Consider the following 72,089-nt stretch of genomic DNA (forward strand, 5'->3'; position numbering starts at 1 on the left):
TACTTGACACTGGACTTCTGGCATTTTGGCATTTCCTTCTCCCCAGTCTTCCTCCAGACTCTGGCACCTTGATTTCCGAATGACATGCAGAATTTGCTTTCATCCGAAAAAAGTACTTTGGACCACTGAGCAACAGTCCAGTGCTGCTTCTCTGTAGCCCAGGTCAGGCGCTTCTGCCGCCGTTTCTGGTTCAAAAGTGGCTTGACCTGGGGAATGCGGCACCTGTAGCCCATTTCCTGCACACGCCTGTGCACGGTGGCTCTGGATGTTTCTACTCCAGACTCAGTCCACTGCTTCCGCAGGTCCCCCAAGGTCTGGAATCGGCCCTTCTCCACAATCTTCCTCAGGGTCCGGTCACCTCTTCTCGTTGTGCAGCGTTTTCTGCCACACTTTTTCCTTCCCACAGACTTCCCACTGAGGTGCCTTGATACAGCCCTCTGGGAACAGCCTATTCGTTCAGAAATTTCTTTCTGTGTCTTACCCTCTTGCTTGAGGGTGTCAATAGTGGCCTTCTGGACAGCAGTCAGGTCGGCAGTCTTACCCATGATTGGGGTTTTGAGTGATGAACCAGGCTGGGAGTTTTAAAGGCCCCAGGAATCTTTTGCAGGTGTTTAGAGTTAACTCGTTGATTCAGATGATTAGGTTCATAGCTCGTTTAGAGACCCTTTTAATGATGTGCTAATTTTGTGAGATAGGAATTTTGGGTTTTCATGAGCTGTATGCCAAAATAATCCATATTAAGACAATAAAAGACCTGAAATATTTCAGTTAGTGTGCAATGAATCTAAAATATATGAATGTTAAATTTTCATCATGACATTATGGAAAATAATGAACTTTATCACAATATGCTAATATTTTGAGAAGGACCTGTAGATGCCCTAGCCACCTCAACTGGCTCCTCTCAATGTGGAGGAGCAGCGGCTCTACTCGTTCTTTTGGTCATGATCCAAAGTTCATGGCCATAAGTGAGGGTAAGAACATAAATGGACTGGTAAATCGAGAGCTTCGCTTTTTGCCTCAGCTTTCTCTTCACCACAATGGACCGGCACAGCGTCCCCATTACTGCGGCAGCTGCACCAATCCATCTGTCCATCTCCCACTCCATTCTGCCATCACTCGTGAACAAGACCCTAAGATCCTTCACTTGAGGCAGGAACTCCCTTCCAACCTGAAGAGGACAAGCCACCCTTTTCCAGTTGAGAACCATGGACTCGGACTTGGAGGAGCTGATCTTCATCACTTCTTCACTCGGCTGCGAACCTCCAGTGCATGCTATAGGTTTTGGCTAGAGGGGGCCAGCAGGACCACGTCATCTGCAAAAAGAAGAGACGAAATCCTCTGGTCCCCAAACCAGACCCCCTCCGGCCCTTGGCTGCGCCTAGAAATCCTGTCCATAAAAGTTATGAACAGGACCGGTGACAAAGGGCAGCCCTGCCGGAGTCCAAAATGCAGCAGGAACAGGTCCGACTTAGTGCCGGCAATGCAGATCAAACTCCTGCTCCGCTTGTACAGAGACCGGATGACCCCTAATAAAGGGCCCCCGACTCCGTACTCCTAGAGCACCCCTCACAGGGCACGACGAGGGACACAGTCAAATGCCTTGTGCAGGTCCACAAAACACATGTCGACCAGTTGGGCATACTCCCATGAACCCTAGAGTACCCTGCAAAGGGTGTAGAGCTGGTCCAGTGTTTTGCGGCTGGCATGAAAACCACACTGCTCCGCCTGAAGCCGGGGTTCGACTGTCGGCTGGACTGCCCTCTCCAAAACCCTGGCATAAGCCTTACCAGGGAGGCTGGGGAGTGTGTTTTCCCTATAGTTGGAACACACCCTCCGGTCACCGTTTTCATGAAGGGGGACCACTACCCCAGTCTGCCAGTCCAGAGGCACTGTCCCCAACTGCCACGCAATGTTGAAGACGTGTGTCAACCATGACAGCCCCAACATCCAGAGACTTGAGTTATTCAGGGCGGGTCTCATCCACCTCTGAAGCCCTGCCACCGCGGCGTTTTTTACCACCACAGTGACTTCAGCCTGGGTGATGAAAGAATCCAGCCCTGAGTTCCCAGCATCTGCTTCACTAGGGAATGCGTGACGGCAGGATTGAGGAGATCCTCGAAGTACTCCATCCACTGCCCAATAATGTCCCGAGTCAAGGTCAGCAGCTCCCACCCCCACGGTAAACAATGTTGGCAAAGCACTGCTTCCTCATCCTGAGGTGCCGGACGCTTTGCCAGAATCACTTCGAGGCCAACCGGTAGTCCTTCTCCATGGTCTCACCGAACTCCTCCCAGGCCCGAGTTTTTGCCTCTGCCACAGCCCTGGCTGTTGCACGCGTGGCCTCATGCTACCTGTCAGCCGCTTCAGGAGTCCCATAAGCCAACCACAGCCGATAGGACTCCTTCTTCAGCTTGACAGCATCCGGTGTCCACCACTGGGTTCAGGTATATGGCACCGCAGACATTACGGCCACAGCTACAGGCAGCAGCATCAACAATAGATACGGAGAACATGGGTCCTACTCGGACTCTATGTCTCCAACCTCCCCCAGAATCTGGTCAAAGCTCTCCCGGAGGTGGGAGTCTGGCTCTGCCAGACATTCCCAGCAGACCCTCACTATGCGCTTGGGCCTGCCAAGTCTGTCCAACTTTCTCCTCTTCCAAAGGATCCAACTCACCATCAGGTGGTAATCAGTGGACAGCAGCCCCTCTCTTCACCAGTGTCCAAAACATGCGCCCAAAGGTCTGAAGAGATGACAACAAAGTTGATCATCAACCTCCTTAAAGAAATATGGTTTCTCTTTAATGGTAGCATAAATATTACACAGTACAATCCTGATGCCATTTGTCCCTTTTTGTCATTATGTTGTTTTATTAGGACCCAGTTCTTGTTAATGCGAATCATCACCCCATTTCTCTTGCTTGACAATTAACTATGATATACAGGGGTTGGACAATGAAACTGAAACACCTGTCATTTTAGTTTGGGAGGTTTCATGGCTAAATTGTACCAGCCTGGTAGCCAGTCTTCATTGATTGCACATTGCACCAGTAAGACCAGAGTGTGAAGGTTCAATTAGCAGGGTAAGAGCACAGTTTTGCTCAAAATATTGAAATGCACACAACATTATGGGTGACATACCAGAGTTCAAAAGAGGACAAATTGTTGGTGCACGTCTCGCTTCCGCATCTGTGACCAAGACAGCAAGTCTTTGTGATGTATCAAGAGCCACGGTATCCAGGGTAATGTCAGCATACCACCAAGAAGGATGAACCACATCCAACAGGATTAACTGTGGACGCAAGAGGAAGCTGTCTGAAAGGGATGTTTGGGTGCTAACCCGGATTGGATCCAAAAAACATAAAACCACGGCTGCCCGATCACAGCAGAATTAAACGTGCACCTCAACTCTCCTGTTTCCACCAGAACTGTCCATCGGGAGCTCCACAGGGTCAATATACACGGCCGGGTTGCTATAGCCAAACCTTTGGTCACTCATGCCAATGCCAAACATCGGTTTCAATGGTGCAAGGAGCGCAAATCTTGGGCTTTGGACAATGTGAAACATGTATTGTTCTCTGATGAGTCCGCCTTTACTGTTTTCCCCACATCCGGGAGAGTTATGGTATGGAGAAGCCCCAAAGAAGCGTACCACCCAGACTGTTGCACGCCTAGAGTGAAGCATGGGGTTGGATCAGTGACGGTTTGGGCTGCCATATCATAGCATTCCCTTGGCCCAATACGTGTGCTAGATGGGCGCGTCACTGCCAAGGACTACCGAACCATTCTTGAGGATCATGTGCATCCAATGGTTCAAACATTGTATCCTGAAGGCGGTGCCGTGTATCAGGATGACAATGCACCAATACACACAGCAAGACTGGTGAAAGATTGGTTTGATGAACCTGAAAGTGAAGTTGAACATCTCCCATGGCCTGCACAGTCACCAGATCTAAATATTATTGAGCCACTTTGGGGTGTTTTGGAGGAACGAGTCAGGAAACGTTTTCCTCCACCAGTATCATAGTGACCTGGCCACTATCCTGCAAGACGAATGACTTAAAATCCCTCTGACCACTGTGCAGGACTTGTATATGTCATTCCCAAGACGAATTGGCGCTGTATTGGCCGCAAAAGGAGGCCCTACACCATACTAATAAATTATCGTGGTCTAAAACCAGGTGTTTCAGTTTTATTGTCCAACCCCTGTACATTCCCAACCACACCTTTTTTTAATTTCTGGGCTTCTTCATCCACAGCCATGTGGGAGTCCTGAATGAACACTATATCTGCATTATTAGATTCTAAATAAGCCATTACCCTTCTCCTTTTAATTGGGTTTCCACACCCTTTTTATGTTCCTTGATTTTATGTTAATGCCACAGTTAGCCATCAGATAAATTCTTATAGGTGTGGTATGGCCTTCGGTTCCTCCATCTAATTTTGAACTAACCTTCAAGTGATTATTAAAAGCCTAGAACACCATTAGGTGCACTGTTTTTGTAACAAAACCAAACATGGAAAACCCAAACTCAATTCCCCAATGAGCAATCAAAAACCCCTTGCTCTTAATTGAACCCTGCCGTCACCATTTTCCTCAGTATTTTGGTCGTTCTCGTGCCTCTGTTTTGACGTAGTGCTCACAGGTCGTGGGCTATTCCTAGCTGCTAGCTTACTCCTGGTCTTGGTGTCTTTGAAAATGTTTGCCCTATTGCTGCCTGACATGTTTCCCTGAGGTCGGATCGTGAGTTTGTTTTCTACTCAGACCAAAGTTTTACCATCCTAAAACAGTGTGTGTATCTCTCAATTTACAGAATTTGACGACGGTCTTGGGGAGCTCATCTACTGTGTTGCCATCTCCCTTGCAGTCCCATAAGAAACATTCGCAAATTTAGGTGTGGCTGAAAAAATTTCCACAATAAAAAAAGACAAAAGAATTCAATTTGTAGAATTCATGTCTTAAAGTTATCTTTTTATTGTGTGATACAAAATTACGGTGCCAAACATTAACAAGAAAATCAAAGAAAAACAAGCTAAAACAAGAGAAAAAAAAACATTTACAGATGACAACAATATATATTATTCCAATGCTTAAGAGAAAAGGAAATAAGAAAATGGTGTAATCTGGAATTGTGTTGGTGTAATCTTTATTTTTGCTGTGCTATTTCCTACAATCTTACAGACCGAGAACCAGGTTATTAAAAACCAACACACTCAGGTGATGAAAATACTTGACAAGACTTCATAAAACTCATGTTAGACCGGCGGTTTATGTAAGATCATCTGGCTCAGTAATTTTCTACAGCAAACTCTACCACAGAGGAGCTGCTACTGTCTGAAAGTTCTGTCTAGAAAATATGATTCATGTTGAACAGCTGAAAATTGTTGTGTGTTTTTGTTTGTCAAACTTTACTAAACCTCATGTAAATAAATCTGACAACGTGTGCTATTTTGAGTGATTTCTTTCGCACACATTATGTGAAACAGAATAACTAATTTCATTTTATTTACTGCCTCCATTCAGTTCTAGTGGAAATGTTACAGACAATTCTAATTTGCACATATGGTGTTCCTTACAGTTCGTTTTAGAACCAACTGTAAGCAACACCATGAACTGGCTCTGTGTTTTGAGTTAGTCTGACCCCTCCCTATGGAAACACACATGATGGATTACTGAATTACTCAGGAACTATATATGTGCGAATGCCCAGTCTAAAGTCAAATATAGCCTAACTCTGGACAACATCAGCTTTTTTTCCTCTTTTTAATTTCCCTCTCTGCCTCATTAGTTGTCATCCTCCTTAGTGATAATGGGCACACAGAGAAGTTGTCAATGTTTATGATGCATTTTAGTATATTTCTTTCTTTAGGTCTTAAAAACAAAAACAGTTAGGCAGGGATCAGTAATGATCCAACTTGGACGTAGTTTAGAAAGCTTGCAGACAGGAGATGGGTATGTAACATATTTGATTAGCAAGGAGTTACCATGTTTAGAACAAGCACCAGAGGGCAGAAGAGGTGGTATCAGGACAAGAGTAATAGTGGTTATCAGGCAGTTGTCTAAGTAACCGACAGTCAGTCAAGACAGTGAGTAAAGGTCACCACGGACTCTTATTGTCAATATTACCATCAATTTGCCAACAACTGGCATTTGTCAAGATCTTGACATACCTCTTCACATCTGTGAACATGAGATGCTTAGACCTGATGAACAAGCATGTCTCTCTGTTCATACAAATTATAACCCAGTTGAACCAGTGCATTTCTTTCAGAGATGTACAGTCTCTTATGCACTGGTTTACATACTGTCTACTCAGAGTAATAGAAGAAACAAATAAAATCAATTATTCCCAAGATTATCAATGGAGATTATGGATCGTTGTTGTCCCTGAGAGATTAATTATTCACACTGGGAAAACAGCAGATCTCTCCTCACTGTATTTCCAACAAACCACATCTGTCTACTTTGGTTTTGGTGCAGACCCTGTGACTGAGATTATTACTATCTTTGTTTGCATCATACAAATCTGGCCTGCATGCAGTCCTCTAGAAGACTCTAGTACGGATGACGAAATTTACTTTGCAGGCTTTGCGGTTGAGCAGACAGTAGAGCAGACTGAGAGGTTTGGTCCTTCTGTGCAATCGTCTAACTGGTGGTGTGTGCTAATAGGTGGCAACTAGTAGGTAACTTAGAGAGTGACGGAGCCTGGAGGACTTTACTGATTTACTGTTTTGGAAGTTTTGCTGAATTGAAACTTTTACTTTAAGAAAATTATTACAATCTAGACAGTTAACTGTCTTATCACATCAAAGTGAATTGAATTAAATCATTCTTTGGTGAATTGTTTTGTGTTACATTGTTTTTTTTTTATCTATGCAGCTAAAATAAATCAGATCATTGGTAGTGTATTGTGATATAACTGCAGACCAGTAATGCACAAGTGTTTCCTTCAGAGATTTTTACATACTTACACTTTCCATGATTAGTAAGTAAAAGGTGCTATTTTTATGAGGCTATGCAGCAGTTCCTCAGTAATAAACATAGCAGGTTCATTATTCAGTGAAAAAGTAGCACTACACTGCTTGGTGATCTAAACCCATATCTCTGCCAGGATGCACCTGTGACTGCAAAATGTCCTTACATGGAAGAAACCCTACTGCCTCAGAGCAAAAATTACTGATATTGTAAAAGGATTTATTTCTAATGCAGTAGGCTGGTACAGGTTGGCTACTGGCCCACAGTGTTTGATCAGCAAGCAAGGAGACTAAGTGTCACTTTCAACTGGGTCTTGGAGAGCTTAGATCGCGTTTCAGAAGCCAGGAAATCTGCCTCAATCACTCACTCAGGTCTTGGCTTTATGCAATATATGACCTCAGCTGTTTATGCATCATTGCAACATTTTGTCACCAAGCGTTTCCTCTTTAATTTCATCCGGTAATTTTTATTTTCACCTGGTATCCAGGGACTAGGCTGCACACACTTTCAGCACAGATTTTGATTTTATTGTTAACTAAACAGTTGATTACAGTGGAAACCAGAATATATAAAAAAATACATCTTAAACACATGTTGGACAGTTTCCCTTTGTTAAGACCACCAAAAAACAGATGAAATTATTCTGTTTTTGCATCAAATAAAAGTTAAATTAGATTTAATGAATCACCTTATTTGGTTTATGTATTTCAGTGTTTAATTCTTCAATCCTCAGATAACACAATGAACATAGCTTAAAAGTGACTAAAGTAAATCTAAACATTATCAAATGTAGCCAAAAACCTTGATGCAGAGAACTGTCTGAAAGTTATATTGATCATATACCCTCATATGCACAGTTAATTTACTCAGGATTTTGGTTTGCTTTTATTAATCCGGTTTTGGGTTTTTAAGGTTCCTGTGGTTTTGTTCGGTACATTCTTGGAATTTCTATTTGTTAATCTCTCTGCTGAGTCTGGTTCTGTTTAATTACTGTTTCCTTTTGTTTCCTTTTGTGTTTGTCTATCAGTCATTCCTGACAATGTTTTTTCTCAGTCCTCTCCATTCTGCTTCCACCACAGCTGATGCTTGTTGTTAATCAACCACCTGTCCTTTGTCCAGTACTCTCTGTTCCAGCATACTAACCTCACTTGGTCAATCCTTTGTCAGATTATCCCCAGCTATGGCTCCTGCCACAATTCAACACATTTTTCTATTTCCTAGTTTCCTGTATTCTACGTCCTGTAAGTTGGGGACATTTTGTTGTGAAAAAGTCCTATAATTTCATTGTTTTTCTGCCTGTAGCCTAACTAATTTCTACGTTTGGGTCCACACCACACGTTTACAAATGCTACATTAGCTATTAGCTATGTTAGTCGTGTTATTTGCTATGTTAGCTTTAATGGGTGGTTCTAGACATGGGCCAACGGGGGCCAGTGCCCTTAACTGATTGGTCCCTTTGATCAATTTCATTTTCTACCTGTACAGTTTTACTTTAACAATTAATTGAGTTAAAAATTAAGTTGTTGCGCTTTTAGCTTCAGCCATAATGAGATAGGGTCCCAGTTTTCATCTGTTAGATCAGGGGTCTTTAACCTGTGGCTCTGTGGCTCACTTAACATTTAAACAACGTTTTTGTTTCCTTTTTTTTTTTTCTGCGCCTTCATGAGAAAACACTGTCTCCACCCAAGCCCCACTGTTAAATGTGGTCTAGAAACATCACTTTTAGCTTGTGGCATCTTCTTTTGTTTAATGACTTGTTCCTGTTGTTGTGTTGCCCAGCAACTCTAAACAATATAGTTTATCACTTGGAATTCCAATGATGATTATGATAATTGGGTTGTTAGTACATATTAATTATGTTTGCATTCACAAAAGTCATTGTTAGCTTCTCTGGATTAGTGTTGCTAAAACCAGTAATTTTGTGCTTCTCAAAGGTTTATTTTCATTAAACTTTAACATTTACCAAAATGTTTTAATCCCCTATGTCACACTTCATTTTTCAAATCATTGAATACATTTTAATATCAGAGTGACCTGCAGAAATTCAAATACAAATTTTCTAATATTTTATTTATCAAGGGAAAAGGCTTTTCGAACCAACCTGTCCCATGTCAAAAATTAATTGCCCTCTGATCCTAATAGTTCTTGTGATAACTGTAAATTAGTTTTTCAAGCATGCTTCAGGTCATACCAAAACATTTTAATCAGATTTAAGTCCACACTTTGACTAGGCCCCTTCAAAATGTTCTGTTGAAGAAATTTCTTGATTCTACAGGTCTGGCAGAAATTATATCTGGGTGTGCATTTCGAGAAAAATATGGTTAAGCATGGTTAATTCATCAGTTAACAAGGAGGGCAATTACTTTTACACATGCTCTCAGGTTGATGGATAACTTTTTACCTTAATAAATGAAATCACAATTTGAAAGCTGCATTTTGGAATTACTTAGGTCATTTTTGTCTGAAATTTAAATTTATTTGATGATCTGAATCATTTTAATAGTGAGAAACAGAACAAAACTGTAAGGGGGAAAATACTTTTCCAGACTTTTGTTCACACTTTTAGGTTTCTTTGGTGATCCTGAAAATGTAAGAAATTTAAGAATCTTCAACTTAAGCTCCTTCAACTTTAATCCAGTAACTGTATCAATAATAAGAGTTTATTGAGGCATTGACAAGATGGTGAGAGTAGATCTTGTCAAAACTGCCTTGCTGTGTGCTTGATGTAGACTAGACATGCTCTGAAGCCAAACACTGCAGAAACAGCCACAAATTCCGGCATCACTCCTTAAGTGACCCGAGCAATACTAGCAATACTGGTTTTTATTCATGCCAAACATTTTGTAAGATTGCTAACGGAAAACTGCTGTTTTATTTCGTCTACTAGCCTGAATGCGCTCATGTTATATGTTCAGTGCATGGACCTCCTTCCTCCCCAACCCTGCTAATGTTGGAGTATGTTTTATATAAACCAAGAAGACATTGACCAGAGAGACAAAAATAAACACTTCTACAGTATATAAAAAATATTAACACAAATACATTTCTAAGATTATCACATTCTACATACTTAGAAAATATGTTGCAAACCGCTAGATGTTCCTATTTCTTTTTTGTTGGCGAAACTTAATTTTGGTCCAACGCATTTGTACAAAAACGTGAAATACTGGACGGTATGATGCAGTACAAAGTACCAGTTATAGCACCTGGTTGTGAGGTGACAGTAAAGACTGGTTCAGCTTTGCTAACTAGTCCTGTCTAACAAGCTTCACAGAGGTCGAGCTTTTATCTGGCCTTTATTTTGATGTTTCATTTTGTGACCAAAAACAAAAAAAGGGCCCAAAGTTGTGGTCCAACCATGACACATTTTGTTATTCTTAGTTTTCTTGGCATGTTTGTTTTCATTCTTTCATTCTTGTATTGCATTAGCTATTGTATTTCTAAATCTCATCCACATACATCAATCCACCCAACCTGTTACTGGCATTGATTAAATAATGTCTTATATATGTGTAAAACGGATTTTAAGGTCCCAATTAATGATGCAACGTATTAAAACTTGTACCCGTCCATACCTTAGAATTCTCTTTTCTATGTATTTTAATTCCTTGAGAGTGTTCCTTAACATTTATGTCTGTGCATGCTTGTGAACTGTATGTAGGTATAGCCTTCACAGCCTAGATGTTTTCCTTATAGCAGTACACTCCGTACAGCTTGTGCTTCTTGTCAGGGAAGCCATTGAACCTCACAGCAGCCTCTGTGGGACTGCAGCGTCGTCTTGGATGGTTGATGGGATAACGGACGCTGGCATCCGCCAACCAGCCAGCATCACAGCGGTCGTACTTATTCAGCTTCCAGGCAGCAAACATTTGGCCAACTTTAGCGATCTGAGCGCCATCTTTTTGACAAGCCCTCACAGCCTCATCGTAGGTAAGCTTAGATGGATGGATCAGGTAGTAGAAATCACCTGGGAAGAAAACACAGATGACTAAGCATATTTAACCAGGATTTTCTAATGTTTTTCTTAGGATGTAGCAGAAACATGCTAAAAATTAATTCAGGCATTTGATTATGGTGTGCTAAAGCAGAGACACAATATACAGGAGACCAGCCCTTCAGTACCAGACGGCTGCAGGAGATCCTAGGGGATATTTTGTGCCATTCATTGTTTTGTTTAATTTTCAAGTTGTTTTGGCTTTGTCAAATAAATATTGCTCAAATTTGCCAGAAGATATTTATTTTTAAACAATTTAGAATTGTCATTTCAATTCATTAAATGAATTTACACAAAAAACAACACATTTACTTTTTGAAAACTATTGGAAATACTATGTTTGATCCCCCATATCTAATGCATATCTTCATGCATTACTTATCAGATTTCATTTTGGATTAAATTTAGTTTATTTGCTTTTTCCTGATTAAACAAATTCCCCCAAACATGATTAATTTTAGATAGGTAAATATATTTCAAGTTGAAATGTGTCCTGAAAAATCAAACCACTGAAAGAAAAAATATATATAATGTATATAATGTTTTTACAGCTGACAGTTTTTGTCAGGATCTCAGATGTAAGTTTTTTTTGACGATGTAAAATCAATGTTGCTGCCAATCCTCAACCCATCACAGCACCTAATAATAATTAGGTTACCCCCGCACCCCAAACATCTTTAATATTTGATACAGAGTATATCAGGGTGAAGTAGCAGTTTTAAAGTGGAAAAAAAATAACAATGAATAAACGCTCATATTGGGATTTTATACAGGAGAAGGGGTTCAGCAACTAACTTCAGCTCTGTTCTCTTAAGGTGGTCCCAGAAAACGTGATAAATGCTTTCCTGTTCCTGGAAGGTAAATGTTTTACTCTATTATTACATCTCCAGTTAAGACTGCTAAGATACATCCTGATCAGACATGTGAACAACTTTTGAGAGGATAAATCCTATAAAAAGCTGCAGGTCAGCAACAGGAAGACTTCAATGATGTTTGCCAAGACCAACATCACACTATGTTTGATGCCTCAGCAATCATGATAAAGAGTAAATGCACCTACTTTAATCCTATAGTTACTTTGGATGGATAGACAGCTACACAACTGAGTAAATAAAACCAATTTTAACTATTACAGTGAGTCATTATATAACAAATAATTAGGCAGTACAGCTTAAGTAACTGTGGTTGTTGGATCAATGTCCTGTTGATCAAATGTATTGAATCTGCAGCACCTTTACGAAAGCAGAGGTTCTGCTATTTTGCTGTTTTTTTGCATTAAATGTGTGTTGAGAGAAGGCCAGGGAAAAAAGAGCTGTTGCTATCAGTCTGGGAAGGATTATAAGACCATTTCTAAATAGTTTAGAATCCACCATTCTGCAAAGGGAAAATGTTTTACAAATAAAAAAAAACCATTGAAAGGTAACTGCCAGTCTTCATTTTACCTCCCATCACTTAACATCAGTTAACATAGTAAAAATTAATGTTCCTGACAGAAAGAAAATCAGTTAATAATATAAATAAGTTGGTAAGAGAAAGCCCGTCTCTTTCAGCACAGTGTAGGTTAGCAGTTTTCAAATCCTGACTTTTAAAACAGTTTTCTACTGGATTGATAAGACAAAATGTACACGTAATCTGAGCTGTAAAGCATGGTGGGGCAGCCCTGATGATTTGGGCTGTAAATGGAGTGATGTGTGGCAGTCCTTCAGTTTCCATGCAAAATTCTCAATGCTTTTTGGGACTGTAGAAATTTTCCAAACTGTGTCAGAGATGCCTCAGGTCATTAAGTAGGTCATTTTTTTCATCTACCTGCTGCTAAACATTGTTCAACAAGATGCTGAAGCATAAGGAGTATGCGGTTTAGTGTTAGAGTTTATGAGGAGAAACCTGTTAAACTAAATGGGAACAAGCCCACTTGTAAACAGATGGCCCTCACCTTTGTGGAAGGATGTGAAGCAGAACACATCATAGTGACTCTTGTCTTTGTCTCTCAGGCCATAGTTGCGAATGCCTGGCACTGTGTTCTTCCCTCCGCAGGGTTCTCTGGGGGTGGTAATGGGGTACTGGACTGAACCATCACTCAGCCAACCCGCGTTGCACCAGTCCATCCCTCCTCGCCATGCGTCATGCAGCTGGTCAAAAGAGGCAACGACAGCATCCTGGTCTCGACATGCCTGCTCAGCATAATAAAAATTAAGGTTGTAGCGGCCCAGGCGGGGAAAGTAGGGGAAAACAACACCTGCAGGGAGAGGCCAACAACAGGAAAGCCTTGATGCAATGATTCAGTTGTGCACAGCAAATAAAATTAGGATTCATCCTATAAAGATTGTTTCCAGTTTTTATTAATCCTGATGAATGACAGGAGATCTCACTGAGTAAGCACAGCTGCTTCCCTTTGAGCCTTTGTGTTTATATGTGCCAGTGGTTTTCACCTCATGCACTAATAGCAGGAGTCTCCAGCTACTCTCAGACTTAACAAAACTGCTTGGACACTGATGTACACTATGCTCACATTTACTGACATTCCTCCAAGCAGTCTTTGACCCTGGAGCTAAATTTAGACTAACCAAATTTACAATACAGCACTGACATTGCACACTCATTCCAATCCTTCCTATTTTAAAAAGCCAGACCACCCAAACATTTTACCTTCAAGATCCAGGGACACCACCACTGTATCATCCTCCAGACCATCAATCACTTCACATTTGTATCTCCCATAATCGTCTAATGTGATATCGGTCATCACCAGGGAAGCATCCATCAGAGAGGAGCCTTGTAGGTGGACACGTCCGTGGAAACTCCCGTAACTTCTCTTATGATAACCCATAGCAACAAACACATCCACCTAAAGCATGATCAGAGGAGATAGGTTATTGTTTTAATTCAAATACTATTCAAATACAAACAAACATCATTGCAAAGACAAGCACTTTATTTCTCACTGTCTCACATTAATTTGGCCTAAACATTTCTTGCTTTTGGTCAATTAGGATTAACAACATAATTTCAAATGCCTAGATATCAGAATAATGAGAGAGACATTTCTAAATTGTTTTCCTTAAATTGAAAAGTGTATATACACTATTGTGCTTTAAAACTATTTAGGAAAGCCCAGATGATGATCTCATTCCTCTGTAAGCTTCTGATAGGTTCATTCACAACCCTTGAGTTAATTGGAGGCACGTCTGTACAGATGTATTTTAAGGCAACACCTCCAACACACAGCATCCCTATGTGACATTTATGGAAAAATCAAGAGAAATCCTTAAGATATCAGGTTGAGAATTGTTGGCCTCTGCATGTCTGGTTGATCATAATAGGAATAACCAGCTACCATATTTTGCAGGAATAAGTCTGCTTCTGTGTCCCAGAGATGAATGTGTTGTGGATGAAAGACCACTAAGTGAGAATGAAGCCATGAAAAACAACCATTGTTGGTGGAGAAATGTGCTGTGGTGTAATAAAATTTGCTGCAGGAAGGAATGGTGCACGATGGCATCACAAGAAGGAAATTATGTGGAAATACTGAAGCAACTGCCCAGGACATCAGCCAGAAAAGTTAAAGCATAGGCCCAAATTGGTCCTCCAAGATTTCCATATCCGTCAACCATAATAATCTAAATTACTAAAAGCTTAAAATGTTTCACTCTATTTGTAATAAATCTATATCTTTTTCACTCTCTGAAATTAGAGACACAAAATATTTATTTCTTTTCATGTTATTAAATTTTTTAGATGTTTATGTATAATAGTTTGCTTTTTGTTCAAATAACTTTGTCTCTTACGGGATATTTTAAAATTTGCTCACCCATGGCTGGAAGAATGTTTTACACTAAGACAGTGTTTCTCAAGAGGAAACTTAATTTCCACAGTTTAATTTCAAGAATTTTACAATTTAGATAGAGGGGAGTATTTTAAAATGGTTTCCTTCCTTTAATATGTTTCAGGGAACAATATCCTTAGTAATATTGTGGAGATTTCAATGGCCACAGCAGCTTCAGGTTCATTTGAAAATCCTGGCAAAAACAGTCATTTCTAAGCCAACTTTATGTTTAAATGGACAGCGATGTTACACCATAATATGTTGACAAGATTAAACCCAGCTTACGTCCTAGAGAAGATGGTTGCTTGCAGTCAAACAAAAGGTGGGTCAGGAAGATTACATCTGATCTTAAGATGGGTTATGTTGAAGATTATTTCTTAATATTCCATTCTTAATAATTATTGGAAAAATCTTGATTGGCATTAAAGCAATCCAACCATTCTTCTAATTGTTGAGCAGCTTTTTACATGTTTGCACTGGTATTTTGATGATTTATCTTTAGTGATGGGCTCCATTTATTTAAGGTTTTAAAGCCTCCTTGCCATCGCCCTAATCTGTATCCCCCTCCACAGATTCTTCATCAAGGCAGGACTCCAAAACATTCATATTTCCAGTCAGAAGAAACTAATGAAATAATAATATTCCTTAAAACATAAACTTTCCAGGGGTATGAGTAATTTTTCTCTTAACTGTACACTCTGTTTCAAACAAGGTTCAGAAAAACCAACTGGTAATATTTAAAGATGAAACAGGGTGTACAAACTGATTGTACATATTGTATTTATGCAGTTTGATAAGGTGTACTCACAAGTATTTAGTACATGATGGACAATATAATAAACAGCCACAGTCTCTTGCACAATGACCAATGGAGATAAGCAACAACCCCCCTATCGTGGACAGAATATGGATGGATTGATGCTACTCAAGTCCTGTTACTGGTTTAGTGGTAAATGAGCCACTGAGATGATGTCAAACATTACATTTATGCTATATTAGAAATTAAAAATGGTCGCAAGACTCTTATCACTGCTGCATAACAAAAACACATAAATACCTTAAATGTGAAACACAATTTGTTTCACATTTGAATTGAAAAATGTAATTATTTTGATGACATTATAACTGAGAAAATATAAAACTTTTTATTGTAATTCAGATTAATTGTTACCTCTCTCAGATAGTCTGAAGTCAGTTTAGTCCACTTGATCCTCATCTTGTTATTGGGTGGCAGTTGCTGGTCCCTTTGGATCTTGCATGGTAGAGTCACATTTCCGCCTCGCCTTGTCACTACCTTGCCTTGTTCAGCCATCACATTCAGTTTTGGCCCATTTTCTGCAATACATAAGACATACTGTAATTGGAACCAGTGAACTTGACATGTGGATGGTTTGCTGGGGAAGGCATGCAGCTAAATATTAATTAATTTAATTAATTAACTAAATTTAACACAAACGATGCCAACATTTAAAAAGAGTAATGTCTGAAGACCCATATTCATCACCTTAGCTTCGCTTAATTTTGGTAACATTTGAATGTTATTGTGACCTGGCAGTGCTGCATAAGGAGACCAAAGATCCACTAGAATGCCAGCACAAATCAGCAAAACATAACTGAAGACAAGAACAAATCTGATATAATTTTTTTTTTCAGAAGTTAATGGGACATATTGTAGGTCTAAAAAAATGCACAAATGCCTATTTGTTAATTATTTTAAAAAATAGAGATAAAGAAAAGCTGCAATTATCTGGTTGCACAAATATGTACACTCTAAAAATAATACTTGGCTCAAGCACATTTTGATTCAATATCAACATTCAATCTTTTTTATTTCAATTGTCAATTACAGAGGAATCTAAATCAAATTTAGCTGGCCCAGATCTAATTGCACAAAGGTATCAGTCAGAAGACTGATCTTCTCATAATCTGATAGATTAGGAGAATGTTTGCAAGAGTGGGGAAATATTGTCGAGATGTGGGATGCTGACAGAATCCATTTAACAAAGTTTTGAAGCAGAAATTAAATCAAAAGGTGTATCAACAAGAATGTGCAAACTTATGCAGCAGGTTAATTACATCTTTTATATGTTTTGTTTTATTATTTTAACAATTGTGGGCTTTAGCAGTGGTAGAGACAGCAAACTATGCAACAGTAAACTCCTGCTGTAGAGATGGTTTATTGAGGTATGCTAGTTATCATAACTGACCTTCACCACTGCTTCTTTGGCTTTCTGTTCTAATACTGTTTAAACATGGAATACTTTATTGTTTTACATTTTCCTAACCAGTAGAAGGTCTTTGTTAAATCAGCTCATGGCACCCCCTAAATTCAGCACATCTATAAACTTTCCAACAAATGTCAAAGGTTTAAAATGATGCTACAATATTTCAAGCAAATGGATGGCTGTGAATTGCTGTTTAGGTTTTAGTTTGGGTTTGCCTCTTTAAACTCTACCTTCCTCCAATGAGATTAAAGTGCTTAATTCCACATGCTGCCTAAGCATTACTGAGATTAGCTAAACAGCAAAAGGCACATTGATCCTATGTTTTGTGCTGAGGAACTGTAAAAGTGAGAGTCTGCCCTTCTTCATAACACTCATGTCCCTGAGAGTCTGTACCTTTCCTGGTAGGGTAGCTGGAAGCACACCACATTTAATTAAATATTCTTCACCTCGTTTTAGAATAAATAATTTTCTCTCTAAAAACAACATGGCACCATAACTTGAGTGTGCAAAGTTGCTCTTAAATTAACTAAAAGACTGTAACAATATTCTGTCCATGCTCGGTGAAACAAGCACAAACTTTGTATACCAGCTGGCTTGGATGGTGGGGGAGGGCTGATGACTTGGCCTTATTTTGCTGCCACAAGAACCTAGCCACCCTGCAATCACTAAGTCAAAATGAACTAGTTTCAGATATGAAGCATTCTGTCCAATAGCTAAAGCTCAGTTCATACTGGGCCATGCAAGCATTAAACAAATATAGTATAAGGAATAGTTGGTCAAAATTCCTCCAAAACAGAAAGAGAGAGACAAATTAAGTCATACAGAAAGCAACTCTGGTTGCTTTCTGTATGACTGTATGACTGGATATTGGTTATACCCACGATAACCAATATCCTATAGGATATTGGTTATCGTGGGTATAATTGGTTTTTTCATACATACAATTTTAAATTGCTTTTTTCAATTATTTATTACATAATAACCTTGTGGAACCTGCTTTGGATTCTGTACATTTGAGTTTTAATTCATTAATTTAAGAATCTAGTAAAGGCTAGATTATTTTCATATGTAAAAACTAAGAATTTGAAAGAGGGGGTACTTTCTATACATATAATGAATGTCCACCTTGATATGACAGCTCTGGGGACAGCTATTCAAATCTTGACATTTACAGAGATTTCATCTGCAAGTACAAAAACTCTAAAACAAAATCTCTATCTAACTGCAGCCTTATCTATGAGGCACAGCGCAGAACATGCTGATAAGATGAGTACTCTGCAGAGTGTTAGGAACGAAACACAGGAAACACTAAAAAAAACATAGTATCTCATCTGATAGAGCAGAGCTCAGTATGACACTGTCAGTGAACACAGAGGAAACAAACTTACCTATGACATAGATGGTTCTGGAGTGCTCCAACTTGGGGTACAGAATGTCTAAATTAGTTTCTGCAACACTCAGGGAGACCAAAGCATAGATCAGCAAGGGAATCATCTTCACTCAACACAGTTGGGGTCCGATCACTGCAGAAACACACGGATACAAGATGCCGTTCCATTATTGCCTGCACAATATGTTAATGCTTAGCAAAGTTGTCCTGTAGGATTGTGCCATTATTGCTGTGCAAAGAAAAAGCTTATATGGATGCAGTCCTGGTAAGTAGCGTGCCTATCTGCATGGCTCTCCCCTGCAGATAGGCAGAGCACACTGCCTGCTTGTTATTGAGAAGCAAATACACAAAGTCTCAGAGTCTCACTGCAAAGTTGACTCAGCAGATTAAAAAATCAGAAACGCATAAACTTCACGTCAGACAAGAACCCCCAGAACAGAGTACTACAAAAGCATAGGACACTGAATAAATCATAGTGTACCTACTGAGTGGGGAATATCAGCAGTGTGAGGAAGCAGCATGTCCTAATCACAATGGCAGTTCCAGATTGCAGACAGACCGTCACAGTGCAGAGTGACTGCCTCACAGTCAGCTTCTCTCAGTCTCAGCTGTGACTTTGTGAGTGCATTCATGAGGATAGCCCAAAACTGCATGTGTTTTAGTATCCATTTCAGCTGAATAAATGTAGCCCCCAAAAACTTAAACTAGTGGATAGAACTTTATACCTACCTACACACCTGACATTTACAAATGACTCTGAAATTCTTGCATGACCCCTAACATCAGTTCAGTCTTTCTAAACATACACTGTGGCACATTGTTGTATTGTTCCGCGGAACAGAAATTGCAAATTTAAATCTCAAATGTGTGTTTGTATTAAACCACCTTTATTCTGCTGTGCCTTGATACAATCCAGCAGAATCAACAGAGTCCATCTGTGTGAAAGTCAAACTCAGTGTAAATGCAGCTGTTTTGTCAGGGTCTTAAAACATTTGTTAGGGAACATTAGTAAGCCAGCAGTGTAATGAAGACCAAGGAACACAGCAGACATTATATTCCAATTTGAGATGCACTTGTATATTATTATGTATTATGTATTATTGTGTATTATTATTTTATCTGTGTATTATTATTTTATCTGTGTGAAAGTCAAACTCAGTGTAAATGCAGTGTAATGAAGACCAAGGAACACAGCAGACATTATATTCTAATTTGAGATGCACTTGTATATTATTATGTATTATGTATTATTGTGTATTATTATTTTATCTGTGTATTATTATTTTATCTGTGTGAAAGTCAAACTCAGTGTAAATGCAGCGTAATGAAGACCAAGGAACACAGCAGACATTATATTCTAATTTGAGATGCACTTGTATATAATTATGTATTATGTATTATTGTGTATTATTATTTTATCTCTGTATTATTATTTTATCTGTGTGAAAGTCAAACTCAGTGTAAATGCAGCTGTTTTGTCAGGGTCTTAAAACATTTGTTAGGGAACATTAGTAAGCCAGCAGTGTAATGAAGACCAACGAACACAGCAGACAGGTAAGGAATAAGGTTGTAGAAACGTTGAGGGGAGCACAGCATATCCTGATGTCAGGAAAAATAAAAGATTGACACCATATGTTTTATGTTTATGCAGAAATGGCCACAACAGTTTCCCTCCAGGAATCTGGTTTTTGCTGAGTTTTTGGGGGTACAGCAGAGCCACAGCTCAGTTGTAACAGATGATTGCAGTAACAGGTTTTGCAGTATTTCGGTGAAAAAAAAATAATCTTATGCACTAACTATCAAAACTAATAGATTAACCTAATGTGTTTTGCAGCCTTATATCACAGTGATGAGCTGAGGGTGCTGCAATTGCATTGTGTTACCAAAAATGGCAAATATGTTGTCTATATGTTTTTTAAAAGTTTATTGTAGAATAAATTTGATAAATTACCCCGAAATAGTTCATGTTGGATCTATGAACTATAAAATGTGTGTGTGTGTGTGTGTGTGTGTAAACTGTTAGACTTGTGCAGAAGTGCAGCTGTGTGTAGTAGTAATCAATTAGATTGATCTTTTGCTCCACTCACCTCTTATTTTCCTTATCTTCATTCATTCAATTGCAAACTGCTGATGCACTAACCGCTCCTGCAAGGTGGACGTCCTGCAGTCAGCAGAAAAACTGCAGCACGCACACACACACATATATATATATATATACACACACACACACACACACACACACACACACACACACACACACACACTACACCCATTACAAATACATCCCCTTTGGCCACTCCCAGCCACAAGAAAGTAATTTTTGTGACCGAGTTATAATTTGTGGGAAAAGATTAGACGTCCTTCTGAAAAGGGTAAAAACTTTGAGTCACACTGTTCAGTGGAGGACGCAAGGAATGCAGGTGATGTGTTATGTGTCAGTATAGGATGAGACAGGGAGCGAAGACAGTGAGATACAGCAAGGACTTAGTTAAAGCAGGAAGGGAGGGAGGTTGAGAAGGCAGTAAGGACTCTGCAGCAAGAAAAATGATGCAGTTTCAAGCTTGGTGCATTTAGGCAAGGCAAGGCAAGTTTATATATATATTGCTCAGTTCAGCAACAAGACAATTCAATGTGCTTTACATTATGAAAAAAGTACATTGCAGTAACATGATAAAGGAAAGAACAGTAAAGAAAAGTTGGACTACAGACTGAAATTAATAAATGCACTTGATGGTTTTAGGTCCATATATTCCTCACATAAAATACAATATTTCTTCCTGGGAAGGAAGCAACTCCTTAGAACTGTTCTGACCCACTATGCTACTCAATAATGGGGGAATATTCCTTTTAAAACTGGTCCACATTGGGACCAATAGTCAGAGACTTCCTGGTGCTCTGTACCTTCCTACTAACGTCTTCTAGGAGAGCCCAGCTCAACCACGGTCTGTCGCGGTCTTTAACAGTGAACTGCTCACTGTGGACAGCGAGGTCCTTTACGCTGTCTGTTCCAAGGTGGAAGATCCTGATTAATCTTTATTCCTAGTAGAAACATTAACAAATATGTTTTAGTTAATAGTTTAAATAGAAGAATCAAAAGCAACTCTAAACAAATGGGTTTTTAATCTTGACTTAAAATCACTCAGGGTCTCAGCAGTTTTCTGGAAGTTTGTTCCATATTAGTGGACCATAAGAACTGAATCCTACTTCTCTATGTTTGGTTCTGGTTCTGGGGATGCAGAGTATATTGACACAGAGTGCCTGAGTGGTCTGGACAGAAGACATTTAAAGTCTGTTCTCTGAGATACAGGGAGCCAGTGTAAGGACTTTAGAACCGGGTGATGTGCTTTCTGCAAGGAAGAACAGGATAAGAACTGCTAGAGCCCTACGAAGTGACCTCAGGAGGGCCATTGGTTGAATGATTCTGACCAAACCATTAGAAAAATATTTCATAAGGGTGGTCTGAGGAGCTGACGTCCTCTGACAGGTCCTCTGCTCATTGCCTGGCACCGTGGAACTCGACTGGTTTTTACAAGAAAATACAGGAATTGGCATGTTCAGCACTGATGAACTGTTCTTCTCACAGATGAGAGCAGGTTCACTCTTAGTACATCTCACTGACATGAAAGGGTCTGGAGAAGCTGCGGTGAACATTATGATGCCTGCAACATTGTTCAGCATGATTGGTTTGTTGGTGGGTCAATGCTGGTCTGGGAAGGTGCATCCATGGAGGGGCGCACAGACATGTACAGGATAAATGATGGCACCCTGGCTGCCATTAGGTATCAGGATGAAATCCTTAGACCTATTGTTGGACCCTTTGCTGGTGCCTAACAATTTGAAGCTCAGGGAGGATGGTAATGATAAGGTTATGATGTAAAAGAAAAAGAAAATGTACATTCAAACCAATGTCGTCATCGCAACATTAAACTATTATTATAATTTCAATTACTGCCATTCTGCTTTCTAGGAAAAATAGGGTTAGAAATTCTAACCATTAGCATCCCCACAGTAGATTCTCCTTTGGCCTTGATATGGAAAAAAACTTGGAAGAAACGTTTTCGGGGGGTATCAGTTCTATCTGATCTTTGTGACCTCATTTTCTTTACTTTCCATTAAAGTTAAAGCCCTTCCAGGGTTGATTTGTTGTCAACATATTTGATATGATAAAGCTACAGGTCAGGATAACTTGACCGTCAAGAAACATCTTTGGCGTGAGACACAAAAATTCAGACAGAGAACTAAGGAAACATTTTAACATGTTGTGTCAAGGCACTTTATAAAAAAAGAATAAAAGTGAATGCAATCATACAGACAGATTCCAAGTCAATTGCAAACATTCAAATTTGATCCTAGTTATCAACTAATATAAACTTTGTATTCATACATACCTTAATGTTTTCCACATTGTGTGACATTAATCACAGACTTCAACGTATTAATGAATTTGGACTATTTGTGAAAGATCAATACACAATAGTGCATATTTGTGAAGTGGAACAAAAATTCTACAATTTAAAAATTTTTGCAAATAAAACTTAAAAAGGTTTGGTGTGGTGTGCATTTGATTTCAAATCCCCTAAATCAATTCATGTAGAACCATCTTTTGCTGAATCTTTTGCATTTTTAAGTCTTGCTACAGATCCTCAGTCGGATTTATATCTGGACTTTGACTGGGCCATTCTGACACATGAACATGCTTTGATGTAAACCATCCTGTTGTTGCTCTGGCTGTATGTTTAGGGCTGTTGCCTTACTAGAAGGTGAAACTCAGCCCGATTGTACTGTTTTTGGCATGTTTTCTTTCAAGACTGTCCTGTATTGAGCTTCATCCATCTTCTCACCAACTCTAACAAGCCTCCTTGAAAAAAAGTATCCACACAACATAATGCTGCCACAATGTTCTTTCTCTGTTGGGTTGGTGCGTTCAGGGTAATGTGCATTGTGAGTATTCCTTCACATTTTGCATTTGGGCCAAAAGGTTAAGTTTCTGTTTCATCTGACCAGACCACCTTCTTCCATCTGTTTGCTATGTCTTCTACATGGCTTGTGGCAAACAACAAACGTAACTCTTCATTAATTTCTTCTTGCAGCTTATTGGCAAAACTCAGATTTGTGCAGTGCATGACTAATTCAATCCTGTAAGACTCACAAATGGAAAACACAAAGACAGGCTATTAGAAGTTTATTTTTATATACATTTCTTTGGCGCTCAGACCAGGAAAGACCTGAAGGCTGAGAATGATGAGGGCTTGAATGAGTATTTTTAGGATTAAATTAGAGATGTCCTCCCCCCGGGATCCGACTGGTGGTGGAGTGGAGACCTGAAGGATCGAGTTGCTGTGAGTCCAGAAGGAGGAGATGGGGAGGAGGTGGGTCAAAGCTCAGCGGAAGAGCGAGAGAATCTTACTGATGAGGATCTTTAAAGCGAAGACTTGGAAATGATTGGCTGAAGAGAAGGTGCGGACTTGACGCTGATTGGATGGACGGAGATGCATGGAGGAGCCATTGGACCGGCTGAGGTAGGAGGGAGTCTTCCAGATTGAATTTTCGGCAAAACTTCATTAGACTAATAGTTGCTCTGCCAATAGATTCACCCACCTGAACTGTGGATCTCTGAAGTGACATTGGTCTCTTGGATGCTTCTCTAAATGCTTTTCTGGCCCAGCCTGTCAGTTCAGGTGGACAGCCATGTGTTGCTAGGTTTGCAGTTATGCCATACTCTTTCTCTTTTTAGTTGATAGATTGATCTGCTGGAGATACCAGCCTCCCCACAACCTGCCATGGATTAGCAGGTATAGACAATAAATGGATGGAAGAAAGGATTAATCAGTTCTTTGTGAGATGTTCAACGCTTGGGACAATGTTTTAGAACCAACCACCCCTTTAAACCTTCTTGACAGCTTTCTCCCTGACCCGTCTGCTGTGTTGCTTGGTCTTCAAGATGCATTATTTGTTTTGGTCTTCATGATTTGTTTAATAAGGTCCTCTAACAAACTTCTGAGGCCTTCACAGAACAGAATGATTTGTATTGAGAAAAAATTACACACATGTAGACTCAATTTACTACTTAGGTGACTTCGGAAGGCAGTTGGTAGCACTAGATTTAATTTTAGGAATCAAAGTTAAGAAGGTGGATAAAAATCCACAGGACAATTTCATATTTTTATTTGTGTAAATTTTTAAAAGCATGTTTCCCTTTCCCTGTACTTCACAATTATGCACCACTTTGTTTTGGTCCTTCAAATAAAATCGTTATAATATGTGTTAGGTATTTTCATTGTAACATGACAACATGGAAAATGTGCTGCCATGTATGGCCTGGAGACCTGTCCAGGGTGTACCCCGGCTCTTGCCAACTGACCGCCCAATGCTCCCACACCCCAGGCAAAGCTGCAAGGACCACCTGGTGTGGATCTTTAACCATCAGACCTAAATAGTCAATTATTTTTACTCTCTCAGTGAGTGCATGAATTGTGTCAATACAAATCAACTATAAAGACAAAGAAACCTAATGTTATCAGTGACAAAGGACAGGCAATCTGAAATTTCAAGAAAAAGTAAAAAAAATTGCTGCAAAGAAAAAATGATATTACATACAAATAATATATACAATGGTTCCACCAAGAGACTGTAGGGGCAATTGTCATCCCTATAAACATGCTGCCCTCAGCAGTTCCCCACCTTCCCCCACCACCTGGCTGGAGAGATCGTTACTGGATTTTGATTTGTTAAACTTTGAAGTCTCTTTCTGACTTTCCAGGCATGAACTCTCAGGTCAACTGTACCAAGAACGTAGAGTAGGTCCCGTGATGATACTAACTGTGTTTGGAAACGTCTTTTAGTATCTTGCTGTTTGGTTTTACAGTTTGCAGACTTAGGCAATGTTGCAGTTGTTTTACTGTTATCCAAACAGAAAAGGGTTAATTTCAAATTAGACCTTCTTAAATGTCCGCAAAAAGAAGAGACGAAATCCACTGGTCCCCAAACCAGACCCCCTCCGGCCCTTGGCTGCGTCTAGAAATCCTGTCCATAAAAGTTATGAACAGGACCGGCGACAAAGGGCAGCCCTGCCGGAGTCCAACATGCACTGGGAACAGGTCCGACTTAGTGCCGGCAATGCGGACCAAACTTCTGCTCCGCTCGTACAGGGACCGGATCGCCCCTAATATAGGGCCCCCGATTCCATACTCCTGGAGCACCCCCCACAGGGCATCATGAGGGACACAGTCGAATGCCTTCTCCAGGTCCACAAAACACATGTGAACCGGTTGGGCAAACTCCCATGAACCCTCGAGCACCCTGTAGAGGGTATAGAGCTGGTCCAGTGTTCCACGGCTGGGACGAAAACCACACTGTTCCTCCTGAAGCCGAGGTTCGACTATCGGTCGGACTCTCCTCTCCAATACCCTGGCGTAGGCCTTACCAGGGAGGCTAAGGAGTGTGATCCCCCTGTAGTTGGAACACACCCTCCGGTCCCCCTTCTTATAAAGGGGGACCACCACCCCAGTCTGCCAGTCCAGAGGCACTGTCCCCGACCGCCACGCAATGTTGAAGAGGCGTGTCAACCATGACAGCCCTACAACATCCAGACACTTGAGGTACTCAGGGCGGATCTCATCCACCCCCGAAGCCTTGCCACCGCGGAGCTTTTTAACCACCTCGGTGACTTCAGCCTGGGTGATGAAAGAGTCCAACCCTGAGTCCCCAGCCTCTGTTTCCACCACGGAATGCGTGATGGCAGGATTGAGGAGATCCTCGAAGTACTCCTTCCACCGCCCGATAATGTCCTCAGTCGAGGTCAGCAGTCTCCCGCCCCCACTATAAACAGTGTTGGCAAAGCACTGCTTCCCCCTCCTGAGGCGCCGGATGGTTTGCCAGAATCGCTTCGAGGCCAACCGGTAGTCCTTCTCCATGGCCTCACCGAACTCTTCCCAGGCCCGGGTTTTTGCCTCTGCCACAGCCCGGGCCGCAACACGCTTGGCCTCACGGATGACGTGGTCCTGCTGGCCCCCTCTAGCCAAGACCTACAGCATGCGCTGTGGCGGTTCGCAGCCGAGTGTGAAGCGGCTGGGATGAGGATCAGCTCCTCCAAGTCCGAGGCCATGGTACTCGACCGGAAAATGGTGGCTTGTCCTCTTCAGGTTGGAGGGGAGTTCCTGCCTCAAGTGGAGGAGTTTAAGTATCTCGGGGTCTTGTTCACGAGTGAGGGAAGAATGGAGCGGGAGATCGACAGACGGATCGGTGCAGCTGCCACAGTAATGGGGGCGCTGTGCCGGTCCATTGTGGTGAAGAGAGAGCTGAGCCGAAAAGCAAAGCTCTCAATTTACTGGTCGGTCTACGTTCCTACCCTCACCTATGGCCATGAACTTTGGGTCATGACCGAAAGAACGAGATCACGGATACAAGCGGCTGAAATGAGCTTCCTCCGTAGGGTGGCCGGGCACTCCCTTAGAGATAGGGTGAGGAGCTCGGCCATCCGGGAGGAGCTCGGAGTAGAGCCGCTGCTCCTCCACATTGAGAGGAGCCAGTTGAGGTGGCTCGGGCATCTATACCGGATGCCTCCTGGACGCCTTCCTCGGGAGGTGTTCCAGGCACGTCCCACCGGGAGGAGGCCCAGGGGACGGCCCAGGACACGCTGGAGGGACAATGTCTCTCAGCTGGCCTGGGAACGCCTTGGGCTCCCCCTGGAGGAGCTGGAGGAGGTGTCTGGAGAGAGGGACGTCTGGGCGTCTCTGCTGAGTCTGCTGCCCCCGCGACCCGGTCCTGGATAAGCGGAAGACGACGAACGAACGAACCTTCTTAAATGTATTACCAGGCTCATAAGCTGATGCAACCTGCTTTCTGGGGGCCTCAGATAGCTCTTTGGATCCCCTCAACACTCAGGAGCACATCAAACGAGATGTCAGAGGTTGACTCAGGACAAACTGTCTTGAACAATATAAAAGAGGTGTGGTCAGCGGCGAAGAAGAATACAGGCTTCAAGCAGAGTTTGATCCAACTGATGGAAATCTGGACAGAGCCAATGAACTGAACACATACTTCAGTAGGTTCAGTTCAGAAACAAGCTCTGCTTCATTGTCTTCAATCAAATCAGGAGATGCTGGTACTCCCTTCATCTCCTACTCCTGTCAGTCTGCTTGTAGAACTCAGGTGAGGAGGCCGTTGGAGAGAATAAACCACATCAACACTGCAGACCAAGGAGAGTGTTCCAGTCCTGTGGAAAACATCCTGCCAAGTTTATGTACCTAAGAAAGGTCACCCATCAGTCATGAATGACAACAAGCCTTTTGCCCTGACTGTCATAGTTTTACGGATTGTTTTGACCCACATGCAGTAAGCAATCAGGAGACTGATAAAGTTTAACAAATACTTTATTTTACAGTGAGCGAGAGGAAAGGAGCGGAGCTGGAACCGGAGGACAAACTGCAATTTAAGCAGACACAGTAAGAATGTATGAATAAAAATGGTGAATATAACTAAAAAACAAATCTGCCTTATTAGGAAGTGGAGGTTGATCCGCCAGGAGGGGTGAGACAACAACGGAGCTGCACACTGAGATGAACAGAGCAGGCAAGTACTTGACTCACTTTGAGGTAACTCTGAAGTTCTGTTGGAGATGTTATTGTGTGGGAGGGTGGACAGGGTTCGCTTGAGGTGGTCCGTAGTAGTTCCAGGAAGAGCACCATCGAAGTAGCCGCCAGCCAGTAGTTCCGCAAAGCAGAGGGTAGGCAAACCAAGTTCAATGGAACAAACAGGCTTAACCTGGGAAACATGAAAAATGGGGTGTACACGCAGGCTAGGAGGTAGACAAAGATGAAGGGCATAAGGACTGATGATAGATTCAATGGCATAGGGGCCAATAAAGCAGGGAGACAGCTTTTTAGAAACCGCTTTTAAAGGTATGTCCCTAGAGGACAACCAGACCCTTTGGCCAGGCTGGTACACCGGGGCCGGCCTCTGTTTACGGTCGGCATACTTCTTGTTCTTATCTGCTAAGTGAAGGAGAGCCTGGGAGGCAGGCCTCCATTTACGGTCAGCATACGTCTTGTTCTGATCTGCTGAGTGAAGGAGAGCCTGGGAGACCGTGTACCAGAACCGTTTGCAACAGCGGAGATGGAGGCGAACAGAGGCAACTGCAATGTCCTTTTCATCAGCAGGAAACAAAGGTGGCTGATATCCGACAGATACCTCAAAAGGTGAAAGTCCAGTAGCAGAAGAAAGAAACATAAGAATTAATGACATACTCCAGTCTAGTGGATCAGTGGCTGACAAGCGCCTGAGAATTGATTCCATTTGTTGGTTCATACGCTCAGTCTGTCCGTTGGATTGTGGGTGATAACCCGAGGTCAAAGTGGGCTTGGCCCCCAGGGCTGAACAAAACTGTTTCCACACTCAGGAGGTGAACTGAGGCCGTCTATCTGACAGGATCTCCTGAGGTATGCCATGTAGGCAAAAAACATGCTGCACTAACAGCTGAGCTGTTTGGAAGGCTGACGGGAGTTTCTTTAATGGAATGAGGTGACAAGCCTTAGAAAAACAATCTACAATAATGAGAATAGTTGACATACCTTTGGAGATGGGCAAACCAGTAACAAAGTCCAAGGCGATGTGTGACCAGGGGCGTTTAGGGATACTGAGCGGTTGGAGGAGACCAGCAGGTGGTTGATTACCTGGTTTCTGTCTAGCAAAGATGGAACATGCTTGAACATACTCTTTGATGTCACTGTGGAGAGGTGGCCACCAAAATCTCCTGGAAATGAGTGAGACAGTCCGGCTGACCCCAGGGTGACCAGAGAATCTGGCAGTGTGAAACCAATGGATCAGCCAGAATCTGACAGAGGAGGGAACATAAACCTTATTAGGGGACCTGTGCTTGGGTCGGGGTCATGACGCTTGGCCTGGTTTACTAAGTTACTAAGTTTCCCAAGACAAGGCTCCAACAGTCTAGTGAGAAGGTATGATAGGCACAGCCTCCTTATCAGAGCTATCAGGGGAAAACTAACAGGACAAGGCATCTGGCTTCAGGTTCTTAGAACCAGGTCTATAGGAAATTGAAAGATCAAACCGAGAGGAGAAAAAAAAAAAAGAGACCAACGTGATTGGCATGGGTTCAGTCTTTTTGTCGACTGTAAAGAAGCCAAATTTTTATGATCTGTCCAAACTAATACAGGGTGTTTAGCACCCTCAAGACAGTGCCGCCATTCCTCCAAGGCCAACTTAATGGCTAGTAGCTCCCTGTCCCCTACATCATAGTTTCTCTCTGCATCGCTGAGCCGTCTGGAGAAGAAGGCGCAGGGATGAAGCTTACCATCCGTGGTGGACTGTTGTGAGAGTACTGCTCCTATGCCTGTTTCAGAGGCGTCCACCTCCAGAATAAAGTGTCGAGAGGAATCAGGGTGAATCAGAATGGGGGTCTGTGAGAATCTTTCCTTTAGTGCTGAAAAAGCTCTATCTGCCTCGTGTGACCAAGAGAACACAGTCTTAGTGGAGTTGAGAGCAGTGAGCGGGGCAGCCAACAGAGTAAAGTTCTTAATAAATCTGTGATAAAAATTCGCAAACCCTAGGAAACGCTGGAGCTTTTTGCGGGAGTCCGGGACAGGCCAATTGAGGACTGCCTTAATCTTCTCAGGGCCTGTCCACCCTCCAGTATGAACCCCAGAAAGTTTACTGAGTCCTTATGAAAGTCACATTTCTCAGCCTTCACAAACAAACGATTTTCCAGCAGTCTTTGAAAAACTAAACGAACATGACGACAGTGTTCCTCAATGTCCTTAGAGTAAATCAAGATGTCGTCAAGATAGACAAAAACAAAAACAGTCAAAAAAATCTCTGAGCACATCATTAATAAGTGACTGGAACATTGCAGGTGCATTACAGAGACCAAAAGGCATTACCAAGTACTCAAAGTGTCCGAGGGGCGTTTTAAATGCAGTCTTCCATTTGTCCCCCCTGGCGAATCATAGGATTTGAGTAGGGAAATGTTTATTTCTCATTTCTAAAGCTGGACTGAACCAAAGCCTTTATCCACAAATAGACAAAGCATGGACCAGTGGTGAACCTTCAGAGGAGCCTACAAAAATTACTCCAGGAGCGCATCAACAACTCAACCTGGAGGTCACAAAAGAAACCAGAATAACATCTAAAGCACTTCAGGCCTGACATGTTTCAGTTAAGGTCAATGTTCTTTAACCATAAGACAGAGACTGGGCAAAAAATGGCATTCATGGCAGAGTTGTAAGGACCAAAACCACTGCTGACCAAAAAGAACACAAAGGCCCATTGCACATTTGCTAACAAACATGTTGATGATCCCCAAGACGTTTAGAAAATATTCAATGGACTCAAGAGTGCTTGAAAAGCTGTGAGGGACTGTTACCAGACTGTTTAATGGAAGGACTTATTGGGACTATAAAGCCAGTGGAAGGAACATCTGGCTTTTATTATATGCGTGTTGTAATTCTAATTTATGTCAGAAACAACATAATGTTAACCTTTATGCCCTGTTTTGATGGAGTGCTGGTTAGAAGTTTACATCCACGCATCAGGGTGGACTTATAACAAGCAAAGACTTTGGAGAATGTTTAAAACAAGAATTGGGTGCAAAAGCTTGAATTTACTGTGGGTTTTGTCGAATCCAAAAAGGGTAAAAGTTATACAGGTCCAAATATACACTTCCACTAATATATGTATAAATATCCCTTAACAAGTTGCAGAGAAGCAACATGCTTTTGTAGACAGAAGCAATGTCCTGACAAGATTCAAGCTTGATATTTGACTAATACTGTATTCTTATTAGAACTGGTAGAACCTTTAAGAATACTCTATTAATATATATATTTTTTAATACATGCGTTATGTTAATTTTTATTTACGCACTTATACTAATCATAATCAGAGAGTTTGAAATTTAAATATCATGAAACCTTAAAATTTACTTTATTTTGAAAAACCTACACCGCCGGCTCCTTCCTGCCCACAAAGCTACTACAGGAGGCGAAATAATTCCACATCCTCCGTTTCTGCTCCATTCCATTCTGACCGACGGAGCAGCTCCGTTGACATTCTCCGTGACTACTCCGAACGTCACCATCGACGGACCCACTCTCCGTCAAATTATGGAACTCCAATTTTCTGTTTCATTCCGGTCCATCTTGCTCCGGCCAGGTCAACCAATGTACCTCTCGCACATGCTTTCTTTGGGCTCCAAGGAACTTGGAGCGGACATACAGGTCCTTCTCAAAATATTAGCATATTGTGATAAAGTTCATTATTTTCCATAATGTCATGATGAAAATTTAACATTCATATATTTTAGATTCATTGCACACTAACTGAAATATTTCAGGTCTTTTATTGTCTTAATATGGATGATTTTGGCATACAGCTCACGAAAACCCAAAATTCCTATCTCGCAAAATTAGCATATCATTAAAAGGGTCTCTAAACGAGCTATGAACCTAATCATCTGAATCAACGAGTTAACTCTAAACACCTGTAAAAGATTCCTGAGGCCTTTAAAACTCCCAGCCTGGTTCATCACTCAAAACCCCAATCATGGGTAAGACTGCCGACCTGACTGCTGTCCAGAAGACCACTATTGACACCGTCAAGCAAGAGGGTAAGACACAGAAAGACATTTCTGAACGAACAGGCTGTTCCCAGAGTGCTGTATCAAGGCACCTCAGTGGGAAGTCTGTGGGAAGGAAAAAGTGTGGCAGAAAACGCTGCACAACGAGAGGAGGTGACCGGACCCTGAGGAAGATTGTGGAGAAGGGCTGATTCCAGACCTTGGGGGACCTGCGGAAGCAGTGGACTGAGTGTGGAGTAGAAACATCCAGAGCCACCGTGCACAGGTGTGTGCAGGAAATGGGCTACAGGTGCCGCATTCCCCAGGTCAAGCCACTTTTGAACCAGAAACAGCGGCAGAAGCGCCTGACCTGGGCTACAGAGAAGCAGCACTGGACTGTTGCTCAGTGGTCCAAAGTACTTTTTTCGGATGAAAGCAAATTCTGCATGTCATTCGGAAATCAAGGTTCCAGAGTCTGGAGGAAGACTGGGGAGAAGGAAATGCCAAAATGCCAGAAGTCCAGTGTCAAGTACCCACAGTCAGTGATGGTCTGGGGTGCCGTGTCAGCTGCTAGTGTTGGTCCACTGTGTTTTATCAAGGGCAGGGTCAATGCAGCTAGCTATCAGGAGATTTTGGAGCACTTCATGCTTCCATCTGCTGAAAAGCTTTATGGAGATGAAGATTTCATTTTTCAGCACGACCTGGCACCTGCTCACAGTGCCAAAACCACTGGTAAATGGTTTACTGACCATGGTATCACTGTGCTCAATTGGCCTGCCAACTCTCCTGACCTGAACCCCATAGAGAATCTGTGGGATATTGTGAAGAGAACGTTGAGAGACTCAAGACCCAACACTCTGGATGAGCTAAAGGCTGCTGTCGAAGCATCCTGGGCCTCCATAAGACCTCAGCAGTGCCACAGGCAGATTGCCTCCATGCCACGCCGCATTGAAGCAGTCATTTCTGCAAAAGGATTCCCGACCAAGTATTGAGTGCATAACTGTACATGATTATTTGAAGGTTGACATTTTTGTATTAAAAACACTTTTCTTTTATTGGTCGGATGAAATATGCTAATTTTGTGAGATAGGAATTTTGGGTTTTCATGAGCTGTATGCCAAAATCATCTGTATTGAGACAATAAAAGACCTGACATATTTCAGTTAGTGTGCAATGAATCTAAAATATATGAATGTTAAATTTTCATCATGACATTATAGAAAATAATGAACTTTATCACAATATGCTAATATTTTGAGAAGGACCTGTATGTTGCATTTGAATGACAGTAATGCAGTTAATTAATATAACTTTTACCTTAATGTGTAATGTTTCAGATACGTTTTGAGCAGCACGACATAATAAAGGCAGCCCACCGCCACAAATTAAAAAAACCCTAGAGAAAACCCTGAACTATATAAATAGGACTGGTAGTCATCCCACAATTCAACAGATAAGGGGGTTTAGAGCCAAAACAAGTTAGTCTACATTTGATGTGACTGTTCATGTGTATGTCTTGTCATCATCCAAAAGTTACTTGAGTTTAAAAAATGGCAAATAATGCTTTTTGAAATGTGATTCATCGCAGTTAGCTACAAAGTCTCTAATTAATAAATTCTTTTAATGCATTCTACCATACCAAGGTTTTTAGCATACAAAGTTGCAAAATTAGACATAATTGTGCAGAACTCTGAACCCTGAATGCCAGTTCTTTCAATGCAGTCTCACGTGTAAAATGTGCATCTTGGTGGTTTGAGGCGAATTTGTGACATTATTTGAGGCGAATTTGTGACATTAGTCTGCTAGGGGTTAAACACCACTCTCACTGTCTAATCAGTGATAGATCAGACAGGTGCATTTTCAGGCTTTTAAATGTGCTCTAATAGGCTTAGCTTGTAATTTTTGGAGATGTCCCTCCCATGGTTGTTTCAGAAGGATTTTAATTGTGTTTTTTAAATTATGTGTTCTATGTGTTCATATGAGCTTTTGTAGCCTTTTCAACAACCAGAGAAACTATAACTAAAGTAACTATGCACCACACCTCTAATTCTGTCCTTTCTTAATCTGAGCACAACAATGATCCACCTCATAGCTTTTTTTTTTTCCAGATGCACATTCCTTATATTTCAGAGGATCATGCAGGCCCCAGAGAGGTCTACATCATACTTCAGGAGTTGACAGTCTTAATCCTCCCCCTCCTCCTATCTGCTAGCTCTCTCCTCACCCCCTACAGCCCGTCAGAGATAATATACAGCCCTTCCATCTCTATCAACTCCCAGTTACGACGCAGAGGAGAGCCATACAGTTCAAAGGTAATCTCATTCTCCATACCATCATGCCAAAGTGGTTTAAAGAAGTGGACAGTTGCTTATGTAGACCACAATTTCTTCTTTGTCCCTACTCTCACTGAGTCATCGGTGAAAGCCAAAGGTCAGAGTGCAGCACCGGTCACAGAGATGTTATATCTGTAATATGACCTAGTTTAATACTATATTGCTAGATCTTATTTCATTTCTTTAATTGCTGCTTTGCTTCTTAAACTAATTCAACACACATTTAAACATCTGTATGAGGACTTTCAACTCTGGTGGTTGAAAAGTAGTTGGTCAGAGCTTCTCTTTAAAATGTATTACCTTTGCACGTCATTTTTCACCTACCAACTTGTTATCATGTCTATTTTGTTGTATTTTCACTGCTGTGATGGTTTCACACACAGTCCCACTTGGAAAGACTACAAACAAGGGCAAACCTTTCTTTTCCAGCATGTGTGTGGGCAAACTATATTAACTGGAAGAAGTACATGTTCATCCTTTTGAGAGGCTAATGTCAAACAATCAGGTTGGAGCTGGAAAACAGTGTAAAGAACATTACAGTGTTAGTGTTAATTGTTGCAATGATGACAGACAGACAGACAGACAGACAGACAGACAGACAGACAGACAGACAGACAGACAGACAGACAGACAGACAGACAGATAGATAGATAGATAGATCAAAATATTATTTTATTATTCTAGAATTAAGGGAAAATTATTCATCAACAAAATTATTATGATTGAATAAATAGTGCTCAGTCCCAGTCCCGTTAGAATAAACAGCATGTTAAGCTCAAAAATCACTATTAAATAATGCACCTCATGAAATGTTAATTTCAACATGTTTGTGCACAACATTGTCAACACTTATATGAACTTAGCAAATAATATAGAAGCCCCAGTTTTTTGGTATCAGGCTGCTGTAAATACATAACAAAAGCAGTTCACTTAGGCTGTGTGCTGACAGCAGTGCCTAATGTTCATCAGCCCACAGTGAATTCATTTGTGGCCTCTCTAAGACTGTATGTGTGAGATATAACCACGGTTTTAAATAAACTCTACTTTCAAATTTGCTCTCTGTTTATATGCATGCCTATCAAAGACTAGCTCAAAACCATAAACACCAATGGCAAGCACATTAATCAGCACAACAGAAACAGCAATTCATAAGGTATGTAAAAAGCCACATTCTTCTCTACAAATAAATACAAGAAAGCCACAAACTGATTTGAGCTGTTGTCCGGTGGTCCCCGATAGTTCACACAAACTAAGGTTTACTGTTTCTCTCTTTATAAAGAATAGGACCCTCTTTTTACATTAAGGGTTGAGATGGGTGACTGCAACCCCCTGTCTGTTTAAGTGTGCTCATATATGTATATGTGTGCGTGTGTGTTGTGAGGGGTAGGAGTAATGGGTGGAGGGGTCAGGGTGGAGCCGTCAAGTCTACGCCAGCAAACAGAGAGGGGTTGTTAGGCACAGAGCCTTTCATGAGCTTAATGCTTGCAGCTCTAAATCACTTTGTGCTCAACATGCTCGACCACAAATATGACAAGTTTCACAAATACTGTATGATTGTCTGCATGGGCAATGGATGACCAGATGAAAGCTTGACTTATACAGCAATGCACAGGCAATGCTATACCAGAACTGTGCTCTGATAAATTTTCATTCTAATTGGAAAATAATTGTTTTACTCAAATGAACTCTAAATATGTCAGTGACACAACAGAGCTTTACAGAGGTGGGCTGTCAGTAGAAGATGGGGCTGACATGTTTTCTTTGCTTTTGTTTCAGATGTTCAGCTGGATATAAACATAAGTTGGAAGTTTTTCAGCTTAGTAGTATATAAAGTGTGGAACCTGACAATACCACCTTTCATTTTGTAAACCTTCTCGAAACAAAAAAGAATGATAAGCAACAGAATCTTCAAGGCGTGTTATGTGTTAAGAAACGAAGAAACAAAAATTGATTTACGGACAGCAAAATAATTGCACTTCATCTTGTGAAACTGTTGCAAAAGCAATGACTGCTATTTTTAACAGGCAAAACCGTCCAAATGTTAGTGTTCTCTGATGCTGTTAGGTTGTGCTGGTGTAGTCGTACACAACTGTCAATAGAGGATTCTCCACCAAACTGGTTTCAGAGCTAAACTAGTGTGAGTACTTGCACAAAACTGTTGAGTTTAAAGTAACTCTGCATGGTCGTTTATGTGAGACAGACCACAAAACTACTCCTTCCGTCGGGAATTTATTGAAGGTTTAGGCTTCGGTTGTAATATATGGGGGGACAAAAGGGACAAAATTACATAAATAATGTATCATGAAAAAGATTACTGTATCATGAAAAAAATTGGTCAAGTTGGCAGTTTGAATTATTTTATGATACTGCTGAATGAGAGCCATGAAATAAATAAAAATAGAGTTAAATAATTATATTCAATTTTAAAAGGATTAAGTTTAAAAACTGACATTTAATTATTTCATTTAATCATCTAAATGGTATATTCAATTATTTAATGTGAGATTTAAATACTAATTTGTGCATTTCATTAATTATCTGTATTTGTTTTTATGATGTATTAAATAAAAAAATGGTACATTTAATTATTTCATGGGACATTTAATGGCACATTTAAGTAACATTCACATTTATTTATTTCATGATATATTTATTTATTTAATTTTGTCCCTTTTGGCTCTCCATAAACAAGGTTCCACTCTCTGTTTAACCCACTGCTTTTGCTAAGGCGCTCATGATATCCCATACATTTCATACAGTGCATACATGTTTTATGCAGTGGATGATGTCAAACAAAGTTAGAGTGACTGGTTATAAAAAGGTGAGGGTAGGAAACCATGGGTTAGACTTTAGAGCCCTCTTTGTGGAGATGAAACATTGTATCATCTCTGGTCAAGCTGGTCAATCCAAATTGTTCTTGGGATAAATGTTGATGTCAACAACTGATCAAATGAGGCTCACAGTCTGCATCAATGTAAGCGCCTATCAATCTGGGTCAAAATTCTGCCACACGCTATATAGCTGGCTGCTCGGAACAAATATTTACCTCACTGCAAATATTTATACCCCCCTCCCTCATCGTAACAGAACCAGTTCTTTGTTTTTCCATCACTCCAGGATATATCTATTGTTTCTCATCATAATGATTTAACACTAGTTTAGAACTTATCTGTTTAGCCATGTTTCTCTCCAGGGTGAAGCCACCAATAGAGCTACAGCACTTTTTTTTAACATTAAAGATCCTCGGGGACCAGTCCTTTGTCCTTTTTGTGCGTCTTCTCCATCCCCAGTCAGTATTGGCAGAAGGGTAGTCATACTTTTTACCAGTTGACTTTAAAGACTGAATTGGACTTCATTGTATTATAACTAGGATCAAATTGGAATGTAAATGAAGTTGAGTTTGTCTGTATGATTTGTTTTAATTGAATATTTCTCCAAATGAATCCAATCTGTTTGTCTTGTACAGTTCTTTGAGATGACATTTGTAGCAAACTTGTGCTATATTTATTAACTGAACTGAATTGAAAAGAAAAATTAAGTTTAAAACTACCAGCTGTCTTCCCCTTTGGTCTCCTTAATTTCAGATTTAAAACACTAGAAACACATAGTTTTCACATTATTAAAAAGGCAGTTATCAGTGAAATAACATGAGCTCACTATTTCTTATCCTTGTTTTGATATCACAGATTTTAGGTAGGTCAACACACAGCATAGTGCTGCACTTTGTTTTCTGAATAAACCATAAGCACAGTTTCCAACTTGATTCTATAACACTATCAGTCTTTTAATATTGTCAGGTAGTGTTAATAAATCCAGCTTCACACCTTGTGGGTAGCTTTTGCTTTCCAGCACTGCTGGTACTGATCAGAGGTCAGCTGGTAAAGTTGGTTGTTTAAAATAGTGTTAATAATCAGTATTAATTAATAATAATATTAGAGGGCTGCACGGTGGTGAAGTTTGTAGCACTGTTGCCTTGCAACAAGAAGCTCCTGGGTTCAATTTCCGGCCGGGGATCTTTCTGCATGGAGTTTAGATGTTCTCCCCGTGCATGCATGGGTTCTCACCAGGTACTCCGGCTTCTTCTCAAAGTCCCAAAACATGACTGTTAGGTTAACTGGTCTCTCTAAATTGCCCTTAGGTGTGAATGAGTGTGTGCATGGTTGTTTGGCCAGTAGGTCTCTGTGTTGCCCTGCGATGGATTGACGACCTGTCTAGGGTGCACTCTGCCTCTCACCCATAGACAGCTGGAGATAGGCACCAGCTCCACTGTGACCCACTATGGAAGAAGCGATACAGAAGAAGAATGAATGAATGAAATAATAACAGATGAGTGTTGACATAGCCATTTCTTATGGTCCTTTTATCTTTCTCAATTGGATCATATAATGTGGAAAATTAAAAGAAAAACAGTTGATGAAGTAATCTTTAAAAGGAAACAAAAGAGTTGACAAAAACTGATAAAGCTCTTCCACTCTTTGCTAAATGTTAGCTTCATGAATATAGCTACTTTGTGGACAAAAATCCTGACGGAAAGACAGAAGTAGAACTGTCTAAGTCACTTTCTTGACACAGGCTATTATACAACAGGCATGAAACTGCATGACTTCCTCAACTGAGGATTTAGACAATTTTACAAGACGTGGCTAGCACCACGAGGAGATGATTTAGGCAAAAAAATCATCTTTGACAAAAAAATGCCTTAGGCCATTATTTTAGGAAACTATATCTACAATACATCTCAATACATATCTAAAAATCTTTGCCATATATTACTGATAATAAGCAACTTGACAGGACTTGATATTTCACATATTGTGCTTAATTTCTTCATGTTAACACCCATCAAAAACATGTTTTAGCCAATATAAGGCAAGATAAGAACCAGTATGGCAGCAGAGTTACAGCACACACTTGCACACTACATTCTATAAGTACAATAAAGTTATTAAAATCATCGTCATGTATACGTTGATTGCTTCAGTTTAAAAGAGCTTGGTAATGAGCTCAGAACTTATGAACTGTACTTTAACTGTTACCTTGATTGGAGTGATAGGTGGGGCTGCTTAAGTTTTCACACTGTGACTAAATGTTTTTTTTTTTTTTGTTGTCTTTGTTTTTTTTTTTTTACCAGAGATATTTCCATACAGCCAAATTAGTATTTTTCTTAAATATGGAGAAAACATTGAATTCTTTCAGCCAGCTAGCCAGCAGTGGGCAAAAAAGGTATCTTCACATAACCAGAACCATAAATATAGCTGTACTCGAAATGCTCAAGACTCCACAAACCAGATCAAAGGACATAGAATAGTAGAACTAGGCTTAAGGCTTAATAATCAAGTCAAATAAATAAAAAATCAGATGTGCAGGGAATAAATCCGAGACTTTGGTAAAAATAAGTAAATAAACAAATAAATAAAACATAGTACCCCTAATTCTTGGCAGCAGCACAGCACTGGATGTGCTCCATAGTGCCAAGGAAAGCTCCAGCACTTTGGTACTTTCCATGACATCTCTTTAAAAGGACTTTAAATGATAGAAACTGAATGTCAGAAAATGCCGTCTGTTTTGAAACCGTAACATTTTAAAACTCAATTTTTCTACTTCTGGTACCCAGCCCATGCCTACTCTATACCCACTGTTTCTCTGATGATGTGTTTTGGAATTAATCCCACAAACGGCTGAACAATGCATTCCCTACTTGGAATCCCTATGTCATCAGTCGTTTCCTTTGTATATTTGCATTACGTGATCTGAACACATCTTTGTCAATTTCCTAGTTTAGTATAAGCCTCTAAATATCAATTCCAATTGTTTGTATCTTGAAAACTATTATTTGGAAACACAATTAATCGTTGAAAATAATGGAAGGAAAATAATTAGTTCCAACCGTATACAGGTCCTTCTCAAAATATTAGCATATTGTGATAAAGTTCATTATTTTCCATAATGTCATGATGAAAATTTAACATTCAAATATTTTAGATTCATTGCACACTAACTGAAATATTTCAGGTCTATTATTGTCTTAATATGGATGATTTTGGCATACAGCTCATGAAAACCCAAAATTCCTATCTCACAAAGTTAGCATATTTCATCCGACCAATAAAAGAAAAGGGTTTTTAATACAAAAAACGTCAACCTTCAAATAATCATGTACAGTTATGCACTCAATACTTGGTCGGGATTCCTTTTGCACAAATGACTGCTTCAATGCGGCGTGGCATGGAGGCAATCAGCCTGTGGCACTGCTGAGGTCTTATGGAGGCCCAGGATGCTTCGATAGCGGCCTTTAGCTCATCCAGAGTGTTGGGTCTTTATCACAATATGCTAATATTTTGAGAAGGACCTGTATATAGTCAGTCAGTCAGTCATTTTCTACCGCTTATTCCATAGTGGGTCGCAGGGGAGCTGTTGCCCTGCGATGGACTGGCGATCTGTCCTGGGTGTACCCTGCCTCTCGCCCATAGACTGCTGGAAATAGGCACCAGCCCACCCCCATCCCCCCCAGACGCTTTTCTCCTAGCTCCCTGGTTGCTTGCATTCTTTTACTCCTAACGTTTTATCTCTTAGTCAAAATTACGGGAATATTGGACTAAAACTACATCTTACCAGCAACTCCCAAGGATTATTATTATTTTATTTTATTTTTTTCTAAAAGATTTTGATGTTTTTATAATCAAACTCAAAAGAAGGACAAGTTGACGCCAGCTAATTAGCACAAAATGCCTCCCTTCACCACAGAGGACTTCGACAAACTTTTACAGAAATTGGCTGTTTTGGAAATGAAAATCCATTGACTAGAAGTGAATGTGGAGGTGAATATGGGGTACAACGATGATTCAACTCTGCCTGTGATCCCAAACAGTGACAGCCAGCTCGACAACTCAGCCGGCAATCAGAACACTGAGAATAAACCTACCAGCAGACCCTCCTGGGATGTTTTAGGCGCATGCCCAAAAAAATCAAGGTGGACGACTCACTGGAAGATCTCAGCAATTAAATAAATTAGAATGGACAGAATTACAGAGGAATGCCCCCGTTTCCCCTGGGAAAAGGAGACTTCAACAGCGAGCTGCTGTCACAACAACTGATAGGAGTGAGACAGCTGGAAATAATGGAATTCCCCTCCAAAACAGATTTGCCCCACTACAGAATGAAAACCAGGAAAATTATCCATCTTCTGAGAGCAATAAAAGGTTTGAGAACAACCTTAATTCTAAACAGTCTTCTCCTAAATTGCCAGAGAAAGAGCGCCCCACCGGACCAAGAACCCTAATAATGGGCAACACAGCTGTGGATGGGATTAAAAACTTCTGCAACAAGAAAAACACAGAAGTTATGATTGGTACCAGTAACGTGGCGTCCAATATCTCAGAGAATATTCTGGCAATCACAGAAAAGCGCCCGTCTCTAGAAAACCTTATTATACACTGTGGAGCCATGGATGACGTGGCTAAGAAAAAATCTGAAGGATTGAAGGAGGATTTCACTCGTCTTCTGAATATTGTTGGAGGTCTCAATATCAAGGTGTTTCTCAGCAGACTCTTTGCACAGATTTTCTGTGGAGATGAGATTTTTTTGAGACTTCTGATGATTAATAAGTGGTTGAAAAAAACATGTGAGAACATGGAGTATCAACAACAATGATAACGCTGCCTCCAACAGCTCCAACAGAAACAATCAGACAGTTGGCTGAGAAAGAGAGGTCATCACAAAAGGTCTTCCCGCTGAAATTCACAGGAGAGATGGACCCCCCCGTTATACCCCCCTCCCCCAAAACCCAGACCGACACCCCTGGTAAACCCCCCTCACCACAGACCCCGACCCAGACTGCACAGAACTCTCCCATCTCCTCACTGAGCCCACTTTTTGCTTTACTGGATTCTGGAAAAAAAATACCTCAAGATGGCGCCGACGATGGCAGCCTCGGAGCTTCACTCTCTCTTTGTTTTTGTATTTTGTGTTTTTATGTTTTTTGAGCCACAGTTCTGTGGTGTCGGGCCACAATCCTGTGGTCTCATTCAGTAGAGAGGAACTTCTCAACATCATAGAGTCCTCTCTTGGGATTTTTTCACCATCTTTCATCAATCCGAGGTTCACTGAGCTCCTGGCGAGTGGGGCTGCGGCTCTATACGGGATTCTGCGCCAAAAACGTCGAAGGGGAAAGCGTACTGGCGTGCTGGTAAAGCTCCGCAAAAGAGGACTTCGCACACCACTGCCTTCAATTCACCTGGCAAATGTCCGCTCTCCAAACAACAAGATGGACGAGTTGCTTCTCCTCACCGGTAAAAACACGGACCTCCGCGGATCAGCGGTTCTCTGCTTCACCAAGACATGGCTGAGTGAAAACATCCCGGACCGCGCACTGCTGTTGCCGGACTTCCAGCTGCTCAGAGCGGATCGCAGCGCGGCCCTATCGGGGAAGAAGCGAGGAGGCGGAATCTGCTTTTATTAAACGAAGGTTGGTGCAGAGACATAAAAGTGCTGGGAAAAACACGTAGCCCGGATCTGGAGTCATTTTCCATAATCTGTAAACCGTTTTATTCACCGAGAGAGTTTTCCTCGTTTATAATAATCGGCTCATATTTTCCACCGCATGGCTGCACTTCTGCCGCAGAAAAACATCTTGCTGAGCTGATTATAGACCTGGAGAAAAAATACACGGACTCTTTCATCATAATACTGGGAGATTTTAACAGAACAAACCTCTCCCATGAACTCCCCAAATACAGACAGCATATTAAGTCCCACCAGAGACCAAAACACACTGGACCATTGTTACACAGCTTTAAAGGACTCATATCATGCTGTTACCAGGGCTGCTCTGGGTTTTTCGGATCATTACCTAATCCACCTCATCCCAACCTACAGACAGAGACTAAGAGCTTTCAAACCCAAGGTTCACACTGTTAAGAAGTGGACTGAGGAATCAAAGCAGACGCTACACGCCTGCTTTGAATGCACAGACTGGACTGTTTTTGAAACCTCAGCCACTGACTTAAACCAACTAACTGATGTGGTGACATCATACATCAGTTTCTGTGAGGACATGCGTGTGCAGACCAAGACCTTTTGCACCTTTGGGAACAATAAGCCATGGTTTACTCCACACCTCAGGAATCTGCGCAGGGAAAAGCTCACAGCAGTGGAGATTGGGCGCGGTACAGGCAGGCCAGGAACAAACTAACAAAAGAGATCAAAGCAGCTAAGAGAAGATACAGTGAGAAGCTTAAGAACAGCCTTTCTACTGGTGACACTTCAGCTGTATGGACTGGTCTGAGAAACCTGACTGCCTACAAGAGCCCCTCCACCCATCCTGAACAGAGTCGTCTCCTGGCCAACCCTCTGAATGGCTTCTACTGCAGACATGACAAGAAGCCATTCACACATCAAACCATCTCCTCCACATCCCATTCAGGAACAAATTCCTCCCATAAAGCAACCAACCCCCTACCTTCAGATCCTCTGCCTGCACTAAAGATCTCCGAGGAAGATGTAAACAGGCTCTTTCAGCGCATGAAAACAAAGAAAGGACCTGATAACGTCTCCCCATCATGCCTGAAAGCCTGTGCAAATCAACTCGCTCCGATCTTCACAAGGATCTTCAACAAGTCACTGGAGAAATGTGAGGTCCCCTCCTGCCTCAAACGATCCACCATCATCCCGGTGCCCAAGAAACCCACCATCGTAGGATTAAATGACTACAGGCCTGTAGCCCTGACATCTGTGATCATGAAATCCTTTGAGCGGCTGGTGTTGAAGCACCTGAAAGACATCACAGGCCCCCTGCTGGACCCCCAGCAGTTTGTTTACCGAGCAAACAGGTCGGCAGATGATGCTGTTAACTTAGGTCTACACTTCATCCTGCAACACCTCGACCACCCAGGGACGTACGCCAGGATCCTGTTTGTAGACTTCAGCTTGGCCTTCAACACCATCATACCAGACATCCTCCACCAGAAGCTCACCCAGCTCAACGTCCCAGCTTCCACCTGTCAGTGGATCAACAGCTTCCTGACGGACCGACAGCAGCAGGTGAGACTGGGGAGCATCTTCTCCCGATCCAGATCAATAAGTACTGGTGCCCCCCAGGGGTGTGTTCTATCCCCACTCCTCTTCTCCCTGTACACAAATGACTGCACCTCATCGGACTCGTCCGTGATACTCCTTAAGTTTGCAGATGACACCACTGTCATTGGACTGATCCAGGACGGTGATGAGTCTGCACACAGACAGCAGGTGGATCGGCTGGTACATTGGTGCGGTCAGAACTACCTTGAACTGAACCCACTCAAGACTGTGGAAATGGTGGTTGACTTTCGGAGAACACCACCCCCATACACCCTCCTCACCATCCTCAACAACACTGTATCGGCCGTGGACCACTTCAGGTTCTTAGGAATCACCATCTCTGGGGACCTGACATAGTCTTCACACATAGACACTGTTCGAAAGAAGGCCCAGCAGAGACTGTTCTTCCTGAGGCAACTCAAGAAGTTCAACCTTCCACAGGAGCTGCTGGTGATCTTCTACACTGCCATCATTCAGTCTGTCCTGTCTTCATCCATCTCAGTGTGGTTTGGCTCATCCACAAAACAGGACAGGTCCAGACTGCAACGAATAATCAGGACTGCAGAGAGAATAATCAGGGCTGACCTTCCCTCCATCCAGGACTTATACAGGTCTAGGGTCAGTAAAAGAGCTGCTAAAATCTCTGCAGACCCCACACACACTGCACATAAACTGTTTAGAGTTTTACCTTCAGGCCGTCACTACAGAGCACTGTTCACTAAAATCAGCCGCCACAGAGACAGCTATTTCCCCCAGGCTGTTTCTCTGATGAACATTTAATAGAGTACAAAACAACAGCATACAGATGTTGCAAATGCACCTTTTATTAGATATGTGTATATTGTACATTTTAAATTGTAAATTTGTATATTCTGTAATGCAAAAACAGGACAAAAGAGCCAAGTGTACCGGAGTCAAATTCCTTGTTTGCATGCACGAACTTGGCAATAAAGCTGATTCTGATTCTGCTAACATGAAAGGAGCTCTTAAAATCTGGACCCAAATGGCTCTGACATCTCCTCCATTCAACACCCCCCGTGGCCGAGGCCCTGCTATTAAACCAACATCTTCCAAATGCCGCAGACCTCCACCACCTCCTAATCTATCTCCTCCTAATCAGGACCTTCAAATTACTTCTCTGTGATACAGTCTGGGCCCCAGTTGTAACTCTATCAGAAATGAGCATGTCCAGGAAAAACTTGGGCCCCTATTGTAAAATCTCTATGCTTATACGGGACAGAAAGAACAAAGCCAAAAGGATAAGAGAGTAATAAACAATCAAAAAACACCATAAACTGTCAGGTACAACCAGACACAGAGTTAATATCAGCTACTAAGTCATATAAACTGGCATTATTGAACATTAGATCTCTGTCAGGATCTTGATGTTATGTTTTTAACAGAAACATGGTAACATGAATTTAATGAAGCTCCCACTCTGATAGAGGCGACGCCTCCGAACTACAATTTTCTTTGTGAGAGCAGACAGCAACGAAAAGGTGGAGGGGTGGCCACTTTGTTTAAAAATTTATTAGAGTGTAAAAAAGTATTTCTGGGCAAATTTGACTCTTGAATATTTGGCTCTCCAGGTAAAGAGCCCGGTCTGAACCATGTTCTTGAATATTTACAGGCCTCGTAAGTCCAAAACAAACTTTTTCAGTGATTTTGATGAACTTTTATGTGTGATATGTGTTGATTATGACTGTTTAATTATTGTGGGAGACTTGAACATTCACATGGACAATCCTGAAGACAGAAGTGCAATAGATCAATGTGACACTCTTAGAAATTTTGGTTTGACTCAAAATGTTAAACAGCAAACGCACAAACAGGGACATATTTTGGACTTGATCATCACTAAGGGTCTAAACATTTCCAAGTGTCTGTAACTGATGTTGCCCTATCTGACCACTTTTCTGTTATTTTTGAAACCATCATGACTCAGTTTGCCAAAGAGACATGATAAGAAAATGCATCTTTCAGGACGGTGCTGCTGAAACCTTTAACCAGATTTACTCTTCTACCTCCACTTTGCCCTGTAACACTGTAGATGAGCTGGTAGATAACTTTCATTCTAAAATCTCGGACATCATTGATTCAATTGCTCCAATTAAAGTAAAAGTCGTTTCTGGGAAGACAATGTCTCCATGGAGAAGTGCTCTACCAGTCAGAAGTGAAACAAAGGAGTGTCGAAAAGCTGAACGCAGGTGGCGAAAGACTGGACTCCGGATTCACTATATTATCTATAAAGAAAGACTATACAGATATAACCTACAACTGAAAAATGCAAGGGAATCCTTCTTTTCTGAGATCATCAGCAAAAACATTAACAATGCTCGTGCATTATTTGCCGCGATTGACAGGCTAACAAACGCTCCTGTAACTTTAGCATTTGAACTCCACTCTACCAGGGCCTGCAATGAATTTGCTAAATTCTTTACTGAAAAAACTATAAAGATCAGAGAGGCGGTCAGCACATCCACATCAACTCCAGTACCAATGTTGTCTCCAACTAGAACTGATTTTGACAAAATTTCCCAATTTCACCAAATAAACTAAAAAAACTTAGAAGAAATCGTACAGCATCTAAGCTCTTCTTCCTTCTGTCTCGATCTTTTACCCACAGCTTTCCTTAAGAAAGCTTTGCCTGTAATAGCATTTGATTTAACACAAATAATAAACTTGTCCCTTTGGTCAGGTGTTTTCCCCCAGGCTCAGAAAACAGCAATTATCAAACCTCTATTGAAAAAGAGCAACATGGACAAGCTGATGATCACTCCATTTTATTAGAGCGCCTGGAAAACTGGGTTGGCCTTTCTGGTACAGCACTCAATTGGTTTAAATCCTACTTGAAGGACAGGGACTTTTTTGTGTCAGTAGGTAACTTTACATCAGAGACCACAAAAATCACATGTGGCGTTCCCCAAGGGTCCATCTTAGGGCCGGTCCTATTCAATATCTACATGCTCCCCCTAACTCAGATTTTAATAAACGGAAGTTATCATAACTATGCAGACGACACACAGCTATACGTTACAATGTCACCAGGTGACTATGAACCCATTCAAGCGCTGGGTAAATGCTTAGAAGAAATCAATGCATGGATGTGCCAAAATATTCTTCAGCTGAATCAAAACAAAACTGAAGTAATAATCTTTGGACCAAAGGAGGAGCGTTTAAAAGTTAGCACACAGCTTCAGCTCATACAGCTAGAAATCACCAGTCAGGCTCGAAACCTGGGTGTAGTGATGGACCTGAACCTTCAGAGGCATATAAAGACAGTAACAAGATCAGCCTTCTATCACCTAAAGAACATCTCCAGGATTAAAGGACTAATGTCTCAGTAGGACCTTGAAAAACTAATTCATGCGTTCATCTTTAGTAGAATTGATTACTGCAATGGTGTCTTCACAGGTCACCTTAAAAAGTCGATCAGACAGCTGCAGTTGATCCAGAACGCAGCTGCCTGCGCCCTCACTAGAACTAAGAAAGTGGAGCACATCACCCCGGTTCTAAAGTCCCTACACTGGCTCCCTGTAGCTCAGAGAATAGACTTTAAAATACTTCTGTTAGTCTATAAATCACTGAATGGCTTAGCACCAAAATACGTTACAGACTTGTTGTCAGTGTATCAACCCAGACCTCTCAGGTCTTCTGGCTCAAATCTACTCAGCATACCCAGAACCAGAACCAAACATGGATAAGCAGCTTTTAGTTCTTATGCTCCACTAATCTGGCATAAACTCCCAGAAAACTGTAAAAGCGCTGAAACCCTAAGTTGCCTTAAATCAAGATTAAAAACGTATTTGTTTAGAGTGGCCTTTGAATGTGTTATCTAAACATTATTAGTAAAGCTTTCAGTCCAATTTTCCTTTCATTTTCTTATCCATCATTCTATTATCTTTATTTTATTTTATTTTATTTTTTTTAATTACCTCTGTTGTTTGATTTTCTGTATCATTGTAATGTTTTTCCTTATGTACAGCACCTTGAGTGCCTTGTTGCTGAAAAGCGCTATATAAATAAACGTGACTTGAGATCATTGAGACTTCTGTCTGTGCTTCAAACTGTAAGGTAAAGTCCCATAACATTTGTATATGTACATTGTTATGCAGTGGGACACAGCTCTGTTTAGGTGGTGCAGACACACCACACACATCTCTTTGACGGCTCTGAAATTAAGCACCTCCACCACTGTCTGTTTAGCGTGCCAGTCACAGGAAAAGTACAGAAACAACACAGGAGAAATAGTGCATATTTAGCAGAAGCACACGGAGCATAATCTGAAAAAAACAAAGGCATGGGTCGCGAAAGGGACACAGTGGTCTGACACCTGTTCTGGATTTCTCACTTGCTAACAACATCATAGGAATTTGTATTAGGAGGAAAAATCATAATTGAGCTTAATTGAGTCAAGCAATGTTTGTAGCTGTAAAAATCTGCATTCAGATGCAATCATACTTTGAGGTTCAAGTGTTTCTCCTTCATTGCTTGCTTATGTGCTCTGTAGTGTGAAAATCCAGGAATCTGATGTACATGCAACACAGCCATTTTTTGATCAATGAGAAATCTATCAAGTATGTTGTGAGGTTAAGCAGTGACATCAGGCAAAAAGCTGAAATCTTAGTAAAAGCTGAGGTAATAAGAACTATGGCTCCAGTAGTTGAGAATGGCAATATGGTGATTCCGCTGTCACTTGGAAACAAATCTCCTTTCTTTAGTTTCTTCTAAAGTGTGTTGCTTCACCTTACTTTCAGATTTAGCTTGTTTTTAGCTGTGTAGTTCTTTTACTACAACTTCAAGAAATAAATCAACTGTTCCATCAGAATGTTTAAACGACAACTGTATGAGGTGCAGATGACATTTTAAATGAGTGCAGTCAACTACTCTGATAACAATCAGTTAAAAGTGCCTTGATTGGGACCCCAAGCCCAAACTTGTGGTTGTTTTGAGACACCACAATGATGTAGGAATTCTGCTCTTAAATGTATGCTTTGCACTGTTGTACTGCTCTCGCACTCAATACTGCTCTATATTTACTCTCACTCACTTAAAACTGTGCACATATATTTATATTATATTGTAGATATGTTTATACTGTCTAATTTGTATTGTATTGCACCGACTACGCCAAAACAAATTCCTTGTATGTCCAAAAACGTACTTGACAATAAAGCTATTCTGATTCTGATTCTTTAAACTTACATAGTTTTCCTTTGTGTTATAAGTTTCATGTAGACATACTAACAAGAAGATAAATTAATCGCATGGGACACATTAATATGCTATTTTATTACAGTTCCCTGAGTTCTGTGAAATTGTGTTGGGATGATTTGCATGATCTACAATAGGTCAATATGGCCAAAACGTATTATGTACATTATTCTGCATATGATCTAAGATCTAATGTAAGCAAGACTCAGTGTTGTGAAAATCTGAAAGTTCAAAAAGCTTCAACAGCAATAACAAAACTTAAAATTTTCCATTAATTACAACTATATTATGACTGACATTTAGGAACTTTGTTTCAAATTTTCATAACTCAAATGGCCAAATTTGTCCAAACACAACCTCACGCAACTGATCAGTTATTTTACTGTAAAACAATAGACCACAAGACATGTTGAGCTGCTTTATACTGGGTATTATCAGTAACAAACAAGCAAAACTACTTGTGTGCTTGTGCTAGTTTTTTAAAAGAATCATGTGGAAAATTGACCTATCAGTGCTCTTCTACAAACAACCCCTTTCAAAGTTCCTGAACCTGGAAATAGCACAACCCCCTCTGCAGAAACCGTGGGGCGTAAAATTATCTACGATTCTGTGGTACTTCCTGCAGAGGTTTGTGTTCTCAGAGGAAAATTCTTACAAAGGAAATACAACTCTCAATACTTTTGGTGGTGCATGCACACAATATTTACCATCCAAGTGAAAAAGAGCAATGTAGTGTCATTTCATGTTTTGTTTAATATTGTATTTTTAAGCTTACTTCTGATATTGGAAATTGCAGAAATAAATCAGGCATTGTCACATTCTCCATTACGCTCTAATTGAGAGAAAGAACAATGCACAATGCTGGGCCCCACAGATGTACTCGCTTGAGTCCGCCCCTGCATGCCTCCAGTGTAAAGGTGATGGAAACATCCAGATAAGTGGCTCCTTGTGAATAAGGCTCAGCTAAAGCAAACAGAACAGCTCATTTTGTGGAGAGTACTAAAGTTTCCAACAAGAACCCAAAGATACACTCAAGATGTTCCAGTCTTTTTAGAAATTATCATGCATTTACCTAGTCTTAAGTTTAATACAAGCTGATTTAGGAGAAAACAAACTGAACATATTATGGTCTGAAACAGAACTCCTACTATTTAATATAATAAGATTTTGTTTCAATCAATGAAAAGGAAAATTTTTAATCAGGATGGGGAACAAAACATGAATATGAACACCATGGCAGCTGATGCTTTAAATAAATTGACAGATCTACTACGTATTTATGTGGAAGCTGTATTTTTTAATGAAAACCCCTGAATACACATCTTTTTTAACTCAACGTAGTTATGATAATGTGACGGCATATATAGACGCCTTATTAAATAAAGTAAGTTAGGCTGTCTTTCTTGAAAAACAAAGCAGTACACCTTCTCTTGTTTATAATACAAACTCTTTTCCTGATAAGAAAGTCTTGAAAAAACCTTCAAGACGTCTTAAATTTTGCGTTCATCAGTCATCACGCTCATGCATTTTGCGCATTTCCTTGTTTTGGTGTAAATCAGAGTAATAAACAAACGCACTTCACCTGGTTTTCTGCGCTGTGATGCGGTTCAGGTCAACCCTCTCCGGCGGTCCGAAGAAACACTGAGGCGCAAAACGACTGCGCCCGGTGAGGGCAGGAAAATCAGGCGGTGCGGATGTTTCCTGTCCAATTGCGGCTCCTCTGTGTGATGGCACAGGCGCGCGCGCTCCTCCTGATGTTTGTGTGTGTGTCGAGGCGCTTGTGCTGCGCGTCCAGGTAATGACACCAGCACGGTCCTCACTTTGATTTCCGCCGTGGAAATCCACGCACTCTGAGGTGGATCGTTGGGTTCTTGGTTGTTGTGTTGTGACACTTTTCAACCAGCAAGGGAGGCGCCCTTAATGTTGCTCAATGTGCAGTTAACTTGATTTAGAGACCTCACCACCTCCACCCCTTGTGTCAACAGTGCACACCACTCGGTTAAACATTTTATTTAAAGAATATATGTCAGCTTTAAAATATATAATTAATTGTTACCATGTCTTGCTAAATTATTCACAACCTTGGAGCGTTTTTAGACTTTGTCACATTACTATTATAAACTTACCTATATTTTACTGAGATTTAGGTTATAGAACCAAGGAAATTTGAAAACTGTTGTATGTATTTGTGTTCAGCCTCCCGAGACAATACTTTGCCAAAACACTTTGTGCTGAAGTCTTTTGGGTTATGTCTTTACCAGGGTTGTACATCTACAGAATACATTTCAAGCCCAGTCTTCTTCACAAAATAGCTCAAGTTCAGTCAGATTGTGTCTGTAAGCATCAATTTTCAAGCAGTGCCACAAATTCTCAGTTGGATTTTGGTCTGGACTTTGACTGTACCATTGTAACTCATGAATATGCTTCGATCTAAACTATTCCATCGTAGCTCTTGCTATACTCTTAAGGGCTTGACTTACGTCACCCTGTGTATGTGAGCTGCTTGAACCTTGCAAACAGGAACAGTTTTCCTTCCATTCCTACTATTTTTAGCTCAGCAGAACAACAACATTTCACTCAGAGATATACAGTAATAACTAAAGCCAATCAGCAGATCTCTCCTCAATATATTTCGTAAAAACAAGCTTTGTTGTTTTTACGAAAGCTTTGTTTTTCCTCTTCAGCTAATGATCTGACCCATCACTTTCTGTATCTGCTGTGTGTTTGGTGCCATCAGCATAGGCGTGCATAGTCACTAAAATCTGAGCTACACACAGCTTTCACGGGCATTCCTATCAGACCTTAATGGGCTGGCACAGACAACCAAACTTTTGTTGCACATGCTATGTGGCCTAGCAGACTAACAGGTATGAATTAGGCCATGTTTTTAGGCTTGTTGTCTTGCTGGAAGGTGAACCTCATTCCCAGTCTAGCCTTCTGTAGCCTCTAACGGGTTTTCTTCCAGCATTGTCCTGTATTTAGCTTCATGACTCCGATAACTATGACTAGCTTGTGATGTAGTAGTCTGTGGGTCCAGGAAGACTTTCCAGGAAGACAGTAACACCCTATGGGGCTGTATCTGTGGGAGAAGTAGCGACATCACAGACCTTATCTGTGTGGCTCTGTAAAATGCTGTAGCCTAAAGGATGCAGACTTGGGTCCTCTTTTCTCCAACTTTAACCTCCCCCACAAAAACAGGAGATGCTGTCTCAAACGGATCCCCTCTGGCTTCCTCTGGAAGTTGTGGGATGAACGTTGCCTGGATGGACAGAAGCAAATAAAGAAGTTAATAAGCAACATCCTACAGTACTATTTTCAACTTGGCTCTTACTTTTGTGTACGGGTGCATTCACACTGCTGGTCCGGTCCAGGGATTGGTATAAGGAAAAAAATTTACTCCTTCAGTTGGCCCAGTTTGCTTTTAAACAGATACTTTTAGACCGAACCAAACAAAGTCATCCATTTGCAATGGATTGTTTTGGGGGCAGTGCTCTGATCAAGAAGAAAACAAGCACGATGAAGAAAGTCTGTCTCATGGGTTTCTGTTGCTACTTTGGTGTTCAAATGTAGTTGTGTATCTGCACCTCTTCACTACGCCATAGCTCCATGAGATGTTTTGAAACTCTTTTGTCTTTAGATTCACTCTCTTACTTTCTTTTACTCAAATGCGCTGCTCTTACGTTATATCCTCTCTTCCTGCTTTTGGTACACTGACCCATAAGACTGACTGCTATAATAACCTCATGGTGAAATTCACCATTTTCTTTGTCTCCAACTTCGGGTTTTATGAGTTGCCGCCAAACGTTTTATAACCCTTTGTGTTCTCGAACATCCCCAGCGGTGGGGGACGTTTTGTGACTCACCGTAGCTAAGCTACACGTTGGGCGGGCTACGTTCCCAAAACTCCGTTCAACACCATATTCCTTTGTCAGATTATCACTGTTGCAATAACTGCTGGTTGATACCCACTGCTGTTTTGTTTTATTTTGTTTAGTTAGATATTTTACCCTTCTGTGTAGAACTTTACATGTTTGATTAGGTGAAGATTATTGAATCAGAATAGCGAGGTGGATCAGGCTGTTGATTTAATAAATGTTCACTTAGATAAAGAGAAGTTGTTTGTGTTTATTTTGCGCAAGAGTGATTTGTCAGTCAAAATAAGGTTAAAGTTCTCCACGTTTAGGGAGAAACGGTTAATTAAACAGTGACATCTAGTAATAGTTATTACTGAGTATTTAACGGTTGAAATTATCAAAGGCATTGAGCCACAATTACAACACCACAAGAAATCTCTGGTTTTGATTCATAAACGAGGATTTTTGGTTAAGAAATTGATTTTCTCAAATTCTGATTTTTAATTATAATTCCTGATGAATATTAATCAATAATCATAATGCTAACATGTTAACCATCTGACTGGAAGTCTTCAATAGCTAAGAGTGGGCTGGTTCCTTCCAGTGACCACATCTCAATCGTATCATTTTCTTCGAGACAGATCTCACCCACATACAGAAGAACACTCAAAACAACAACCGCATCAGTAAAAGGTGTTTTATTTACAAGAAGTGAAACTGGAACGTGAACGGTAGAATTGCTAACTGTATGAAAAGACGGGGAAGAGAACTGGTGAATACAAGAACTATAATGTTGCGGAATAAACGAGAAGTAACTATGATTAACAGTTGAACGGCTTACTAAGGGAGTGTAGTCAGGTCACCAGGGGTAGAGGGAGTCGGGACCCAGGTGTGCGAAGCGGAGAAATCCAGATGGTTTTACTTGAGCTGTAGAGTGAGTTCTGGTGAGTTCAGGAGTTATTTCAATGTTCAGGTACTTGCGTTGGAGGGTGGACAAGGTACGCTTCTACCTTGGTTCAGGAGATGGAGGATAACAGGAAGCTGCCAGCTTGGTACTTAGAAACAAAATCCAAACAAAATCCACCAAACATAGGTAATCTTGATCGTCCAGAAACTTCTGGAACCAAAGTCAAAGATCAACGAAGAATGATCAGAAGGTTCAGGTTTCTGCCTGCGAAGGAACATAAACAACATCAGCTTAGTGACAAAGAACAACGCATAGCTTAGAAGTGGCTGAGCTTGTTACCACTGAAGGCAAACACTCTGGCATTGAAGTGCTGGCAGTCTCCTGCTTAAACACTCCTCCAATGCAATCAGCAGATCAGTTGCACCTGTCACCCAGCACACCTGAGAAACTCCAGCACCATCTGGAAACTGAAAACAAAAATGCAGACAAAACACAAACACACACACTGAACCCAAAACCCCGACAAATCACCTGTCCTCCTGGTTACGGTGTCTCTGTTGGACCTAGGTGACCACAAAGATTAATTCTTACCGTTTTTATCTGCCTTCAAACAGCTAAACCATAAGTATTTTAATTGCTTTTTCTTTCAAAAATTAGTTTATGAAATGGAACAATGTCACATATTCATATATTAAGAGAACATTAGAGGTCTTGGTATAGTAAACATAAAATAAATAATATATAAATCAAATTATGTTTCCTTTATGAAATTCCCATTTTTCCTTATTCATTTATTCTTCAAACCTAAATGCAACCTGCATCATAAATATCATATCTGCTTTGAATACTATTTTTGATTTTGTGGACATATATATTGAATTTCAATTCAATTCAGTTTATTTATATAGCACCAATTCACAACACGTCGTCTCAAGGCACTTCACAACAGTCAGGTACATACATTCCAATTAATCCTAATCATTGAACAGTGCAGTCAGATTCAGTTATTTATTCAAATTGGATAAAAAGTGTTTCTGTCTAAGGAAACCCAGCAGATTGCATCCAGTCAGTCACTTGCAGCATTCACTCCTCCTGGATGAGCATGTAGAGACAGTGGACAGTCACTGGCGTTGACTTTGCAGCAATCCCTCATACTGAGCATGCATGTAGCGACAGTGGAGAAGAAAAACTCCCTTTTAACAGGAAGAAACCTCCAGCAGACCCAGGCTTAGTGTGAGCAGCCATCTGCCACGACCGACTGGGGGTTTGAGAGAACAGAGCAGAAACACAAAGAGAACAAAGAAGCACTGATCCCGGAGTCCTTTCTATGGGAAGGAAAAGTAAATGTTAATGGATGTAGCTCCTTTAGTCATTTCACCTAGAAAGAAAGAACAGATAGACTCTGAGCCAGTTTTCAAGGTTAGAGTCTGAAAGAGAACATATAGAGTTAGTCACAGTAAACGTTCAGTCAATTGCTATGTCCAGGAGAGAGAAAGGGTTAAACACTGAAAGACAGGGCCAAGTGGATCATCGGTAGAGGGTGAGCATTAAGTTGTTGCCAGCAGAAGATTGGACGAAGCCCCTCTCCAGAAAGGTGTCATAGGTAGACACAGAGTCAGGTCAGGTGTAACTTCTAGGAAGAGAAAAGAGAGAGAACAAAGTTAAAAGCTGAAATAACAGCAAACAATGCAAAATTGGAAAGTACTCAGAAAATGTAGCGAAGAGGGTGAAAGTGGTCATTATGTCCTCCAGCAGCCTAAGCCTATGGCAGCATAACTAAAGATATAGCTCAGGATAACCTAAGCCACTCTAACTATAAGCTTTATCAAAAAGGAAAGTTTTAAGCCTAGCCTTAAAAGTAGAAAGTTTGTCCATCTATAGCCCACTGATGGCCATTGTTATACTAAAAACCACAAGGATTGGGATACCTCTCTCTGTCAGAGTAATTATAACGAATTGGAAAGGAGAAGGGGTCATACAGGTAGCAGAAATGGAGGGTGTGTTTGCACCTCAACCATAACTGAGTCGGTTTAGGCTAAACCTGACTCCCCTTTACTCCATCCAACAGGGAGGGAAGAAGACGGAGATGAAAATAAGGAAGATAGCTCAGGATAACCTAAGCCACTCTAACTATAAGCTTTATCAAAAAGGAAAGTTTTAAGCCTAGCCTTAAAAGTAGACAGGGTGTCTGCCTCACGGACTAAAACTGGGAGCTGGTTCCACAGGAGAGGAGCCTGATAACTAAAGGATCTGCCTCCCATTCTACTTCTAGAGACTCTAGGAACCACCAGTAAACCTGCAGTCTGAGAACGAAGTGCTCTGTTAGGAACATATGGAACAATCAGCTCTCTGATGTATGATGGAGCTAAATCATTAAGGGCTTTACATGTGAGGAGGATAATTTTAAATTCTATTCTGGATTTAACAGGGAGCCAATGAAGGGAAGCTAAAATAGGAGAAATATGATCTCTCTTTTTAATTTTCATCAGAACTCTTGCTGCAGCATTTTGAATCAGCTGAAGGCTTTTAACTGCATTTTGTGGACATCCTGATAGTAATGAATAACAATAGTCCAGCCTTGAAGTAACAAATGCATGGACTAGTTTTTCAGCGTCACTCCTGGACAGGATATTTATAATTTTGGCAATGTTCCGAAGATGAAAAAAGGAAACCCTAGAAACCTGTTTAATATGGGATTTAAGTGACATGTCCTGGTCAAAAATAACACCAGCGTATTTTACTTTATTACCGGAGGTCAATTTAATGCCATCCAGGTTAAGTGACTGACTAAGCAGTTTCTTTTTTAAAGACTGCGGTTCAAAAACGACAACTTCTGAATTTAGAAGCAGAAAATTTAAAGTCATCCAAGTTTTTATGTCTTCAAGACATGCTTGTAGTCTATCTAACTGGTTGGGCTCATCAGGATTCATGGATAAGTAAAGCTGAGTATCATCAACGTAACAGTGAAAATGTATTCTATGCTGCCTGATAATTTTACCTTTTGGAAGCATATACAGGGGTTGGACAATTAAACTGAAACACCTGGCTTTAGACCACAATAATTTATTAGTATGGCGTAGGGCCTCCTTTTGCGGCCAATACAGCATCAATTCGTCTTGGGAATGACATATACAAGTCCTGCACAGTGGTCAGAGGGATTTTAAGCCATTCTTCTTGCAGGATAGTGGCCAGGTCACTACGTAATACTGGTGGAGGAAAACGTTTCCTGACTCGCTCCTCCAAAACACCCCAAAGTGGCTCAATAATATTTAGATCTAGTGACTGTGCAGGCTATGGGAAATGTTCAACTTCACTTTCATGTTCATCAAACCAATCTTTCACCGGTCTTGCTGTGTGTATTGGTGCATTGTCATCCTGATACATGGCACCGCCTTCAGGATACAATGTTTGAACCATTGGATGCACATAGTCCTCAAGAATGGTTCGGTAGTTCTTGGCAGTGACGCGCCCATCTAGCACAATTATTGGGCCAAGGGAATGCCATGATATGGCAGCCCAAACCATCACAGATCCACCCCCAGGCTTCACTCTGGGCATGCAACAGTCTGGCTGGTATGCTTCTTTGGGGCTTCTCCACACCGTAACTCTCCTGGATCTGGGGAAAACAGTAAAGGTGGTCTCATCAGAAAACAATACATGTTTCACATTATCCACAGCCCAAGATCTGCGCTCCTTGCACCATTGAAACTGACGTTTGGCATTGGCATGAGTGACTAAAGGTTTGGCTATAGCAGCCCGGCCGTGTATATTGACCCTGTGGAGCTCCCGACGGACAGTTCTGGTGGAAACAGGAGAGTTGAGGTGCACATTTAATTCTGCCATGATTTGAGCAGCCGTGGTTTTATGTTTTTTGGATACAATCCGGGTTAGCACCCGAATATCCCTTTCAGACAGCTTCCTCTTGCGTCCACAGTTAATCCTGTTGGATGTGGTTTGTCCTTCTTGGTGGTATGCTGACATTACCCTGGATACCGTGGCTCTTGATACATCACAAAGACTTGCTGTCTTGGTCACAGATGCGGAAGCGAGACGTGCACCAACAATTTGTCCTCTTTTGAACTCTGGTATGTCACCTATAATGTTTTGTGCATTTCAATATTTTGAGCAAAACTGTGCTCTTTCCCTGCTAATTGAACCTTCACACTCTGGTCTTACTGGTGCAATGTGCAATCAATGAAGACTGGCTACCAGACTGGTCCAATTTAGCCATGAAAACTCCCACACTAAAATGACAGGTGTTTCAGTTTCATTGTCCAACCCCTGTATATAGTAAAGAGACTTTGATAACACTGTCTTGTGGTAATCTGCAGGTAATACTACTAGACTCTGGGTAAGCTTAGATCAATCTGAAGCAAGTGAGTACTTGAGGTGTGCACAAGGATCTTCAGATGTACCTTCACAAACATATCGTCTAGGGAAACAAGAGACGGAACGTATGAGCACACCAGAACACAGAAGATTTTCTCCATAACGACGGTGGTAGACGTTACAGGACCGGCAGCTACCCATCAGTCCTGTAACCGATGGGTTGCCGCTTCAAAGCCCCGCACAGTCCGTCTCAGTTGTTGTGTCCTTGGCCAAGATACTTCATCTGCTCTACCTATGCTGATGGTGGTCAGAAGGCACGATGGTGCCGATTGTATGGCAGCCTCATTTCTGTCAGTCTGTCCAGGGCAGCTATGACTACCACTGTCAGTGTGTGAATGTGTGCATGAATGGGTGAATGACTGACTGTAGTGTAAAGCACTTTGGGGTCCTCAGACTTGATAAAGTGTTATCCAAGTGCAGACCATAACAGCACAATCAGGCAGAGAGTTATGTTTCAGATGCTCTCAAATACTTCAGCATAATGAGAAGAAAAGATACAGCAAAACATTCCAGCATTTATCAGTCATAATCTTTTGTAATTGTAATCCATCAATATCTTCCATTGGTTGAAGTGTAAAGTTGTATCGAGATCATGAGACAACACGCAAAACTGGGTACACAAGAAGAAAACTAGAGAAGATTTTAACAATAGTTTTGGAAAACTGAAAATCTCTATCTTCTCAAATCCGAAACAGTTTAAATGAATATTTAATGATTCAACTATCCATTATCTATACAATGGATTTGGTGCCTATCTTCAGTTGTCGTTGGTTGAGAGGCAAGGTACACCCTGGACATGTTGCCAGTCCATAAAAAGCCAACACAGAAAACCGTAGGACAAACCTCCATGTATCATTCCTAAGAGCAATTTAGAGAGGTAAATTAACATAACATATACATTTTTGGACTGTGGAAGGAAACCTGAGTATGCCTACCCAGAGAGAACCCAGGCTTGCATGGTGAGAACATGCAGATTCTATGCAGATACACCCATTGCCAATAACTGCAGCATCTTTCAGCCACATCTGTAATCAATGTAAAATAATGAAGTCCAGGTTTGCTAATATGCTTGCCATGGTTGTCTAATTCTAGGTTGGCCCCTATGAGAAAGAATTGGAAATGCCTTTTTTGTGTATTCCCAACTGTAATAAAGGTTTCATAAATCCAAACATCAACTAGAAAAAAAAAAACTTCTTTAGTATTGATAGGATGCTTTAAAGCAGAAGCTAATTTCAGTCATTAGACTGTAACAGTTACACCTGGTTTATGACTGCCATTTTTGTCGCCATCAACAGCATCTTGTGATAGAAATGCTAGCACAGACCTTGTCAGCAGGAGGCATGTTCTTTTGTTTGACCCAGTCATGTAGGTCCACAATCTTATAACTTTCCACAAACACAATGAGTTTCCCTCACCAAACAGAGACTCAGAGAAGAGGTTGAAAGCCTGTTAATTTTTAAAAGCTAATGCATGGTTCAAAATCACCAGACAGGGACGTAACAACAGTAGGACCAGATGGAAAACACAACACTGAAGCTGGTATCTGATTCGAGGCTTCCATTTCTGTAGTTAAATAGGTGAAACAGCTCTTTATATAGCCATTTCAGATACTGCATATCCTATACTAACTTCAGCTGGTAGGGACAACAGGACCTGTCTTTAACATTATATAGTTAAACTATAACTGAAGGAACACGTTAGCATTTACTCTCAGATGCTCAAAAATATAATTAGGAAACTGAAAAAAAAAAAACTAAAACGGAGTGCATTTAAACATTTCTTTATCCACTTCCTTTGTATCAGCTGATTGTTATACATTTGTAGGGGGGTTCTTTTGTAGCATATTTCATTGACAGGTCTATCGTTTAATAAAGAATAAAGTTGTTTTTATTTTCTGTTTATTCATTTTGTTTTTTAATAAAGAGCACGAAGAATGGCCACCAGTTGTTATTATTTATTTAGTTTATTATTTATACGTTTTTTAATTTAATGAATTTATTTTAGGTTATTTTTCAGTGCCCCAGCCAGCAGTTGGCTCCCTATCTGGCCAAGGCCATTAGACGGCTCTGTGCTTTACCCCAATTCCTTTCAGTGTACAACTCCATCAGTTTTGGACTGATCTAAATGAGTTCCAGATTGAACTTGTCTGTGGTTTATGTTTGAGCCCTGTCATTAGGCTGATGAGTAACAGTTCCTCAGTGTCTCCTTACAAATAATCCACATGATGTGGGTAATATATCACAATAGACACGTTCAGGAATTCCCCCAAAGCAGCTGATGACAGTGACAGGGTAATAGCCGATACTACATGAAAGTGTCCATGTCACCTGATGTGACTGGAGTGTGATATTCACCAGCAATCCCAGCAGTGGAGAATGCCATACCTGTGTTTTGTTGTGCGTTTAGGATGTAAGGATTATAGGGGAGTTGAAAGGAAGATGAATGTTTTTAAAGGACATGCTTCAAATGAAAAAGAGATCTAAGAGGCTCAAGCAGCTGCAAATAGCTTTTGCACAAGTGCACAATGAAGCACACAAAGATAATTTAAACTCAATGTTAGAATAAAATTTCCTCTGTGGAGTGAGAAATACATTTTCAGTCAAAAACAGTTTAACACTTGTAGAGAATGGTACAATTTGGAAATAATATGGTCCGCATGCAGAACAGCTATGGGTATGTAAGCTGTTTGAGTTGCAAGAAACTTAAACGTTTCGAATAGGTGTCAAGGAGCAAAAGTACTGCCAGTCCCAGCAGCACCTTTGCCAGTCGTGGAGAGAAGGGTGTCTGGTTAAGGAACCTCAGGATCTCATCTTTTGTTTTTGCGGATGATGTGGTTCGGTTGGCTTCTTTAGGCCATGACCTCCAGCATGCATTGGAGTGGTTCACTGCTGAGTGTGAAGCGGTCAGGATGAGAGTCATCTCCTCTAAGTCTGAGGCTATGGTTTTTAACCAGAAAAAGGTGGACTGCCCCCTCTCTGGGAAGGGGATCTGTCTCTGCCTCATGCACAGAAGCTTAAGTGTCTTGGTGTCTTCTTCATGGGTGATGGTAAGATGGAACAGGAAATGGACAGTCGGATTGGGGCTTCATCTACAATAATGCAGGTGCTGCTCTGGTCTGTTGTTGTGAATAAAGAGCTAAGCCAAAAAGCAAAGCTTTCAATTTACCGGTCCGTTTACATTTGACCCTCACCTATGATGATCCATACCTCATGACCAAAAGAAAAAGAACCCAGATACAAGCGGCCAAAATTAGCTTCCTTCAGAGGGTGGCTTGGCTCAGCCTGAGATATAGGGTGAGGAACTCCGTTATCTAGGAGGAGCTTGAGTAGAGTTGCTGCATCTCTGCATCGAAAGGAGTCTGTTGAGGTGGTTCTGGCATCTGATTAGGATGCCCCCTATGTGCCTCCCTTTGGAGGTTTTATGGGTGCGTCCCACTGGTAGGAGACTCCGGGGAAGACCAAGAAGTCCCTGGAAGCACTATACATCCCGTCTGACCTAGGAATGCCATGGGATACTACAGAATTAGCTGGAGGATGTCGCTTAGCGGGAGGAATGTCTGGGGTTCCCTCCTGGACCTGTTGCCTCCACAACCCAATGGATGGATGGATGGATGGATGGATGGATGGATGGATGGATGGATGGATGGATGGATGGATGGATGGATGGATGGAGAATTTTTGTTTATTTAATATTTAATCAAATAACCTTTGGTCTGTCAAATGTTGTCCTGTGAATACCAGCCCAATATGGCAATGGTATTAGAACAATAGATGAAAGAATGAGTCGAGCACTGGTATTTTTGAACAGCAAACTCGGCATACATATGAAATAAATTCACAACATCCCCTTAAAGTATAAGAATTTAATAACAGAAACAATTTAACTCTGAGTTAGACATATTTCGGTTTAAAACTCTTTACTAGGCTAGAACAATTCACTAAAACTATCAAGCAAAATTAAGAAATAACGAAAACTAATGAACTATGTACAAATAAGGAACAAGAGAACCAATAGAATTGATGCAACAATATGACAGTTCAATATTACAATGACAGGTAAAATTTGTTTTAAAACTAATTAAGGATAACAGTTGGTATGTCTTCAAACAACTAATCACAATGCAAAATCAGAAGGTAAGTAAAACATTCTTTTAATAAAATAGTACAAAAGAATGATTTGCCAAAATGGAAGTTAATAAATGAATGAGAAATGTGGGGTTATAACATCCGGGTCACCGGCTGCTAACACAAAAAGTAGCTGATTTGCTAAGCCTATAAGTTTTACCATATACTTTGAATACCAATAATAGAAATATTAAAGTATATAGGAGCGCTGACAATGCATTATCTAACGATTACGGAGCGAATTAAATGAACTGTCTACCATGTGGTATAAGCAGGGCTATAAGCTTGTTAGCCACTAGCAGAGACAACATGTGGCACGTTTTAAATATTTAAACTCATTTTTAGCAGGTTAGTTTGAGGAGATTAAGGAATAACAGATAAAATGGAGCAAACTCACATTACTGGACCACCAGTATTTAAACCATCATTGAAAATAAAGTTTGTATCAACTTTAAAACCCAACACAGAACAAATAGGCTTTGAGGCTGGTTTGCATTAGCTTCACCAGCTACACACGTGGACAAAATTGTTGGTACCCCTCGGTTAATGAAAGAAAAACCCACAATGGTCACAGAAATAACTTGAATCTGACAAGAGTAATAATGAATAAACATTCTATGAAAATGAACAAATGAAAGTCAGACATTGCTTTTAAAACATGCTTCAACAGAATTAAATAAAAAATAAACTCATGAAACAGGCTTGGACAAAAATGATGGTACCCTTAACTTAATATTTTGTTGCACAGCCTTTTGAGGCAATCACTGCAATCAAATGATTCCCATAACTGTCAATAAGACTTCTGCACCTCTCAGCAGGTATTTTGGCCCACTCCTCATGAGCAAACTGCTCCAGTTGTCTCAGGTTTGAAGGGGGCCTTTTCCAGATGACATGTTTCAACTCCTTCCAAAGATGCTCAACAGGATTTGGGTCAGGGCTCATAGAAGGCCACTTCGGAATAGTCCAATATTTTCCTCTTAACCATTTTTGGGTGTTTTAAGCTGTGTGTTTTGGGTCATTATTCTGTTGCAAGATCCATGACCTGCGACTGAGACCAAGCTTTCTGACTCTGGGCAGCACATTTCTCTCTAGAATCCCTTGATAGTCTTGATATTTCATTATACCCTGCACAGATTCAAGACACCCTGTGCCAGATGCAGCAAAGCAGCCCCAGAACATAACAGAGCCTCCTCCATGTTTCACAGTAAGGACAGTGTTCTTTTCTACATGTGCTTCATTTTTCTGTCTGCGAACATAGAGCTAATGTGCCTTGCCAAAAAGTTAAATTTTTGTCTCATCTGTCCATAGGACATTCTCCCAGAAGGTTGGTGGCTCATCAACATGTAGATTGGTAAATTCCAGTTTGGCTTTATTATTATTTGTTTTCAACAATGGTGTTCTCCTTGGTCGTCTCCCATTAAGTCCACTTTACCTCAAACAACGTCGGATGGTGCGATCTGACACTGATGCTCCTTGAGATTGACGTTCACCTTTAATCTCTTTAGAAGTTTTTCTGGGCTCTTTTGTTACCATTCGTATTATCCGTCTCTCTTTTTTGTCATACATTTTCCTCCTATGGCCACGTCCTGGGAGGTTGGCTACGGTCCCCTGGATCTTAAATTTCTGAATATGTGCAACTGTATTTACAGGAACATGAAGTTGCTTGGAGATGGTCTTATAACCTTTACCTTTAACATGCTTGTCTATAATTTTCTTTCTAATCTCCTGAGACGACTCTTTCCTTCGGTTCCTCTGGTCCATGTTGAGTGTGGTACACACCATGTCACCAAACAGCACAGTGACTACCTGTAGCCCTATATATAGGACCACTGACTGATTACAAGAATGTAGACACCTGTGATGCACATTATTTTCAGGGGTACCATCATTTTTGTCCTGGCCTGTTTCATGAGTTTATTTTTTTTAAATAATTCTGTTGAAGCATTCATTATTACCGTTGTCAGATTCAAGTTATTTCTGTGACCACTGTGGATTTTTCTTTCATTAACCGAGGGGTACCAACAATTTTGTCCATGTGTGTAGTTGTTTTACCACCACAAACAAAGAAAACACATCAAATAAACAATATTTAGATTGTTTCATCCTAAACTACTTTTCTCTGCACAAAACATTACCTCATACATGAACAGGAGGTCCAAGGGGCGATGAGTTATGGGGCTGAAGGTGAAGAAAGAACTGTGGCGGTTGCTTTCAGTAGCAGCTGAAGGATAGCTCCTGCTAGATCGCATCAGGCACGCATCAGGCATGCAGAGCTGCGGTTTCAGGCTGTGGGGAAAACCGCTTCAGTTGACATGATTGGAGACACCATCTCAACTGGGGAAGTCTCTAGTTTAGATTTCTTTTCTACAGAAGCTCAGAAAGAAAGGTTTAAGTGTCATAATTCAATTTAGTGGTGGACAAAAGGTGCAGAGACAGCTGGTGAGATGATCACTCTTTAATGAGGTGAGCCAATTTACAAGTGCCGGTGCAGGCTTAACAGGAGATCCAGGTAACAAAGTTGATGAAAACGTCCTGGTTTCTGGGTCGCAGTACAAACTTCAACGAAGCTAAGCAAGACAGGCTAAATAAGACTAATGACACCGCGTGGAACAAAGGACAAAGACGAACTTAAATACAGACGAAGGTGGACATGAAACAATAGGGTAGGTAATCTGGGAAAACAGACACAGGTGTGGATCAGGCGTGCGGGAAGACAGAGGGGCCAGTGAACCTTATTAGGAAGGGACGAGAACATGAGGAGCCAGACAAGACAAACTGTAAACAAACCCAAGAAAACCAGAACACAGATCTGAGAATAAAACTAATAGAACAGAACCTAGAACAACTAACAAATAAGGTACCAAAAACAAGGACTGAAGAAATAAGTCACACTACAAACAGAAAACACCAGACTTGGGCCTGGTGTCCGGCTTGGACTCAGGCAGGAACCAGAGAGACTTGGATTGGGCCCCTGGAGACTTGGGCCCCCAAGGCAGGAGTCTGGGCGGCCCGCGTCGACTACGTCGGTGGTCTGGTGGTCTGCTGTGCCGTTTCACGGATCCTCAGAGCCCCAGGCAGTCAGGTGATTGACTGCACAGGGGCTTGGAGTCAGGCTCGGAGTCAGTAGGTGCCCTGGAGTCAGGCTCGGAGTCAGTAGGCGCCCTGGAGTCAGGCTCGGAGTCAGTAGGCGCCCTGGAGTCAGGCTCGGAGTCAGTAGGCGCCCTGGAGTCAGGCTCGGAGTCAGTAGGCGCCCTGGAGTCAGGCTCGGAGTCAGTAGGCGCCCTGGAGTCAGGCTCGGAGTCAGTAGGCGCCCTGGAGTCAGGCTCGGAGTCAGTAGGCGCCCTGGAGTCAGGCTCGGAGTCAGTAGGCGCCCTGGAGTCAGGCTCGGAGTCAGTAGGCGCCCTGGAGTCAGGCTCGGAGTCAGTACGCGCCCTGGAGTCAGGCTCGGAGTCAGTACGTGCCCTGGAGTCAGGCTCGGAGTCAGTAGGCGCCCTGGAGTCAGGCTCGGAGTCAGTATGCGCCCTGGAGTCAGGCGTGGTGCCAGCCGGTCTGGAGTCCGGCATGGTGCCAGGCTGGTCTAGAGTCAGGCTTGAGTTCCATGAACACCCCCCAGAGGAAACCTAGGAGGTGCTCAGGACCGGGACGTGGAGGCAGCCTGCCCACGGGATCTTCCGAAACATAGCGTGGCAGTGGAGGCAGCCCGCCCAGGGGCTCCTCCGGAACAAGGCGTGGCAGTGGAGGCAGCCCGCCCACGGGCTCCTCCGGAACATTGTGTGGCAGTGGAGGCATTTCACCTATGGGCTCCTCCGGAACATGGCATGGCAGTGGAGGCAGCCTGCCAACAAGCTCCTCCGGAACATGGCGTGGCAGTGGAGGAAGCCTGCCTACGGGCTCCTCCGAAACATGACCTGGCGGTCCGGCGGCGGCCGGCTGTTGCTCTGGCAGTCTGGCAGCGGCCAGCTGTGGCTCTGGAGACCCAGTGGCAGACCCTAAAAGGGGAGCGAATGGACCTCCAGCAGAGACTGGTGTGTGAGCGTCGAGCCACCCCCTCCCGAGGACCTCCGCCTCCAGAATGAGGTGCACAAAGTCCAGATCCTCCAGGAAGAGCCTCAGGTAGAGAGCAAAGTCCATACAGCATAGCCGCATGAGCTCCGCCCGTGGTGTCTCCGGTCCAGACTGGACCCACGCCGAGGTTGGAGGTTGCACTGAGGACTGGTGACCTCCAGAGGGTGCTGGGTGACCGCCCACCAACTCCGCGGAAGACAGCCGCGAGGAAGCCATGGCGGACGCACCCTCCTTGGAGGAGTAGTAGGCGCCCATCCAAACCTCCGCAGTGGCGACTGCCCTCCGGCGACGACCTGGGCAGGAGGAAAACCCAGTCGGAAACTCTGCTGCGGCTGGTGAGGATGACTCAGGCTCGAGCTCCTCCGGAGCCGGACCAGACAGCGGAGACGGTGTGGCGACGTCACGTTGACCCCAACAGGGCTGAAGCGTCACGTCAACTCGCCAGAGAAACGGGAACTGGAGCCTCTCGCCTATGCCGCTGTCTGCGGCGGGGAGATGAGGCTGAGGCAGACCTGCTGGCTGCTGGAGATGTGGATAGCTCGGCTGGAGCCGCTGCGGACGTGGATGGCTTGGCTGGAGCCGCCGCGGACGTGGATGGCTCCTTAGAACGCTCTTCCGGAGCAAAGCCAGACAGTGGAGGCGATCGAGCTCCAGAACCCGGTGTTGCGGCGTCGTGAGGACCCCCAGTGGAAGAAGGAGCTGGGGCATTACTTCGACCCGCCACGGAGTCTGGGACTGGCGCTCTACGTCTCCGACGCAGCCTGCGGCAGACGGAGGAGGCAGAAGCTGACGCGTAACGTAACAGACCGTTCCCAGGGAGGGGCGCTGCCAATCTGGTGCCCCAGAATGTGAGCACTGCTCCGCAGCTAGTCCTTCCTGACATGAGGACTTCTCTGCAGCTCGATACTCCCACAAGGTGATCTGCTCCACATCATCTGCCTGGTCCTTGTGTCGTACTGTCATAATTCAATTTGGTGGTGGACCAGAGGTACAGGAAGAGCAGAGACAGCTGGTGAAATGATCACTCTTTAATGAGGTGAGCCAACTTACAAGTGCCGGTGCAGGCTTAACAGGAGATCCAGGTGACAAAGTTCATGAAAAAGTCCTGGTTTCTGGATCGCAGTACAAACTTCAACGAAGCTAAGCAAGACAGGCTAAATAAGGCTAACGACACCGCGTGGAACAAAGGACAAAGACGGACTTAAATTCAGACGAAGGTGGACATGAAACAATAGGGTAGGTAATCTGGGAAAACAGACACAGGTGTGGATCAGGCGTGCGAGAAGACAGAGGGGCAGGTGAACCTTATTAGGGAGGGACGAGAACATGAGGAGCCAGACAAGACAAACTGTAAACAAACCCAAGGAAACCAGAACACAGATCTGAGAATAAAACAAGGACTGAAGAAATAAGTCACACTACAAACAGAAAACACCTGACTAAACGTAAACAAACACCAAACCAAAAACACACACCGTGACATTAAGACAAGATTGTTTTAATTGCCATTATAGCATGCTGGATGCTCGAACAGCAGATCATTACTTAACTTTTGTTGTCCTTGGTCAGCGGGTACTCAAGCACCAGATCATAGTCAACTTTGGATCCAAGGATTGTTCGAAATAGTATAGTCTTGTAACCACCAGTTAGTTTCAAAGACTTTCAGCTGATGCATGCTGTCTTTCCATTAGCTGCTAGGCAGCAGGATAGAGGAAGTGGTGTGGCTGGAAAGCCTGTTCAGGGATTTGATGACATCACAGGGATTCCAGCTGTGACTCCTCCTTCCTGGGCTGGACTAAAAGTAGGTTAATGAATGTAATTACCAGTCTCTTTGTTTGTGTACAGTTCAGTCCATGTTTCATCCCATGGCTGAGGCACAACAGTATGTATTTTTCGAATATTTTATGAAATTGAACTGGTGCTGAGAAAGCATTCAACTTGTTCAACCAACAAAAATGAGCCAATCAATGGACCTTTCAGGCCCTCTAACAATACTCAGGTTTTTCTTTAGAATACACTTTTAAGCTGAGATCTGGACATGTTCTGGGCATGCACAACCCTATCTGCATTAAGTAAGGACCAATACGGAGAAGGGAATAAGGTTTATCCTTTCTGCTGTACCTCTGAACCAGCTGTAGGTAGGCACACTGAAGGAAGTCTCGTTCTCGTGCCTCCGAACTTTGGTGTTCAACAGCTGGGGTTACACAACCAGGGGAAAAGCGAGACAGCGGAGCTTGAACTGTGTGCAATGTTCCTTTTAATGCAATAGAGAGTGTCCATAAACTACAGTTAATATGAAAAAGAAGACAGCAACTCAGTGCAAGAACAACGGTATGTACAATGTTTTCATTTGCACATGTTCAGCATCCGCAAGTGTTATGGAAACAAGTAGTTATACAATGTATGTTTAGTGTGTTTTTACAACCATATAAATAGCTAATGCTTTTTTTTAAATAAGCCAGGAAGAAAGACCATTCAATGCAGTTTTATAAAGTATTATTGGCCCTAATTCCTGTAGAGCAGAAAAAAAGTAGAAGCACGTCCAGGTGTTGGTAGAACTATAGAAATCTTTCCAGGGTCTGAAATCAACAGTCGAAAAGTTTACTGACCAAATAAGAGCAAGCCAAGAGACAGTTTTGATTTCTCACCAACAACTGGGTTGATTGGTGCAACCCATTGAGAAGTTTGTATATGTTCACCAGTTTGTGTTTGATATTTAAAGAAAGAAAGACTGTGATAGAGTATGAAGTTCTGTGATAGTATACTATACTAACTTTTCAGTTTTATAACACTGTACAAAATTAACTATGAATACTGAACACACCATCTGTGAATTCATACAGTCTAGCAAAAGAAGAAAAAAACGTAAAATTTTTGGTCCATTTAATGTAGGTTAACTCAAAGCTCTTGCCTGTTTGCACAACTTTCTGCCAGCTGTAAAATATGCTGCAGGCCATTGAAGCTGTCAGAGCACTCACATACATGGGCAGGGGGATGTCAGACAGGGGGTCTTTGTGCTGGTTCAAAGTGGGGTCCAGCGGAGTCTGGTTAAAAGACATGAGCGAACACAAACACTGCAACGTCAACAGGTTGCAGCCCCACCTAGCCCACCTTAATTACTCTTAGTAGCCATTCACAATTCATGATGTGAAAGAGCTCAGTTAACATGAAGTATTATCGAGTTTTTATGTATATCTTTTTTCCTCCTTTGTCTACTATTCAATTTGACTTACTGGCTCTGCTGTGGACTCTGGTCCACTGTCATGTCATTAAATACATTAAGAATTATAAATAATAATTCATTTTATTATCTAGAGGAATATGTGTAATTATTATGCCAGTCCTCTAAGCTTTTAAAGTACAGGTACATCTAAAAAATATAATATCATAAAAAAGTCTAAAAATTTTTGTCACTCATATTAGAAAGGAAAACCCACATGGATTAATTTCACATAAAGTTAAGTATTTCAGATCCTTATTTCTTGTAATTTTGATGATTATGGCTTACAGCTAATGAAAACCCAAAAATCAGTGTCTCAGAAAATTTGCTTATTTCATAAGATCAACAAAGTAGGATATTTTAAACAGAAATGTCAGACTTCTGAAATATATGTTCATTTCTATGCACTCAGTACTTAGTTGGGCATCCTTTTGCATGAATTACTGCATCAATTCAGAGTGGCATGAATGTGATCAACCTGCCTCTCATCTTCCTCCTGGCAATACCCATGGGGTTCAGGTCAAGCGAGTTTGCTGGCCAATCAAGCACAGGAACACCATGGTCTTTTAACCAGCTTTTGGTACCTTTGGCAGTGTGGATAGGTGCCAGGTTCTGCTGAAAAATTAAATTAGCATCTCTATAAAGCTTGTCAGCAGAATGTTGCTCTAAAATTTCCTGGTAGATGGCTGTGTTGACTATGGACTTCAGAAAACCCAGTGTCATCTGCTGTTAAACCTCACACTGGACTTCAACTATCATAGATTCTGTGTTTCTCAACTCTTCTGCCAGACCCTTGACTTCTAAATAAAATGCAAACTTTACTTTAATCTGAAAAGAGAACTTTGGACCACAGAGCGACAGTGTAGTTCTTTCTCTTCTTAGCCCAGGTTAGATGCTTCTTATGTTGTCTCTGGTTGAAGAGTTTTGTGACGTACCCTCCTTGTGGAGGGTGTCAATGGCTGTCTTCTGCACAGCTATCAAATCTACCTGGATGTGTAATCCACACTATGGCCATTAAATAACATTAAACATGAAAATTTGTCAGTTTTTTAACTGGTGTTATGCGATAATCTTTTTGATAATTTTTTGAGAGGTTGAATTTCAGTTATCTTTAAGCTATAATCTGAGTTTCACTTTCTGAAATGAGATACAAAACAATATTAAACTATTCTAATTTGTTAGATTTGGTTTTATTTATTCAATTCAGTTTTATTTATATAGCGCCAATTCACAACACATGTTGTCTCAAGGCACTTCACAACAGTCAGGTACATACATTCCAATTAATCCTAACCATTGAACAGTGCAGTCAGAGTTAGTTATTTATTCAAATTGGATAAAATGTTTTTCTGTCTAAGGAAACCCAGCAGATTGCATCCAGTCAGTGACTTGCAGCATTCACTCCTCCTGGATGAGCATGTAGAGACAGTGGACAGTCACTGGTGTTTACTTTGCAGCAATCCCTCATACTGAGCATGCATGTAGCGACAGTGGAGAGGAAAAACTCCCTTTTAACAGGAAGAAACCTCCAGCAGAACCAGGCTTAGTGTGAACGGCCATCTGCCACAACTGACTGGGTGTTTGAGAAAACAGAGCAGAGACACAAAGAGAACAAAGAAGCCCTGATCCAGAAGTACTTTCTATGGGAAGGAAAAGTAAATGTTAATGGATGTAGCTCCTTTAGTCGTTTCACCTAGAAAGAAAGAACAGATAATCTCTGAGTCAGTTTTCAAGGTTAGAGTCTGAAAGAGAGCAGATAGAGTTTGTTACAGTTAAGCTCAGTCAATCGCCATGTCTAGGAGAGAGAAAGGGTTAAACACTAAAAGACAGGGCCATGTGGATCATCAGTAGAGGGTGAGCATTAAGTTGTTGCCAGCAGAAGCTTGGATGATGCCCCTCTCCAGAAAGGTGTCACACGTATTGGAGAGTAG

At 41.5% G+C, this 72,089-nt stretch overlaps 1 protein-coding gene across 4 annotated transcripts; it reads right to left on the bottom strand.

Moving 5' to 3' along the window:
* Positions 1–4,954: 4,954 nt before the first annotated feature.
* LOC124872830 (hyaluronan and proteoglycan link protein 1-like) lies at positions 4,955–51,459 on the bottom strand. Of its 4 annotated transcripts, none has more exons than XM_047373209.1 (6): positions 51,182–51,459; positions 18,410–18,544; positions 15,968–16,131; positions 13,620–13,818; positions 12,907–13,209; positions 4,955–10,946 (listed from the first exon to the last, which is right to left on the bottom strand). In XM_047373209.1, exons 2-6 carry the CDS (start codon positions 18,513–18,515, stop codon positions 10,657–10,659), a joined length of 1,062 nt encoding a protein of 353 aa, XP_047229165.1. In that variant the 5' UTR covers positions 18,516–18,544; positions 51,182–51,459; the 3' UTR covers positions 4,955–10,656. The 4 variants fall into 4 exon arrangements, with proteins under 4 accessions (XP_047229165.1, XP_047229166.1, XP_047229167.1 ...); XM_047373210.1 differs by having other exon boundaries at positions 51,177–51,459; XM_047373211.1 differs by lacking the exon at positions 51,182–51,459 and adding an exon at positions 18,897–18,956.
* Positions 51,460–72,089: the final 20,630 nt, after the last annotated feature.

The sequence above is a fragment of the Girardinichthys multiradiatus genome, chromosome 8, assembly GCF_021462225.1.
Source record: "Girardinichthys multiradiatus isolate DD_20200921_A chromosome 8, DD_fGirMul_XY1, whole genome shotgun sequence".
Lineage (NCBI taxonomy): Eukaryota > Metazoa > Chordata > Actinopteri > Cyprinodontiformes > Goodeidae > Girardinichthys > Girardinichthys multiradiatus.

Coding starts and splice junctions, on each gene's coding strand:
- LOC124872830 (XM_047373209.1), bottom strand. CDS start 18,515: ATGATTCCCTTGCTGATCTATGCTTTGGTCTCCCTGAGTGTTGCAGAA. Junction 13,210..13,619: donor GGTGTCCCTGGATCTTGAAG/GTAAAATGTTTG, acceptor CTCTCCCTGCAG/GTGTTGTTTTCCCCTACTTT. Junction 10,947..12,906: donor CTTCACATCCTTCCACAAAG/GTGAGGGCCATC, acceptor TTTTCTTCCCAG/GTGATTTCTACTACCTGATC.